At 44.7% G+C, this 72,089-nt stretch overlaps 2 protein-coding genes and 1 long non-coding RNA gene across 7 annotated transcripts; 2 read left to right on the top strand and 1 right to left on the bottom strand.

Moving 5' to 3' along the window:
* Positions 1-38,322: 38,322 nt before the first annotated feature.
* LOC125532284 lies at positions 38,323-41,057 on the top strand. Of its 5 annotated transcripts, none has more exons than XR_007293975.1 (7): positions 38,323-38,769; positions 38,933-38,989; positions 39,096-39,173; positions 39,446-39,504; positions 39,965-40,224; positions 40,402-40,733; positions 40,892-40,966. It is a non-coding gene; the product is annotated as an uncharacterized LOC125532284 (long non-coding RNA). The 5 variants fall into 5 exon arrangements; XR_007293980.1 differs by having other exon boundaries at positions 40,398-40,733; XR_007293974.1 differs by having other exon boundaries at positions 38,334-38,759; positions 40,440-40,733.
* Positions 41,058-54,815: 13,758 nt separating this feature from the next.
* LOC125532283 (putative RING-H2 finger protein ATL12) lies at positions 54,816-56,687 on the top strand. Its single transcript, XM_048696410.1, has one exon. The coding sequence runs from the start codon at positions 55,030-55,032 to the stop codon at positions 56,263-56,265; it is 1,236 nt and encodes a 411-aa protein (XP_048552367.1). The 5' UTR covers positions 54,816-55,029; the 3' UTR covers positions 56,266-56,687.
* A 1,183-nt stretch (positions 56,688-57,870) lies between these two features.
* On the bottom strand, positions 57,871-69,437 carry LOC125532274 (structural maintenance of chromosomes protein 5). Its single transcript, XM_048696397.1, has 28 exons — positions 68,943-69,437; positions 68,702-68,775; positions 68,462-68,611; positions 68,232-68,336; positions 67,987-68,132; positions 67,278-67,389; positions 67,033-67,188; positions 66,740-66,861; positions 66,528-66,672; positions 66,375-66,440; positions 65,147-65,275; positions 64,658-64,756; positions 64,401-64,566; positions 64,173-64,318; positions 64,020-64,083; positions 63,831-63,955; positions 63,659-63,736; positions 63,154-63,226; positions 61,926-62,029; positions 60,942-61,058; positions 60,341-60,418; positions 60,142-60,241; positions 60,006-60,060; positions 59,093-59,141; positions 58,903-58,990; positions 58,549-58,621; positions 58,351-58,454; positions 57,871-58,267 (listed from the first exon to the last, which is right to left on the bottom strand). The coding sequence occupies exons 1-28, from the start codon at positions 69,355-69,357 to the stop codon at positions 58,209-58,211; spliced, it is 3,198 nt and encodes a 1,065-aa protein (XP_048552354.1). The 5' UTR covers positions 69,358-69,437; the 3' UTR covers positions 57,871-58,208.
* Between the last annotated feature and the right edge of the window lie 2,652 nt (positions 69,438-72,089).

The raw sequence follows: 72,089 nt of genomic DNA, 5'->3' as shown, positions 1-72,089 counted from the left end.
GCTGCCCCACGCGCGCCCCTATCGCCCAACCCCCGACGCGGCCTCATCCCGCAGCTCCCAACTCCGGCTGTCGCCGCCTCAGCCTGGCCACGCCCTCCCCGGACGGTGCCGTGGCCTCGCCGGCGCCCCTGATGCCCCGTGCCCTCGCACGGGCGCTCGCCCGTTAACCCGCTCGCCCGTCGCCCGCTTAACCCCCCTGGGCCACTGACATTGGGGCCCCATGTGATGGGTTTCGTAGTAATTTCAAAAAATTTCCTACGCTCACACAAGATCATGTGATGCATAGCAACGAGGGGGCGAGTGTTGTCTACGTACCCAACGCAGACCGACTGCGGAAGCGATGACACGGTGTAGAGGAAATAGTCGTACGTCTTCACGATCCAACCGATCAAGCACCGAAACTACGGCACCTCCGAGTTCGAGCACACGTTCAGCTCGATGACGATCCCCGGACTCCGATCCAGCAAAGTGTCGGGGTAGAGTTCCGTCAGCACGACGGCGTGGTGACGATCTTGATGTACTACAGCAGCAGGGCTTCGCCTAAACTCCGCTACAGTATTATCGAGGAATATGGTGGCAGGGGGCACCGCACACGGCTAAGGAATAGATCACGTGGATCAACTTGTGTCCCTAGAGGTGCCCCCTGCCTCCGTATATAAAGGAGTAGAGGGGGGAGGCTGGCCGGCCAAGCTTGGTGCGCCAGGAGAGTCCTACTCCCTCTGGGAGTAGGACTCCCCCCCCCCAATCCTAGTTGAAATAGGATTCGTGGAGGGGGAAAAGAGGAGGAGGGGGCCGGCCACCTCTCCTAGTCCTAATAGGACTAGGGGAAGGGGGGAGGCGCGCAGCCCATCTAGGGCAGCCCCTTCTCTTTTCCACTAAGGCCCACTATGGCCCATTTAGCTCCCGGGGGGTTCCGGTAACCCTCCCGGTACTCCGGTAAAATCCTGATTTCACCCGGAACACTTCCGATATCCAAATATAGGCTTCCAATATATCAATCTTTACGTCTCGACCATTTCGAGACTCCTCGTCATGTCCGTGATCACATCCGGGACTCCGAACAACCTTCGGTACATCAAAATGCATAAACTCATAATATAACTATCATCGTAACCTTAAGCGTGCGGACCCTACGGGTTCGAGAACAATGTAGACATGACCGAGACATGTCTCCGGTCAATAACCAATAGCGGGACCTGGATGTCCATATTGGCTCTGACATATTCTACGAAGATCTTTATCGGTCAGACCGCATAACAACATACGTTGTTCCCTTTGTCATCGGTATGTTACTTGCCCGAGATTTGATCGTCGGTATCCAATACCTAGTTCAATCTCGTTACCGGCAAGTCTCTTTACTCGTTCTGTAATACATCATCTCACAACTAACATATTAGTTCTAATGCTTGCAAGGCTTATGTGATGTGTATTACCGAGAGGGCCCAGAGATACCTCTCCGACAATCGGAGTGACAAATCCTAATCTCAAAATACGCCAACCCAACATCTACCTTTGGAGACACCTGTAATGCTCCTTTATAATCACCCAGTTACGTTGTGACGTTTGGTAGCACCCAAAGTGTTCCTCCGGTAAACGGGAGTTGCATAATCTCATAGTCATAGGAACATGTATAAGTCATGAAGAAAGCAATAGCAACATACTAAACGATCGGGTGCTAAGCTAATGGAATGGGTCATGTCAATCAGATCATTCAACTAATGATGTGACCTCGTTAATCAAATAACAACTCATTGTTCATGGTCAGGAAACATAACCATCTTTGATTAACGAGCTAGTCAAGTAGAGGCATACTAGTGACACTTTGTTTGTCTATGTATTCACACATGTATTATGTTTCTGGTTAATACAATTCTAGCATGAATAATAAACATTTATCATGATTATAAGGAAATAAATAATAACTTTATTATTGCCTCTAGGGCATATTTCCTTCACCATGCCCCTGTAAAAAAAGGTTTAAAAATTTATTAGTAAAAATAATTAATTAATTAATTAATATTTAATTAATTATTTAACTTAATTAACTCTCTTCAATTACCCTAATCACATGGTTAGTTATTTAAGGTCTGTTTAATAAAACTGTGTCTATGACAGTGGGTCCCCCATGTCAATTTTGACCAGTCAACATCCTGTTGACCGCTGACGTCATGCTGATTCAGTATTTTCTTTTTATTTAATAATATTTTTTAGAATATTGTTTAAGCTTTGAAAAATAATAGCAAATAAACCGTAGCTCAGATGAAAAAGTTTTCTACATGAAAGTTGCTCAGAACGGCGAGATGAATCTGAACACGCAGTCTGTTCGCCCGCCACACGTCACTAGCATAGCAAACGTTGAACTTTCCCCTCCGGTTCATCTGTCTGACAGACGTCCGGAGCCGGGAAAACTTTCCCGGATGTTTCCCCCTTCGCCAGTACGGCCTAGCGCTGCGTTAGAACACTTCTAGCCCCACTTATTGTCTTGTTATGCATATGTTTGCGTGTATTTACTGTTTCTTCCCCCTCTTCTATCCGGTAGACCCCGAGACCGATGTTGATGTCCCCGTGATCGACTACGTCACCGACGACCGCTAGTTCCCTTTCAGCAGAGCTTCCAGGCAAGCCCCCTCTTTGATCATCCCGATATCGCCCATTCCATTCTCTCATGCTTGCATTAGATTTTGCTACTGTTATTGTTTGCTCCTATTCTGATGCATAGCCTGCTTTTGTAACCTACTCTTTGTACTTTACCTGCTTATCCTAAACTGCTTAGTATAGGTTGGTTAGTGATCCATTAGTGACCCCCACCTTGTCCTTGTTGCCCCAGCTTCATCTTCGACGACTCGATCAACATGATCGAGGACCAGAGCCTGACACCTCACATCACATCACGCCCCTTTAGTTGCTCGACTCTACAGAGCTACTATCGAGTGTCGAGGGTGATCCCTCATAACACACTCTCGATGATAATTTTGTAGTGTAGCTATTCGGTCGTGGTCATCGAGGGTGATTTCCTATTTCACCATTCCCGGTACGGCTCTGTCGTGCAACACCTCAAGTGTGAACCTCGAGGGTGGTCCCTCTTACGTTCACCTTGATGATTACATTGAGTGGAATCTACCGGGGGTGATTCCTCGGGTTTTCTTCCTTGATGTTTTGGACACACGATTACCTTGACTTTACTTGAGACCATTGTTGAAGTCGGGTCGGCCCTGAGGGGTACTCGCGAGTTGATGTGAAAGTCGGGCGGGCCCGTGGAGCACCTACGAGTTTTCTACGTGGCACGGCCGGGCAGTCTGGGCCCTTGCCGTAAGTCCATGAGACGAGGCGACGGGGTCACATTATTGTGAGTTGCTGCTCGTCTCCGCGAGCCCCCAATCCACTAACAGGTTTGGGTATTTGTTCTGAGTTGGCCTTTGGCCTTTACGCACTAACCACCACGCGAGAATAGTTATGGGCCTCGACGTCGTGGTATCAGCCGAAGCTTTGTCAGATGTCCAGTTTAGCATTGTGGCACGGTCGGATCGTGCCATCCACTACACGGGTGGTGCTGGTATCCACCCTGCACACAACGACCCGGAGTGCAACGAACGATGGGCCCAGACCCCGGAGTGCTTAGGATGTAGACCAACGAGGACCTCTCTTCTGAGCCTAGGTAGGGCTGCGACGTGTTGATCTTCCAAGGCCGGGTATTGACCCCAGAAAGGTGTGTCCGGCCGGAGTGATCGAGCGCGTTGGGTAACATGGTGCACCCTTGCAGGGAAGATATATATTCGAATACCGTGTCCACGGTAATGGACATTCATACTTGTATCCTGATCTTATATAACTAGAAATGGATACTTGAGATATGTGATGGATATGTGGCTCCAGGATTGCTTTCTCGCAGGTAGTCGAGGAGGGATCTTTGGGCATTAATGTTACAACATGTTTGCTAATTATAAACTGCTATTCTTTACTCTTCTACATGCTGCAAGATGCTTGGAGCTGCTTGAAGATGCTAGTCTTTGATAGGTTAGGCCTTCCTCTCTATTCTGGCATTCTGCAGTTCAGTCCACAGATACAGCCCTTCCATTTGATACCAATGCACACTTAGTGTAGATCTGATGCTTGAGAGTACTTTGGATGAGTACTCACGGTTGCTTTGCTACCCCTTTTCCCCCTTACTTCTTCTTTCCGGTTGATGCAACCAGATGGTGGATCCCTGGAGCTAGATGCCACCGCTGACAGATGCTACTATGTGGAGACCGCCAACGACCAGGAGTAGTTAGGAGGTCCCAGGCAGGAGGCCTTGCCTCTTCGATCGTTGATGTTTGTGCTAGCCTTCTTAAGGCATACTTGTTTAACTTATGTCTGTACTCAGATATTGTTGCTTCCGCTGACGCTTGTGTATCAAGCTTGTATTCGAGCCCTCGAGGCCCCTGGCTTGTAATATGAAGCTTGTATTATTTTTATTTGTGTCTAGAGTTCTGTTGTGATATCTTCCCGTCAGTCCCTGAATTTGATCGTACACATTTGCGTGTATGATTAGTGTACGGTCGAATCAGGGGCGTCACAAGTTGGTATCAGCGCCGACTGCCTGTAGGATCCCCCTTTCCAACTCCTTGGCCAAAGTTGAGTCTAGACTTTGAAAAAATGGTTTTACTAACATGGCTGTGTGGCTTACGGGCCCACGTCGCCATTGGGTGGTATTAGGATCTTTTATTCCTCGTCTATACTCTGGGACTCTTATCTCTCTTCTATTCGGGTAAATGATTTTGCTGACTCTAACTCTAGGTTCTCGTAAATACTTTCTCCCGGAGAACCCCTCACTCCAGATTATTACTTGGTGCATCAGAAGATTCTGAAGATACTCTCCGAAGTTTTCTCGAGACCCTTGTGCCCTTCGCCTTTGCGATCCCTACCATCGATAAGTCCTTATGAGTAGCTACCTAATGTTCCGAGGATCCTTTATACTTACTACCTTGTAGTCCTTTGCCACATGAATACCCCTACGGTAATTACTCGCACTTGCCGAGTATCCGTTCATCCACAGTTGTCCATGTGTTTCACAAAATTCTTTGGAATACTATTCGATCTTTCAAAAATCCTCAGTAGCCTATTGCTCTTGTTCCTCCTTATCTGCTTGCATTATGGTTACTTCCATATGGCTAGCAATACTCATTAACATCCTTTGTCATCGTGAATTCGGGCATTTGATTCGATTTGTTTGTGAATGCTCGCGATCACCAGTCCTATTTAAAATACTTCCCTTGGTTGAGACGTCACTCCGGACATGAGCTGGTGTTCGGTGAAACAAGCCTTGCTTGATTGTCGATCTATGTCTATTCAACTTACTTGTCTTTGATCAGAGCCTCTACTTCTGATCCCCCGATTTGGAAACCATAATTCCTTTGCATTTGAGTTTTGAATTAGTCAGTTGTTTCTATAACCTGACCTCCTTGAATTCTTTCTTCTTCTGGTTGAGTACCAATACTCACATCAGATCCATTGTGGACCTCCAGGTCCTTTGTTGGGTTTTATTCAACAGCATCCTTCATATTCAGTAACCTTGTGAGCCTTTCCTCGGATACACAATGCCTTTGGTAAATTGTATCCCCCGCTCTTGTCAACCAGACTCTGCTTCTGGGCTTGAGTTATTTACTCGTGAAGTTTGTGGTATAGGTTCCTAAGATGCCCCTATGGATTGAACCTACGCCTTCCCTAATCCGTTTGAACCCGAGAGTCTTCGTGAGTCCTACTCTTCTGGTGTTTTGCCAGATAAAATATCAACACTACAACTTCATCGAAAGCGAGAAGTGAATGAAAGGTTATGCATTGGAGAAGTGGGAGTCGACCTTGAACTTTGTGTTCATGCCCATGGACACGATGTGGAACTTATCATGGAAGCTTATTGGAATAATAATAATTTCCTTGTGATAAGTTCATCTTGTATCTATGTTTGGTCCTTTGCAACCATGGTTCCGACCATGACTGTTATCCTTCGATTGCTTTTCTCGGACGAGTTAAAGTACTTGTCTTCTGCAGATCATTTCACCAGTCCAACCTCTACTTTGATCTACCTTCGAGTATTACCCACTGGTATCTCGAGAATATCACGGAACTACGTAACTTCTGATGAGTTCTTCCACAACTATTATTTCTCGCCGATTCAGATTTTCCACGGGTTTTGAGTTGTTAGACACTCGAGGACATCGTTAACTGATTCGAGTCTACACTTCCCTTTCCCTTGTTTTGTTTAACCTTTCTTGGAACCTAACATACCTGAGCAGTGATAATTCCCTGCTTATGTAACACCTCTGTGTACAAGCTCTGTCTGTAAGACCTTGTTACTATTTTTGATGACATTCCGGTAGCCACCGATGGACGAGAACTTTGCCTATTGGTCCGCCTCGTCTTAACGAGCAGGAAAATGGTTCTCTTCGTCCCTCGCCCTTGGTACCAACGTTGTTGCGAACATAACTGATAGGTTGTCCTCTGACATGCCTTGCTACCTTAACCGTACAAAATGTTAACACCCTTCCTGCTTTTAACCCACATGGTGGGCCCATAACCCACAGTTCCAAAGGATCGAAACCTGACTCTCCTATACATCCTTGTTTTCTAAGTTATCCCTCGGGCTTGGCTTCGTATGTAATTTGCGAGCCATCTTCCTTGTGATCTGTTCTGGTATCAAATGCAATACTTATTCTCGATGCTCTGAGCCTCTTTCACACTCTGTTGCAGACATCAAACAATTGCCTACCCGGTTGAAACTTCTTATTGCACCTCCTTACCTTGCTCTCGATGACTTTCTTAAATTTCAAACTCGAGAGATGCCTCTATGCCACGTTCACTAAGATAGCCCCCTGGTACCTACCTTGTGTTGAGCTCCGTCCTTCCTGAGTCTTTCCCTCCATACTGCCCCTTAAATCTCGGGACGAGATTTTTGTAGTGGAGGAGAATTGTGACACCTGGATAATTAAGCTACAGTAATTCCCTCCTAATGATGGCACATCATCATGATTACTGTTGTTAAACTCACGTTGGTTCGAAACCGGTTCAAATTTCAAATTCAAATCAAAGTCGAAAATTCAAATTGCCAAACATGAAAACTAAAATGTTCAATGTGTGGCAAATAATCCCTGGATATTTGTCATGTTGGAACCAACCTCATTTGAGTTCCAAAAATGCCCCTAGGATTTTATCTTCTGGTCCAACAATAATTAAATTGGTCTTTCCAATTTCTAAAAATGGTTAGCCAACTCCTTCTGACCCCAAACTTTTTATGCAACTTCACTTTGTTCCTATCTATTTTTGTGCAAAGTGCCACATTTAACAAAAATAATTCAGTAGCTCTTTTAAATAGGAAATAGAGGCAAATCAAAAAAATAAAAAATAAAAGAAAAGAAAAGGCCACCCCCTAGTGGGCCTCGTGGCCCAGCTGGCCATCCAGCTAGTAGGCCAGGCCGGCCCACTCGAACCACCCACGCTGCCGAGGGGATAAGTCTCCCCCTCGGCCTCGTCCTCGTCAACCCCAGATATTCCCCCCCCCCTCGCTCGGCTCCCTCCCTCTCGGTTCTCTCTTCCGGAGCACCGTCGGCGCTGTTGCCGCGGCCTCGACCCCTCCCTCACCACGCCGACGCGTCCAACGGCTCCACTGGCCTCCTCCATGTTGGCTACAAGCCCCGGATGGAGCTCGGAGTCGGCGCATCAAGCGGATCGAAGCCTCCCCAACTCGTCTCCCTTCTCGAACGCCGCTGCCCTCGTCGTCGTCTCCGGCCACCTCGACCCTCCCCGAGCCCGCTGCCGACCCCTACAACACCGATGTGAGGCCCCGCTCGTTTTCCCCATCCCCTCACCACTGAATCCATCGCCGTAGATGCCGTAGCCGCCGCGGCCGACTTCGCGCTCGTCACCCACCGGCCGCGCGCGAACCTCCGCCGCCAACGATCGCACGGTCCCGCCTCGCCTCGCCGTACGCCGCGCTGATGCGCCGGCCAATCCCCGCAACTGCCTTGCATCGTCCTCTCGCACCCATCGGAGACCGCCCGTGCTAACGCGCCTCCTTCCCCTGCGCTAACTCCCTGCGCCCGTGGCCGCGCTCTCGGACGCCTCATGCTGCTTCGCTCCCGCCACTCGCCTTGCTGCCCCACGCGCGCCCCTATCGCCCTACCCCCGCCGCGGCCTCATCCCGTAGCTCCCCACTTCGGCCGTCGCTGCCTCGGCCCGGGCACGCCCCTCCCCGGACGGCGCCGTGGCCTCGCTGGTGCCCCTGATGCCCCGTGCCCTCGCACGGCGCTCGCCCGTTAACCCGCTCGCCCGTCGCCCGCTTAACCCCCCTGGGCCACTGACATTGGGGCCCCATGCCCCTGTAAAAAAAGGTTTAAAAATTTATTAGTAAAAATAATTAATTAATTAACTAATTAATTAATCATTAATTAATTATTTAACTTAATTAACTCTGTTTAATTACCCTAATCACATGGTTAGTTATTTAAGGTCTCTTTAATAAAAATTGTGTCTATGACAGTGGGTCCCTCATGTCAATTTTGACCAGTCAACATCCTGTTTCCGCTGACGTAATGCTAATGCAGTATTTTCTTTTTATTTAATAATATTTTTCAGAATATTGTTTAAACTTTGAAAAATAATAGCAAATAAACCATAGCTCAGATGGAAAAGTTTTCTACATGAAAGTTGCTCAGAACGACGAGACGAATCTGAACACGCGGTCCGTTCGCCCACCACACGTCACTAGCATAGCAAACGTTGAACTTTCCCCTCTGGTTCATCTGTCTGACAGACGTCCAAAACCGGGAAAACTTTCCCAGATGTTTCCCCCTTCGCAAGTATCGCCTAGCGCTGCGTTAGAACACTTCTAGCCCCACTTATTGTCTTGTCATGCATATGTTTGTGTGTATTTACTGTTTCTTCCCCCTCTTCTCTCCAGTAGACCCCGAGACCGATGTTGATGTCCCTGTGATCGACTACGTCACTGACGACCCCTTGTTCCCTTTCAGCAGAGCTTCCAGGCAAGCCCTGTCGGGGAACGTAGCAGAAATTCAAAATTTTCCTACGTGTCACCAAGATCTATCTATGGAGAAACCAGCAACGAGGGGAAGGAGAGTGCATCTACATACCCTTGTAGATCGCTACGCGGAAGCGTTCAAGTGAACGGGGTTGATGGAGTCGTACTCGTCGTGATTCAAATCACCGATGATCCTAGTGCCGAACGGACGGCACCTCCGTGTTCAACACACGTACAGCCCAGTGACGTCTCCTACGCCTTGATCCAGCAAGGGGAGAAGGGGAGGTTGTGGAAGACTCCATCCAGCAGCAGCACGACGGCGTGGTGGTGGTGGAGGAGCGTGGTACTCCAGCAGGGCTTCACCAAGCACCGCGAGATATGAGGAGAAAGAGAGGTAGGGCTGCGCCAGGGAGAGGTCAAGAACTCATGTGTATTGGGCAGCCCAAACCTCAAGTATATATAGGGGAAGGGGAGGGGCTGCGCCCCCACCTAGGGTTCCCTCCCTAGGGGTGGAGGAAGCCCCCAGATCCCATCTGGGTGGCGGCCACAAGGGGGAGAGGGGGAGGCGCACCTGGGGTGGGCCTTAGGGCCCATCTGCCCTAGGGTTTGCCCCCCTTTCCCTCTTGGAGGCGCCTTGGGCCCTTGTGGGGGGCGCACCAGCCCACCTGGGGCTGGTCCCCTACCACACTTGGCCCATGTAGCCCTCCGGGGCTTGTGGCCCCACTTGGTGGACCCCCGGGACCCTCCCGGTGGACCCTCGGGACCCTCCCGGTGGTCCCGGTACGTTACCGATAAACCCCGAAACTTTTCCGGCGACCAAAACAGGACTTCCCATATATAAATCTTTACCTCCGGACCATCCCGGAACTCCTCGTGACGTCCGGGATCTCATCCGGGACTCCGAACAATATTCGGTAACCACATATATCTATTCCCTATAACCCTAGCGTCATCGAACCTTAAGTGTGTAGACCCTACGGGTTCGGGAAACATGCAGACATGACCGAGATAACTCTCTGGTCAATAACCAACAGCGGGATCTGGATACCCATGTTGGCTCCCACATGTTACACGATGATCTCATCGGATGAACCACGATGTCAAGGACTTAATCAATCCCGTATACAATTCCCTTTGTCTATCGGTACGATACTTGCCCGAGATTCGATCGTCGGTATCCCGATACCTTGTTCAATCTCGTTACCGGCAAGTCTCTTTACTCGTTCCGTAACACATCATCCCGTGATCAACTCCTTGATCACATTGTGCACATTATGATGATGTCCTACCGAGTGGGCCCAGAGATACCTCTCCGTTTACACGGAGTGACAAATCCCAGTCTCGATTCGTGCCAACCCAACAGACACTTTCGGAGATACCTGTAGTGTACCTTTATAGCCACCCAGTTACGTTGTGACGTTTGGCACACCCAAAGCACTCCTACGGTATCCGGGAGTTGCACAATCTCATGGTCTAAGACAATGATACTTGACATTAGAAAAGCTTTAGCATACGAACTACATGATCTTGTGCTAGGCTTAGGATTGGGTCTTGTCCATAACATCATTCTCCTAATGATGTGATCCCGTTATCAATGACATCCAATGTCCATGGTCAGGAAACCGTAACCATCTATTGATCAACGATCTAGTCAACTAGAGGCTTACTAGGGACATGGTGTTGTCTATGTATCCACACATGTATCTGAGTTTCCTATCAATACAATTCTAGCATGGATAATAAACGATTATCATGAATAAGGAAATATAATAATAACCAATTTATTATTGCCTCTAGGGCATATTTCCAACAGTCTCCCACTTGCACTAGAGTCAATAATCCAGTTCACATCGATATGTGATTAACACTCAAGGTCACATCCCCATGTGACTAACACCCAAAGAGTTCTGGGTTTGATCATGTTATGCTTGTGAGAGAGGTTTTAGTCAACGGGTCTGCAGCATTCAGATCCGTATGTACTTCGCAAATTTCTATGTCATCTTCTAGATGCAGCTACCACGTGCTATTTGGAGCTATTCCAAATAACTGTTCTACTATACGAATCCAGTTTACTACTCAGAATAATCTGGATTAGTGTCAAAGTTTGCATCGGCGTAACCCTTTACGACGAACTCTTTTACCACCTCCATAATCGAGTAAATTCCTTAGTCCACTAGTTACTAAGGATAACTTTGCACTGTCCTGTGATCCATTCTTGGATCACTCTTGTACCCCTTGACTGACTCATGGCAAGGCACACTTCAGGTGCGGCACACAGCATAGCATACTATAGAGAGCCTATGACAAAAGCATAGGGGACGACCTTCGTCCTTCCTCTTTCTTCTGCCGTGGTCGAGCTTTAAGTCTTAACTTCATACCTTACAGCTCAGGCAAGAACTCCTTCTTTGACTGATCCATCTTGAACACCTTCAAGATCATGTCAAGGTATGTGCTCATTTGAAAGTACCATTAAGCATTTTGATCTATCCTTATAGATCTTGATGCTCAATGTTCAAGTAGCTTAATCCAGGCTTTCCATTAAAAACCACTTTTCAAATAACTCTACATGCTTTCTAGAAATTCTACATCATTTCCGATCAACAATATGTTAACAACGTATACTCATCAGAAATTCTATAGTGCTCCCACTCACTTCTTTGGAAATACAAGTTTCTCATAAACTTTGTATACACCCAAAACTTTGATCATCTCATCAAAGCACACATTCCAACTCTGAGATGCTTACTCCAGTCCTTAGAAGGATTGCTGGAGCTTTGCATACTTGTTAGCATCTTTCAGGATTGACAAAACCTTCCGGTTGTATCACATACAACCTTTCCTCAAAAATCGTCGAGGAAACAATGTTTTGACATCCTATCTGCAAGATTTCATAAATAATGCAGTAATTGCTAATATAATTCCAACAGACTCTTAGCATCGCTACGAGTGAGAAAGTCTCATCGTAGTCAACTCCTTGAACTTGTCGGAAAACATCTTAACGACAAGTCGAGATTTCTTAATGGTGATACTTGCCATCATTGTCCGTCTTACTTTTAAAAATCCATCTGTACTCAACAGCCTTACGACCATCGAGCCGTTCCACCAAAGTCTACACTTTGTTTTCATATATGGATCCTCTCTCGGATTATATGGCCTCGAGCCATTTTGGAATCCAGGCCCACCATCGCTTCTCCATAGCTCGTAGGTTCATTGTTATCCAGCAACATGACTTCCAAGACAGGATTACGTACCACTCTGAAGTAGTACACATCCTTGTCATCCTACGAGGTTTGGTAGTGACCTGATCTGAAGTTTCATGATCACTATCCTAAGCTTCCACTTCAATTGGTGTAGGTGCCACAGGAACAACTTCCTGTGCCCTGCCACACACTAGTTGAAGAGACGGTTCAATAACCTCATCAAGTCTCCACCATCCTCCCACTCAATTCTTTCGAGAGAAACTTTTCCTCGAGAAAGGACCCGATTCTAGAAACAATCCCTTATTGCTTTCGAATCTGAGACAGGAGGTGTACCCAACTGTTTTGGGTGTCCTATGAAGATGCATTTATCCGCTTTGGGTTCGAGCTTATCAGCCTGAAACTTTTTCACATAAGCGTCGCAGCCCCAAACTTTTAAGAAATGACAGCTTAGGTTTCTCTAAACCATAGTTCATACGGTGTCATCTCATCGGAATTACGTGGTGCCCTTTTTAAAGTGAATGTGGTTCTCTCTAATGCCTAACCCATAAACTATCGTGGTAATTCGATAAGAGACATCATGGTATGCATCATATCCAATAGGGTGCAGTTATGATGTACAGACACACCATCACACCATGGTGTTCCTGGCTGTATTGGTTGTGAAACAATTTCCACAATGTCTTAATTCTGTGCCAAACTCGTAATTCAGATATTCATCTCTACGATCATATCATAGACATTTTATCCTCTTGTCACACGATGTTCAACTTCACTCTGAAATTACTTGAACCTTTCAATAATTCAGACTTATGTTTCATCAAGTAAATATACTCAGTATCTACTCAAATCATCTGTGAAGTAAGAACATAACGATATCCACTACATGCCTCAGCACTCATTGGACTGCGCACATCAAGATGTATTACTTCCAACAAGTTGCTTTCTTGTTCCATTTTACTGAAAACGAGGCTTTCAGTCATCTTGCCCATGTGGTATGATTTGCATGTCTCAAGTGATTCAAAATCAAGTGAGTCCAAACGATCCATCTATATAGAGTTTCTTCATGCATATCTACCAACAAACATGGTTCGCATGTCTCAATCCTTTCAAAAATGAGTGAGTCCAAAGATCCATCAACATGGAGCTTCTTCATGCGTTTTATACCGATATGAATTAAGTGGCAGTGCCACAAGTAGGTGGTACTATCATTACTATCTTATATCTTTTGGCATGAACATGTGTATCACTACGATCGAGATTCAATAAACCATTCATTTTAGGTGTAAGACCATTGAAGGTATTATTCAAATAAACAGAGTAACCATTATTCTCCTTAAATGAATAACCGTATTGCGATAGACGTAATCCAATCATGTCTATGCTCAACGCAAACACCAAATAACAATTATTTAGGTTTTAATACCAATCTCGATGGTAGAGGGAGCGTACGATATTTGATCAACCTTGGAAATACTTCCAACACATATCGTCATCTCACCTTTTAGCTAGTCTCCATTTATTCCGTAGCCTTTTGTTTTGAGTTACTAACACTTAGCAACCGAACCGGTATCTAATACCCTGGTGCTACCAGGAGTACTAGTAAAAGTACACATTGTAATGCATATCCAATATACTTCTGTCGACCTTGCCAGCCTTCTCATCTACCAAGTATCTAGGGTGGTTCTGCTTCAGTGACTGTTCCCCTTATTACAGAAGCATTTAGTCTCGGGCTTGGGTTCAACTTTGGGTTTCTTCACTAGAACAGCAGCTGATTTGCCGTTTCATGAAGTATCCCTTCTTGCCCTTGCCCTTCTTGAAACTAGTGGTTTCACCAACCATCAACAATTGATGCTCCTTCTTGATTTCTAATTTTGTGGTGTCAAACATCGTGAATATCTCAAGGATCATCATATATGGCCCTGATATATTATAGTTCATCACGAAGCTCTAGCAGCTTGGTGGTAATGACTTCGGAGAACTATCACTATTTTATCTTGAAGATCAACTCCCACTTGATTCAAGCGATTGTTGTACTCAGACAATCTGAGCACAAGCTCAATAATTTGAGCTTTTCTCCCTTAGTTTGCAGGCTAAGAAAATCATCGGAGGTCTTATACCTATTGATGTGGGCACTAGCCTGAAATCCCAATTTCAGCCCTCGAAACATCTCATATGTTTCGCGACATTTTAAAACGTCTTCGGTGCCTCAACTCTAAACCGTTTAACTGAACTATCACGTAGTTATCAAAATGTGTATGTCAGATGTTCGCAACATCCACAGACGACGTTCGAGGTTCAGCAAACTGAGCGGTGCATCAAGGACATAAGCCTTTTACTGTCTGCATAATTGCTACTATCAACTTTCAACTAATTTTTCTCTAGGAACATATCTAAACAGTAGAACTAAAGCGCGAGCTACGACATAATTTGCAAAATCCTTTTGACTATGTTCAGGATAAACAAGTTCATCTTATGAACTCCCACTCAGACAGACATCCCTCTAGTCATCTAAGTGATTACATGATCCGAGTCAACTAGGCCGTGTCCGATCATCACGTGAGATGGACTAGTCAACATCGGTGAACATCTTCATGTTGATCGTATCTTCTATACGACTCATGCTCGACCTTTCGGTCTCTTGTGTTCCAAGGCCATGTCTGTACATGCTAGGCTCGTCAAGTCAACCTAAGTGTTTCGCGTGTGTAAATCTGGCTTACACCCGTTGTATGTGAACGTAAGAATCTATCACACCCGATCATCACGTGGTGCTTCGAAACGACGAACTTTCGCAACGGTGCACAGTTAGGGGGAACACTTTCTTGAAATTTTAATGAGGGATCATCTTATTTACTACCGTCGTTCTAAGCAAATAAGATGCAAAAACATGATAAACATCACATGCAATCAAAAGGTGACATGATATGGCCATCATCACTTTGCTCCTTTTGATCTCCATCGTCGGGGCTCCATGATCATCATCGTCACCGGCATGACACCATGATCTCCATCATCGTGTCTTCATGAAGTTGTCTCGCCAACTATTACTTCTACTACTACAGCTAACGGTTAGCAATAAAGTAAAGTAATTACATGGCGTTGTTCAATGACATGCAGGTCATATAATAAATAAAGACAACTCCTATGGCTCCTGCCGGTTGTCATACTCATCGACATGCAAGTCGTGATTCCTATTACAAGAACATGATCAATCTCATACATCACATATCATTCATCACATTCTTCTTGGCCATATCACATCACATAGCATACCCTACAAAAACAAGTTAGACGTCCTCTAATTGTTGTTTGCATGTTTTACGTGGCTGCTATGGGTTTCTAGCAAGAACGTTTCTTACCTATGCAAAAACCACAACATGATATGCCAATTGCTATTTACCCTTCATAAGGACCCTTTTCATCGAATCCGATCCGACTAAAGTGGGAGAGACAGACACCCGCTAACCACCTTATGCAACTAGTGCATGTCAGTCGGTGGAACCAGTCTCACGTAAGAGTACGTGTAAGGTCGGTCCAGGCCGCTTCATCCCAGAATGCCGCCGAATCAAGATTGGACTAGTAACGGTAAGCATATTGAACAAAATCAAAGCCCACAACTACTTTGTGTTCTACTCGTGCATAGAAACTACGCATAGACCTAGCTCATGATGCCACTGTCGGGGAACGTAGCAGAAATTCAAAATTTTCCTACGTGTCACCAAGATCTATCTATGGAGAAACCAGCAACGAGGGGAAGGAGAGTGCATCTACATACCCTTGTAGATCGCTACGCGGAAGCGTTCAAGTGAACGGGGTTGATGGAGTCGTACTCGTCGTGATTCAAATCACCGATGATCCTAGTGCCGAACAGAGGCACCTCCGTGTTCAACACACGTACAGCCCGGTGACGTCTCCTACGCCTTGATCCAGCAAGGGGAGAAGGAGAGGTTGTGGAAGACTCCATCCAGCAGCAGCACGACGGTGTGGTGGTGGTGGAGGAGCGTGGTACTCCAGCAGGGCTTCGCCAAGCACCGCGAGATATGAGGAGAAAGAGAGGTAGGGCTGCACCAGGGAGAGGTCAAGAACTCATGTGTGTTGGGCAGCCCAAACCTCAAGTATATATAGGGGAAGGGGAGGGGTTGTGCCCCCACCTAGGGTTCCCTCCCTAGGGGTGGCAGCAGCCCCCAGATCCCATCTGGGTGGTGGCCACAAGGGGGAGAGGGGGAGGCGCACCTGGGGTGGGCCTTAGGGCCCATCTGCCCTAGGGTTTGCCCCCCTTTCCCTCTTGGAGGCGCCTTGGGCCCTTGTGGGGGGGCGCACCATGCCACCTGGGGCTGGTCCCCTCCCACACTTGGCCCATGTAGCCCTCCGGGACTTGTGGCCCCACTTGGTGGACCCCCGGGACCCTCCCGGTGGTCCGGTACGTTACCGATAAACCCCGAAACTTTTCCGGCGACCAAAACAGGACTTCCCTTATATAAATCTTTACCTCCGGACAATTCTGGAACTCCTCGTGACGTTCGGGATCTCATCTGGGACTCCGAACAATATTCGGTAACCACGTATATCTATTCCCTATAACCCTAGCGTCATCGAACCTTAAGTGTGTAGACCCTACGGGTTCGGGAAACATGCAGACATGACCGAGATAACTCTCTGGTCAATAACCAACAGCGGGATCTGGATACCCATGTTGGCTCCCACATGTTCCACGATGATCTCATCGGATGAACCACGATGTCAAGGACTTAATCAATCCCGTATACAATTCCCTTTGTCTATCGGTACGATACTTGCCCGAGATTCGATCGTCGGTATCCCGATACCTTGTTCAATCTCGTTACCGGCAAGTCTCTTTACTCGTTCCGTAACACATCATCCCGTGATCAACTCCTTGATCACATTGTGCACATTATGATGATGTCCTACCGAGTGGGCCCAGAGATACCTCTCCGTTTACACGGAGTGACAAAATCCCAGTCTCGATTCGTGCCAACCCAACAGACACTTTCGGAGATACCTGTAGTGTACCTTTATAGCCACCCAGTTACGTTGTGATGTTTGGCACACCCAAAGCACTCCTACGGTATCCGGGAGTTGCACAATCTCATGGTCTAAGGAAATGATACTTGACATTAGAAAAGCTTTAGCATACGAACTACATGATCTTGTGCTAGGCTTAGGATTGGGTCTTGTCCATCACATCATTCTCCTAATGATGTGATCCCGTTATCAATGACATCCAATTTCCATGGTCAGGAAACCGTAACCATCTATTGATCAATGAGCTAGTCAACTAGAGGCTTACTAGGGACATGGTGTTGTCTATGTATCCACACATGTATCTGAGTTTCCTATCAATACAATTCTAGCATGGATAATAAACAATTATCATGAACAAGGAAATATAATAATAACCAATTTATTATTGCCTCTAGGGCATATTTCCAACAAGCCCCCCCTTTGATCATCCCGATATCGCCCATTCCATTCTCTCATGCTTGCATTAGATTTTGCTACTATTATTGTTTGCTCCTATTCTGATGCATACCCTGCTTTTGTAACCTGCTCTTTATACCTTACCTGCCTATCCTAAACTGCTTAGTATAGGTTGGTTAGTGATCCATCAGTGACCCCCACCTTGTCCTTATTGCCCCTGCTTCATCTTCGACGACTCGATCAACATGATCGAGGACCAGAGCCTGACACCTCACATCACATCACGCCCTTTAGTTGCTCGACTCTACAGAGCTACTATCGAGTGCCGAGGGTGATCCCTCATAACGCACTCCTGATGATTATTTTGTAGTGTAGCTATTCGGTTGTGGTCATCGATGGTGATTTCCTCTTTCACCATTCCCGATACGGCTCTGTCGTGCAACACCTCAAGTGTGAACCTCGAGGGTGGTCCCTCTTACGTTCACCTTGATAATTACATTGAGTGGAATCCACCGGGGGTGATTCCTCGGGTTTTCTTCCTTGATGTTTTGGACACACGATTACCTTGACTTTACTTGAGACCATTGTTGAAGTCGGGTCGGCCCTGAGGGGTACCCGCGAGTTGATGTGAAAGTCGGGCGGGCCTGTGGAGCACCCGTGAGTTTTCTACGTGGCACGACCGGGCAGTCTGGGCCCTTGCCATAAGTCCATGAGACGGGCGACGGGGTCACATTATCGTGAGTCTCTGCTCGTCTCCGCGAGCCCCCCAATGCACTAACAGGTTTGGGTATTTGTTCTGAGTTGGCCTTTGGCCTTTACGCACTAACCACCACGCGAGAATAGTTATGGGCCTCGACGTCGTGCTATCAGCCGAAGCTTTGTCAGATGTCCAGTTCAGCATTGTGGCACGGTCGGATCGTGCCATCCACTACACGGGTGGTGCTGGTATCCACCCTGCACACAACGACCTGGAGTGCAACGGGCGATGGGCCCAGACCCCGGAGTGCTTAGGATGTAGACCAACGGGGAACTCTCTGTTGAGCCTAGGTAGGGCTGCGACGTGTTGATCTTCCGAGGCCGGGCATTGACCCCAGAAAGGTGTGTCCGGCCAGAGTGATCGAGCGTGTTGGGTAACGTGGTGCACCCCTGTAGGGAAGATATATATTCGAATACGGTGTCCACGGTAATGGACATTCAGACTTGTATCCCGATCTTATATAACTAGAAATGGATACTTGAGATATGTGATGGATATGTGGCTCCGGGATTGCTTTCTCGCAGGTAGTCGAGGAGGGATCTTTGGGCATTAATGTTACGACATGTTTGTTAATGATAAAATGCTATTCTTTACTCTTCTACATGCTGCAAGATGCTTGGAGCTGCTTGAAGATGCTAGTCTTCGATAGGTTAGGCCTTCCTCTCTATTCTGGCATTCTGCAGTTCAGTCGACAGATACAACCATTCCATTTGATACCAATGCATACTTAGTGTAGACCTGATGCTTGCGAGTATTTTGGATGAGTACTCACGGTTGCTTTGCTACCCCTTTTCCCCTTCCTTCTTCTTTCCGGTCGATGCAACCAGACGATGGATCCCTAGAGCTAGATGCCACCGCTGACGGATGCTACTATGTGGAGACCGCCGACGACCAGGAGTAGTTAGGAGGTCCAGGCAGAAGGCCTTGCCTCTTCGGTCGTTGATGTTTGTGCTAGCCTTCTTAAGGCATCCTTGTTTAACTTATATCTGTACTTAGATATTGTTGCTTCAGCAGACGCTTGTGTATCAAGCTTGTATTCGAGCCCTCGAGGCCCCTGGCTTGTAATATGAAGCTTGTATTATTTTTATTTGTGTCTAGAGTTGTGTTGTTATATCTTCCCGTGAGTCCCTGAATTTGATCGTACACATTTGCGTGTATGATTAGTGTACGGTCGAATCGGGGGCGTCACAGTACGACATTAGTAGGGGCATAATGGTGGCGTTGGAAAACAGGGTAGCGTCAGAAGTATATGGGATCAACAATTTGTACCAGGCGTAATATAGTGCTATCGTGGAATATCAAGGAACGCCAGCACTATTATATTTAGTTGTGGCGTGTTATTGGTTCCGACGCGAGTATTGCTATTTTGTCAATACCACCATTCTTATATTTTTTATAGTATATTATAGTGTACTTTTATTAAATTACATTTTAGTTTTAGACTTGAAATATATAGTTTTAAGTTTTCAAATATGTGGTTTGACACTTCCAATTTTTTTTAAGTTTTTTATGTGGTGTATTTTTTGTAGTATATTATAGTTTAATTTTATTAAATTTCTATTATTTTTAAATAGAAATAATGTCATTTTTTAAAATATGTACTTTGAGACTTTAATTTTTTTTCTTTTTAGTTAAAGACTTGAAATATATAGTTTTGAGCATTCAAATATGTGGTTTGACACTTCCAGTTTTTTTCTTTTTAGTTTTTTATATGGTGATCTTTTTTATAGTATATTATAGTTTACTTTTATTAAATTTCTTTTATTTTTAAATGGAAATAATAACATTTTTTAAAATATGTACTTTGAGACTTTAATTTCTTTTAGTTTAAGACTTGAAATACTCCCTACATTTATTTATACAAGGCCAGTATGGAATATATGTTTTGCATTTATACAAGGCCACAAACAGTAATCGAGGAAAGAATTAATGATATCTCCTTGTACTAGCAACTTGTTTACTATTTGCATGCTTGCAGTCATAATGACACTAGCTATTTCTTCCACTCAGTTTCCTTGCATGCATGGTGTGTATTAATGATCTCATTAAATGAAAAGAAAAGCAAGCTTGCATTAAATTCTACCTTGGTACCTGTAATCTGAGTTTATGGCCTTGTATATAAAAATGGAGGGAGTATATAGTTTTGAGCCTTCAAATATGTGGTTTGACACTTCCATTTTTTTTAGTTTTTTATGTGGTGATCTTTTTTATAGCATTGGGCCAAGCCCAAGTATTAGGAGGCAGTGCGAGTCAAAACCAGGGCAACGACACCCTCACCCCACTCCATCTCTCCCGTTCCCCTTCCTCTCCATCTCTCTCCGCTCGTCGTCGCTGGCCGCTCTCCCTCTCTTGCCGCTCTCATCCTCTCTTGCCAGTGGTTAGGTAATCTTCTGCTCTCTCCCCCTCTCTCTCTCTCTCGCCGCTCATTGCCCTCCAATTTGATTGGAGTTCATTTCGTTTTGAGCTAGGGTTTCTTTGACGGCGGCGGCAGAAGCGACGGCGGCGGTGGAAGCGACGGACTGCTAGGGTTTATCGCCTCCATCTTCGTCCTTCGGTGAGTTCATCGCCTCCATCTTCGCAGTGGCAATGGCATTTTGTAGTGGCATTTTGCATCAATGATAGTGGCAGTGGCATTTTGTATCTGCACTTTGCATCAATGACAGTGGCCTAATGCTAACACTGCAAAAAAAGACACATCCGTGACATTTTGGGTCGAACGAATTTTTTTTTCTGTCATGCTTATGACACTTCTATGACCATAATTGTGACAAAATCTGGTATCATCATAGATGTGGTGGGCTCCTACTTCTATGACAAAAAATCATGACAGAAAATGGGCTTTTCATCCTGGGCGGGCTAGAGACACAAGCACATGACATTATTTGGGCCGTCCATGATGGAAAAAACCGTGGTAGAAGCGAGGGCAAGGAAAATATCGGGGAATTCCCGGTTACGGTGGGTGGTCGAGGCCGAGCGATGCGCGTTTCTCTCGTACACGTTTTCGGTGTCAAAATCGGCGGATCTCGGGTAGGGGGTCCCGAACTGTGCGTCCAAGGCGGATGGTAATAGGAGGCGGGGGACACGATGTTTACCCAGGTTCGGGCCCTCTCGATGGAGGTAATACCCTACTTCCTGCTTGATTGATCTTGATGATATGAGTAGTACAAGAGTTGATCTACCACGAGATCATAGAGGCTAAACCCTAGAAGCTAGCCTATGGTATGATTGTTGTTGTCCTACGGACTAAAACCCTCCGGTTTATATAGACAACAGAGGGGGCTAGGGTTACACAGAGTCGGTTACAAGGGAGGAGATCTACATATTCGTATTGCCGAGCTTGCCTTCCACGCCAAGGAGAGTCCCATCCGGACACGGGATGAAGTCTTCAATCTTGTATCTTCATAGTCCAATAGTCCGGCTAAAGTATATAGTCCGGCTGTCCGAGGACCCCCTAATCCAGGACTCCCTTAGTAGCCTCTGAACCAGGCTTCAATGACGATGAGTCCGGCGCGCAGATTGTCTTCGGCATTGCAAGGCGGGTTCTTCTCCAAATTCTAAGTACCTGTTGAGTAGTGTCCGGCTTCCCATAAATATTGCACTCCTTGGCTTCCGTGCCTAATAATGGCTATCTTCCATGTGTCGAGCGAATGCGAGAAGTCAGGGCATTTTTACATTTGCCACCCTAGCCATGTGAGTAAATCGTCTATTAAAGAGACGGGGATTCTCATATCCAGATCACACCATTCCCCCATAGCGAGTATCTATCGGAGCGCACCCAGAAAAGTCCATTCCATCATGGCCGGCCATCGCAGCTCCTCCTCTCGCTCCCGTTTCCCTAAGCCAGGCGATTGGAAGAAGTGTTCCGTCCCTCACAGCCAATTAGTAGAGTTAGAGACCCAGGGATTTCTCCCTCCAGCGTATATGGTCCCCGTTCGAGCCGGGCTCGCCACCTACAATGGTGGGGAGCAAGCGGAGAGCTTTCCCAACCCATCCATGGGGGAGCGGGTATGCCTTGTCCCTTGCTTATTAAGGGGGCTTGGATTCCAATTCATTCGTTCCTCCGTGGGCTCCTGGAGCTCACTACAAGAAATATGTCAAGTAGTGACCTTCTGTCAGTGACCCTAGAAGAATTGGTCATAGATCTATTACCATTTTAGACTAATTAATCAAAAGCTGTTCGGGGGGCTCCAAACCCTAAACTATAACGACCATTTTGGTCAGAAAGGTCGTAATTTCCTTACATGAAATGGTCATAAAGCAGATAGCACTGGTCCGCTGCCTTATTTCTAGCTGATCACGACCAATATAGATGGTCATAACCTTGTAAATTGTGGTGGGTTGCTATGACTAGGCACCACCTCATCAGTTTTGCCTATGTGTCATGTCCATGTGGCAAGTTTTGCCCCAGGTTGTGAAGCAACCTATATTTCTGTCATTCCCAAAATTCCCAAAAAAAATCTCATAAATTCTTTGGGTCATATCTTCGTCAAATATGTAAAAAAACCTTCCTTGCCTAGTTCAAAAATAATTCAACAATATTCATTTTCCTATTCTGTTCAGAACAACACATTGTGAAGGAAGTACCACTTTGGCATGTCCAAATAGTATCCATTTTCTACGGTGCTTTCCTATGCCCAAATAACCATCCTCCACCAAATGCCAGCTCAATCCATTCATTATTTTGAGCCCAGCTTCAACATTCGTATTTATGTCTAGTGTGGTAGTTTGCAAAGCAAGTACCACCTAGGCTCCTCCCTTTGAGCTGAAAATTTGTGAAGACGGTCTTCTTAGTAACTGATCATCCTCAACCAAAACTTACGCCCATTAGCCATGTACATTTCCTGTACCGCTAATCAAACACTTGGCTGCTAATTCATGTTTGAGCATCGATCGGTCTCCTCGTGAGAATCTTATGTTGTAATTTTCTTCCTAGCACTTACCTCGGGAGTGCCCAACCCACTAGACATGCCTAGGCCGCCCAGAACACATGGCAACTCCACGGTCACGCGGTGACCATGCGGCGGGCATGCAAGTTTACGCGCTCTAGAGTTGGGGCCCTCGGCCACCGCCCAAACCTCAACGTATCGCCACCAAACCGTGTATTTATGATTAAATAGGTACTTATGTAACTAGAAATGATTTTTGGAAAAAATAAATAGCAAACTATAAGGCAGCTGCAGTTCAAATTTGACCCGCTTCTAGCTGAATCGGCGGAAATTTGTCTTTTTCACGAGAGGTGGATCAAAACTTTTTACACCCAACCATTTTGTCAATTGTGAATTAAATATGTCCTAGTATTTTAGAAAATTGATTTGGTCCAATTTTGCAACAACTATTTGGGAGGTCCTTCACAAAAAACCTCCTTTTGGGCACTCGAAAAATGGAATATGGTTTTTTCATCCAAAGAAAATGAAAACTTCCTTAGGAAACATTGTTTGCCATTCCAATATGCAGCCTTGTGCACAATATGAGATCATTTGAACAAACTATGGCAAGAATGTGGCCATTAGATTGATCATTTGGCTTGAAAACCTTGTAAAATAAGAGAGAATAGCCATAAGTATTGTGACATAACGTGAAATAACAGCCCATAATGCGATAAATATCGATATAAAAGCATGATGCAAAATGGACGTATCAGGTCCTAATGGAAACTAAGGGATATTAAGGCCTCCTTTTAATAGAGAACCGGAACAAAGCAATAGCACATAGTGAATACATGAACTCCTCAAACTATGGTCATCACCGGGAGTGGTCCCGATTATTGTCACTTCGGGGTTGCCGGATCATAACACATAGTAGGTGACTATAGACTTGCAAGATAGGATCAAGAACTCACATATATTCATGAAAACATAATAGGTTCAGATCTGAAATCATGGCACTCAGGCCCTAGTGAAAAGCATTAAGCATAGCAAAGTCATAGCAACATCAATCTCAGAACATAGTGGATACTAGGGATCAAACCCTAACTAAACTAACTCGATTACATGATAGATCTCATCCAACCCATCACTGTCCAGCAAGCCTACGATGGAATTACTCACGCACGGCGGTGAGCATCATGAAATTGGTGATGGAGGATGGTTGATGATGACGACGGCGGCGAATCCCCCTCTTTGGAGCCCCGAAAGGAATCCAGATCAGCCCTCCCGAGAGGTTTGCTCAGTATCGTAAAATGCGATGATTTCTTCTCCCTTATTTTTTTCTCCCCGAAAGCAAATATATAGAGTTGGAGTTGGCGTCGGAAGGTCTCCAGGGGGCCCACGAGGTAGGGGGCGCGCCCCCCACCCTCGTGGACAGGGTGTGGGCCCCCTGGTCTTCATCTTTGGCGAGGATTTTTTATTATTTTTTATAAGATATTTCGTGGAGTTTCAGGTCATTCCGAGAACTTTTGTTTTCTGCACATAAAACAACATCATGGCAATTCTGCTGAAAACAGCGTCAGTCCGGGTTAGTTCCATTCAAATCATGCAAGTTAGAGTCCAAAACAAGGGCAAAAGTGTTTGGAAAAGTAGATACTACGAAGACGTATCAGTGTCATACCTAGTGCATCGGGTCCAATGAAAATCTTTTGTGACAATACTGGTGCAATTGCCTTGGCAAAGGAATCCAGATTTCACAAGAGAACCAAGCACATCAAGAGACGCTTCAATTCCATTCGGGATCAAGTCCAGGTGGGAGACATAGAAATTTGCAAGATACATATGGATCTGAATGTTGCAGACCCGTTGACTAAGCCTCTTCCACGAGCAAAACATGATCAGCACCAAGGCTCCATGGGTGTTAGAATCATTACTGTGTAATCTAGATTATTGACTCTAGTGCAAGTGGGAGACTGAAGGAAATATGCCCTAGAGGCAATAATAAAGTTATTATTTATTTCCTTATAATCATGATAAATGTTTATTATTCATGCTAGAATTGTATTAACCGAAAACATAATACATGTGTGAATACATAGACAAACAAAGTGTCACTAGTATGCCTCTACTTGACTAGCTCGTTAACCAAAGATGGTTATGTTTCCTGACCATGAACAATGAGTTGTTATTTGATTAACGAGGTCACATCATTAGTTGAATGATCTAATTGACATGACCCATTCCATTAGCTTAGCACCCGATCATTTAGTATGTTGCTATTGCTTTCTTCATGACTTATACATGTTCCTATGAGATTATGCAACTCCCGTTTACCGGAGGAACACTTTGCGTGCTACCAAACGTCACAACGTAACTGGGTGATTATAAAGGTGCTCTACAGGTGTCTCCGAAGGTACTTGTTGGGTTGCGTATTTCGAGATTAGGATTTGTCACTCTGATTGTCGGAGAGGTATCTCTGGGCCCACTCAGTAATGCACATCACTATAAGCCTTGCAAGCATTGCAACTAATGAGTTAGTTGCGGGATGATGTATTACGGAACGAGTAAAGAGACTTGCCGGTAATGAGATTGAACTAGGTATTGAGATACCGATGATCGAATCTCGGGCAAGTAAACATATCGATGATAAAGGGAACAACGTATGTTGTTATGCGGTTTGACCGATAAAGATCTATGTAGAATATGTGGGAGCCAATATGAGCATCCAGGTTCCTCTATTGGTTATTGACCGGAGACATGTCTCGGTCATGTCTACATAGTTCTCGAACCCGTAGGGTCTGCACGCTTAAAGTTTGATGACGGTTATATTATGAGTTTATGTGTTGTGATGTACCGAAGGTAGTTCGGAGTCTCGGATGTGATCACGGACATAACGAGGAGTCTCGAAATGGTCGAGACATAAAGATTGATATATTGGAAGCCTATATTTGGATATCGGAAGTGTTCCGGGTGAAATCGGGATTTTACCGGAGTACCGGGGGTTACCGGAACCCCCCCCCCCCCCGGGGGGGGGGGGGGGGGGGGGTTTAATGGGCCAAGATGGGCCTTAGTGGAGAAGAGGAGGGGCGGCCAGGGCAGGCCGCGCGCCCCCTCCCCCTCTAGTCTGAATTGGACAAGGAGGGGGGTGGCGCCCCCCTTTCCTTCCTCTCTCCCTCCTCCTTCCCCCTTCTCCTACTCCAACTAGGAAAGGAGGGAGTCCTACTCCCGGTGGGAGTAGGACTCCTCCCTGGCGCGCCTCCTCCTGGCCGGCCGCCTCTCCCCCCTTGCTCCTTTATATACGGGGGCATGGAGCACCTCTAGACACAACAATTGATCTCTTGATCTCTTAGCAGTGTGCGGTGCCCTCCTCCACCATAATCCACCTCGATAATATCATAGCGGTGCTTAGGCGAAGCCCTGCGTCGGTAGAACATCATCATCGTCACCACACCGTCGTGCTGATGGAACTCTCCCTCATAGCTCGGCTGGATCGTAGTTCGAGGGACGTCATCGAACTGAATGTGTGCTGAATTCGGAGGTGCCGTACGTTCGGTACTTGATCGGTCGGATCGTGAAGACGTACGACTACATCAACCGCATTGTGTTAACGCTTCCGCTTTCGGTCTACGAGGGTACGTGGACACACTCTCCCCTCTCGTTTCTATGCATCACCATGATCTTGTGTGTGCGTAGGATTTTTTTTTGAAATTACTACGTTCCCCAACAGGACCTTCATACTACTTCGGGTGCATGCCGTCTTTTTCGTTCATATGTTGCTGGTCCTCCCGTGCCTCCAGTGTATCTTTTGTCTTCCCATACACGCCCAAGAAGCCTAGCAGGTTCACGCAAAGATTCTTCTTCATGTGCATCACGTCGATTAGAGAGCGGACCTCTAGGACTTTCCGACAGGGTAGATCCCAAATTATAGATTTCTACTTCCACATGGGTGTGTGTCCGTCATCGTCATTCAGAACAGATTGTCCGCCAGAACCCTTTCCAAAGATTACTTTTAAATCCTTAACCATATGAAGTATATGATGACTAGTACGGTGGTCAGGCTTCTTCCGGTGATCTGCCTCACCTTTGAAATGCTTTCCTTTCTTTCTTACGGTATGCCTGATCGGAAGAAATCAACAATGTTCCAGGTACACATTCTTCTTACATTTATCCAAATATATGCTTTCAGTCTCATCTAAACAGTGCGTGCATGCATTGTATCCCTTGTTTGTCTGTCCTGAAAGGTTACTAAGAGCAGGCCAAACATTGATGGTTACAAACAACAACGCTTGTAGGTTAAATTACTATTGTTTGTGCTCATCCCACACATATACACCTTTTATATCCCACAATTGTAAAAGTTCTTCAACTAATGGCCTTAGGTACACATCAATGTCATTGTCGGGTTGCTTAGGGTCTTGGATGAGCACTGGCATCATAATGTACTTCCGCTTCATGCACAATCAAGGAGGAAGTTTATAGATACATAGAGTCACAGGCCAGGTGCTATGATTGCTGCTCTACTCCCCGAAAGGATTAATGCCATCTGCACTTATACCAAATCATAAGTTCCTTGCGTCATTTGCAAACTCCGACCACTTTCTCTTGATTTTTCTCCACTGCGACCCATCAGCAGGTACTCTCAACATCCGGTCTTTCTTACCTCTTCTTTGTTCCATCGCAACAACTCGGCATGCTCTTCATTTTGGAACAAACGTTTCAACCATGGTATTATAGGAGCATACCACATCACCTTGGCAGGAACCCTCTTCCTAGGGTGCTCACCCTCAACATCACCAGGGTCATCGCGGCTGATCTTATAGCGCAATGCACCGCATACCCGGCTTGCATTCAAATTCTCGTACTCCTCACCGCGGTAGAGGATGCAGTCATTAGGGCATGCATGTATCTTCTACACCTATAATCCTAGAGGGCAGACAACCTTCTTTGCTTCGTACGTACTATCGGGCAATTCATTGTGCTTTGGAAGCTTCTTCTTTAACATATTCAGCAACTTTTCAAATCCCTTGTCAGATACACCATTCTATGTCTTCCATTGCAGCAATTCTAGTGTGGCACCCATCTTTTTCTTGTCATCTTCTCAATTTGGGTACAACAATTTTTTGTGATCCTCTAACATGTGCTGCAACTTCACCCTCTCAGTTTCACTAGCGCGGTTTCCCTTTGCATCAGCAATGGCCCGAAAAAGATCATCAGCATGCTCATTTGATGCCTCTTGATCTTCATCTTACCCCGTTGCAGTATCACTATATTCAGGGAACATAGGATAGTTGTCATCATCCTCTTCTCCTTCATTGTCTTCCATCATAACCCCTTGTTCTATGTGCTTTGTCCAACAGTTATAGCCGGACATGAAACCGTACTTAAGCAGGTGGGTGTGAATGATTTTCGAGGCTGAGTAATTCATATCATTCTTACAGACACCACATGGACAGCACATAAACCATTACGTTTGTTTGCCTCAGCCACACGCAGAAAACTATGCACACCGTTAATGAACTAGGGAGAGCGTCGGTCATCGTACATCCATTGCCGGCTCATCTTCATTCCACAACATCAAGAAGACCAAATTAATGCAAGTTCATACATACTTCTCATAAAACAACACACAACTATCTAGATAAAGCATTTAAATGCAACAACAAATGCGATCAAAATCCCAACTAAGGTAATAATTGATCCAACAACATAATGATACCAAGCCTCTTTATTAACGGCATATTTTCTAATTTTGCTAATCTTCAAGCGCATTGCATCCATCATGATCTTTTGATCATCGGCGACATCGGCAACAAACAACTCCAATTTCATCTTCTCTTCTTTAATTATTTTTGATTTTTCTTTCAAATAATCCTTTTCTTTTTCAACTAAATTTAACTTCTCAACAAGATGGCCAGTCGCAATTTTCGGTTCACATACCTCTTAGATAAAAATATCTATGTTAACTTGATGGGCATAATTATCATAAACACGAAATGAAACAAATAGTTATGAAAGATAATATACCACATCCGAATCATAAACCAGACGAGGGCCGACGGGGATGGATATAAAAACCATGGCACTATATATAACAAACAATCATACAAGTAAGAAAATTATACAAGCAACTATCTAAATCATACAAACAAGATTTTTTTATTTTACAAAAATGATAAGAACAAGAGCCTCAGCAAGGTGGTCACGGCGACGGGACGGCGTGGGCGGTGAGGACGGGGACGGGAAGGCACCAAGTAAACCTCACCTACACATATGCAAACTAAGAAGTTACTTTGAGCTCAAAATGCATATAAATCAAATAAACTCCCACATAATTACTCTCAAACTAAAACCCACAAATGACTATACTTATAGAGTATGAAACGAGCTAAACTAGCAATGAGAGATGAAAAGACGAAGTTGCTAATCTTTTAGAACCCTTGGATAGGTGGAGTGTCTCAAATCTTGGCAAAAATGGAGGATGAGCTCGAGGTAGGGGAAGGAAAACAAAGAGGAGAAAGGAGTAAGTCTTGCTCGGGCTCGGGCTAGAAGAAGCAGGGGTTTATATAGGGATGTCTCTAGTACCGGTTGGTGATACAAACCGGGACTAAAGGTCCACCTCTAGTCCCGGTTGGTGATACCCACCGGGACTAAAGGGGCTCGTAGGGGCCCAGTTTGATGCCAGCCTGCCGCCACCCCTTTAGTCCCAGTTGGTATAACCAATCGGGACTAGAGGTCCTTATTGAACCGGGACTAATGGTGTTCGTGCCCCTGACCGCTACAAGCCCTTGAAACCGGGACTAATGATCACATTAAACCCGGCCGGGACTAATTCTCTGGGCCAAATAAGGCATGTTTTCTACCAATGTATACGACTACAAAAGGAATTTTTTTTGGTATTGCATCACATAACTTGGACTGGTGTAGTGGTTATGACTTGCAAGCCCTTGAGTGAGGGCATGGGTCAGTTCGCTAGGTAGACTCACTGCGTATTTATTTTATAGTTTGCTGGTTCAGTTTTATTTTATAGTACTATATGTACACAGGCGCATACCGTCACAGATGAGTGGGCGAATAGGTTTTTTAAATATGACCATCATGTCCTTTATTATGAAGATGCATGTATATATGGTTTAATCTCAGCTATCAATATGTTTAAGGGGGTTATATACCAAAGCATGGGTGTTGGGATAATCGAGCAACCTAATTTGTCTTTTTGAAGTAGACTGAACGAGTACGTGCACTCGCCAACTTCACAACTCACAACACGGCTTGTGGAACGGTGCGCCCATCAGCATCACCTTGAACATGGCTTTGAACATGAATGATGTATACCAGCTGGCCTCAACGGCCATGACATTGGGGTATTTTTTTGTGAGGTCTAAGCATCGGAAAGAACCTTACAACGCAACAGCCCAAACCTGTGAGGCAAACTCATTTAAGAGACTATTCAAAGATTGTCACACAAACGAATACTGCAACCTAATACTTCTTCGTTCCTTGGCAAACCCCTTAATTAAAACTCATTTGCCTTACACACCAACAGTGGCGGAGCAATAATCCTAGACCTACGGGCCTATTACAGACAAGTTACGGAAGCCCTTGGCTAATTCTCTTCGGCCCCCCTGATTTTCACCGGGGTGGCCCCGCTTCCTCCCCTTCTTGCCAATCAAACCATGCCATGTCAGCCTGTAATTAGTCTCAGCCTGTAAATATCCGTACGTGTAGCATTACTGCGGTGGCGGAGCCGGGGGGGACGAGCAGGGGACGAACATGAAACAAGTACACGTAACTAGCGATATAATTGCACGCGCACACCTACTTGGCCCCCCCTATCTCAACGTGTATTTTGGAAAAGAAAAAAAAATAAAGCCCATGTAAAAGCCCACTACCGTCCGGATCGTTGGCTAGTTAGCCTTCCGCTCTAGTCTCCTGTAAGCCACGTTCTCTTGTGATTAGCGTGTATCTGGGATTAGGTATCCCTAAAAAAACCTGGGATTAGCTAGGCGCCGCCGCCGTCCGTCTGCCTCTACTTTCCCTGCTCTGCTGCTCATCATCTGATTCATGCGCACAGTCGGCGATGCAGCCTACTTCACTGCTCCAGCCTCGAATGAGCCAAACTAATCTCTCTCAGTTCTCATCTAGATATTATATCAGATTTTAGTTGTTTTTTTGGGTGTGATTTGAGATGCTATCAAGTATTCAGATCTTGTGCGTGTCTTAAAAATTATCGTGATGCAAAACAGTTTTAAGATTATGTTATTTCACTAAGCTGTTTGCTTCAAATTTTCAACGAAGCCAATGTGGAAGTTCTCAACCTTGTTCTTGATGATTATTTTTTGCACTAGATTATTTTTATCTACTTACTCAAATCCTGGCTCCGCCCCTGCACACCAACATACGGCCTTAAGAGCGGTATCAAATTATTTATTTTTTATGTTCTAATATTTTTATCCCAACATAGAAAATGATATACCCATGATATCTAGATAGATATATATCAGCAACTTTCATGATTTAATCCTAATGTTATTCTACCTCCAAAATGATGGAAAATACTCTAAACAGCAATGTTTTCTTACTAAAAAAACTGCAGCGCCAGAATCAGATATTTGGTCGTAGCCTGGAAATCTTTTTTTTTTTGAAGTAGCCTGGAAACCTTAAATAGGAAGTGAACAACAGTGGTTTTGTTGGAAATCTTAGTATACAAGCCCCGACTTTTACCATTGGCTTACTTTTGAAATTACGCACTGTTTAATCATTTACATGCACATACAACCAAATCTCCAGAAAAGTGCTTATCATGAATCTCTCCAATCCACCCATCTACTTTCTAATTAATGAATAATTAGGGTTTACCATGCAGCGTGGAATCACTCTTGCATGGCAAGCTCACGAAATGTGGACAGAGCCCATGAATTCTCCTTCCATCCCGGTTAGATGTTGCTTGCCATCTTCCAATTGATGTATTCCCTTCACTCTTCCGATTAAATTCCCCCAAAGCAATTTGTGTTGTCTTGCTGCCCATGAGCTGCTCCGGGCCATATCCTTATCTCCACTTTAGATTTCTCTCTTTTTCTTATTTGTGGCAAGATCAGACACAACCCACGCTGATACAGCAGCAGCGGCAACACCATCCTGCAAGCAGAGGAGTTCCTGGTGAAGAACTTTTGTGGCAGCCGTGAGGAACGGCAGAAGACCTAGACGAACCATGGGTTTGACTTCATGAACTTTTTCAGATCAGAATTATAATCTGGTCCTGCTGATCAATGGCTCTTTATTATAAGACTCGTAGCTGACATGGGCTTTGTCTTTAATCTGAGCCGTTATAATTCGGTCTCGCTGGATTAGTGTCTCCTAGTTTATCATTAACATGGTAATTTCTAGGACTGATCTACACCGTAATATATAACTCAGCCCCACCAGATTACCGGCTTCTAATTTCTGGTTAGCATGGGAATTTATAGGGAGTCTCTAATTAATGTAGGTATATATAGACAGATTGGTAAATGAAAGCCAAAGTTGTATTAGCCTTGATTTGTTGCCACACATTGGTGACTGCTTTTGCTAAGTTTCAGTCGCAATGTTGCTTACTTTTGCTTCTGGGGTATGTTCTGTTTTTCTCTCATTTCTCTGAGGTTTAGTGAAGGTTTGTATGGTGTGGCTAACATCTGAATTTTAACTCATCTGTCAGAGAAGTTAGGGAAAAACTCACCGTTTCACTTTATGTAAGGTAAGATGAATCTGGTTCTTGTGACCAAGTCAGGTGTAGGCCAAATCTGTAGCCAGCAAATTGTATTAATTGCTGGTCGATGGATCGTCAGTCAGTCAGTCAGTCATGCTGGTCCAACCAGTGAGTCCTTGCCTTGGTGGTTTGTCTATGGCCTACTTAGGTTAGCTAGGATCGGAGTAGCTAACGAGCTTGCTGCTTGCTTGCTTCTAGTACTACGTACCTCATTCATCCTTGCTTGCTTGCTTGTACTCGTACGCAGGGAGTAGTAATAAGTAAGAAAGTAAAGATGGATGGATGCTATCATGCATGTATGCATATGCAGTGCTATCGTGGATCTCTATCAATTTCTTTTTTGTTTTGTCTGTCACGACTCACGAGCGAGCTACTGATCCACCAACACCAACACCAACACCTCTCTCTCTCTCTCTCTCTCTCTCTCTCTCTCTCTCACACACACACACACACACACGCGCACGCACGCACGCACGCACGCACTGCATTGCATTGCACCACCAATGCAATTATTTTTAGAGTGCATGAATAACTAACAATGCAATTATATAAGTAGTAGTAGTAGCAGCAGCAACAGTAGCAGTAGTAATAGTGATGGTGATGGTGGTGTTAGTGTATTTTGCAGCTACAATTATTTTTTCCTTTCATTCTTCGTTTGTAAGCAAGTTAGTAGCTAGAATCTTCTTTAAGTATCATGGCATGCTACCCGCACAGAGCTCTAAAAATGCCATGCGCACAGTCCATTGATTTCTAGAGTGCATGCATCATAGATTTATAAATTATGAGGTGTCAGTATATATATCCACTAGTAGTAGTAGGAGTGCAATGGATTATTTATTATGGATGTACGTATGAACCTAGCTACAGTACATACTACTACCTCTGTCCTAATTTATTAGTCCTCTTAGTATTTTGTATCAAACTTTGGCCATAGATTTAACTAAGAAATAATAATGCATGTCACCAAAATACTATATGGTTGGATTTATATCCGAACATAGTTTTCAATGATATTACTTTTTGTTACATGCATTAGCATTTTATTAGTTAAATCTAAGGCCAAAATTTAGCACAAAATACAAAGGGCACCAGTAAACTAGGACGGAGGTAGTACATAAAAAGTTATGGAGTCATAGCCCAGCAAATGAAATGTACGTAATCCTGGTACTTTAATTAATTAATTAATTCTGGACAAACTTTTTCAGCCCACTTCTTTTTAGTTGGCCATGGGACAATTAAGGACCATCCAGGAGTGGATACGTATGGGTCAAAACCCTCGTGCCTCCAGTCGTGTCTCTTCCCCGCCTCTCTTTCCCCCTCGGCCCCTCCTCCCCGAAGTGATGCCTGCGGGCGTCGCTTTTCTCTTGTGGCGCCGCTGTGGCCCTCTTCCTACCCTCCGGCATTCAAGACAAAAAACCTCTGTCCGGTTGGGCACACGATGGCGGCGGGGGATTTGCATCGTGACCCTCTTGGTATGTCTTTAATGAGTCTGGGTGTATCTCTGTTGCGATGGCATGCCTCATGTGCTTCTTCGGGGGTTAGCTGAAGACTTTCAGTAATGCACCCTTGTGTGTGTGTGTGTGTGTGTGTGTGTGTGTGTGTGTGTGTGTGTGTGTTTAGCACTCTCAGCATGTTTTCTTGTGTTTTCTTATTTTGATCAGCTTTTGAGGTTCTCCTCAACACCTTGTATCGTGTAGCCGTGTAGCTTTATTAATATGATGCAGGGCATAGTGCCTGTTTTGAGAGAACCACGGTTCATGCTTGCTTGGTTATTAGTACATACATACTGGAAAACTTAATTTTAGAACGTAACAAGAACCTTCTTACTCGCTCCACCATTCTAATTGATCGGGTTATTATTTATGTAATATCAATAACAATCTTTTAGGGTATACTATATAAAGGTTGAACCAAATCAAGCTAGGGGCAAACATGTTAGAGTATTGATAATGATAGGTTAGGATTTGGTAGTAATCACTTCGATACGATTCCTACCTTATTCCTAGGACACGTCTCCTTTCCCTCCAAGCTTTGCACTCTATATAATACGCCTGGGAGGCTCAGTACAACACACGGAATTACAACAGTTCTCCCCTCTCTAATCCTCTTACACGGTATCAACCGCAATTTCCTAGACCTAGCTCCACCACAACTTTCGTGCGGCCCCACCCTAGGGGGGTAAATCTACATGATCCGAGGGCTGCACAACCTGTAGCGAGGGTTTATCCGCCGACCAGGTTGATCTTGTGCCATGTAGAGTCACCTAAATCTTCGCTCTCTCTGCAAAGGAGCATGTTGTATTCAGGGGGAATTTGAAGAAGCTTGCATGTCGCAGCCTTAGGGCATTTCCAATCCCGACCCTCAAACCTTCCGCAACCATCCAGGCCGCGTTGTCCAGACCGCGGAAGCCATCCAACGCAGGCATGTATTGGCCCGCGGTGCATTTTCTACCGCAAACTGGAGACAAGCGTCGAGGAGATTTGCGGGAGTCCGGACACGCGAAACATCGCTCTCCGCCCCCCTAGCGCAACCAAAATGAAGGCGGAGCCCACGTTTTTGTATCATCCCGCACTGTTTTCGTGCCAAAATCGCTCACTCTCTTCTTCCATTCCTCGCCGCTCTCCGCCTAATTCCCGCTCGTTTCTCCCACCCTCTCCTTTCTTCTGCCGCCGAGGCATGAAACTGTCGAAGATGGAGCTGGTGGAGGTTTCAGAGGATCCGAGCATCACGCTCACCCCAAAGATCAGCTCGGACATGCAGCCAAATCGTCTCGTCAAAGTGAAGGCCGCAAAGAAGGAGAAACTCAAGAAGCAGTTGGCCACCGATGGGCCTAGTTGTGGCGATGGGTGTGGAGGTTATGGCGGACATAGCGGTTGGCACGGCCGTGGTGGACGCCGACAGATGGGTGCGCCGACAGTACAGACAGCACCGTGGTCGGAGCTTACAAGCCTTCGTACTACTACACCGCCAAGCAGCTCGGAACCCCCGACGTACGGTGCCTTACATGGTCGACATTAATGTGGTGCCACTCTTCTCCGAGTATTCTTTGCTGCCACTCGTCCGGGCACGGGCTGGGAGCAGGTGCGTGCCAACACACTGTTTGCTGCAAGGCCCAGAGCGGTGGAGCCAGCATATGACGCGGACACGGAGATGGTTGACATCATACACGATGGAGGCGAGGGGGGAGAAGGGGGCTATGAGGACAGGCAGGTGGAAGACTCGGATCCCACCTAGTCCGGCAACTACCAACAGCAGCAGTCCTACACCCAGACGGCCACGCAACAGTCCTACACCAAGGGCGGCGATGGCACACAACAACAACAGCATTGGGCCGCCGGAGAGCAGCATCCGAAGGGGGAGGAGGAGGATGGCGATGACGTCGTCGATGATCCGGATGATACAGCCAGCGGTCTGAAGAAGAAAGTTAGAGGAGAACGCTTCAACATGCGGGAGGACAACCTGTTGTGCGATGCATGGTTGGCCACTAGCCTTGATCCTCTCCTCAGCACGGAGCAAAAGGGCACAACCTTTTGGATGAACATTTACATATGGTTCCATGAGCACAAACATTTCGTGCCCTACTCCGACGCGTTGATCCATAACCATGAGTGTAAGTAACTCAACCATCGATGGTACACCATCCAAGAGGTCGTCTCCAAGTATTGCGGGCACTTGAAGCATCTCATTGCAAGGTGGCCTAGCGGTGCACAAATCACCGAGCAAATAAGTTGATTACTAGCGAGATATACTTTAGTTTTGTTGATCACGAGCTGGATATGCTTTAGTTTTGTTGATCACAAGCCGTATATGCTTTAGTTTTGTTGATCACCAGCCGGATATGATTTAGTTTTGCTGATCACTAGCCGCACATGGATTGTTTTGTTGCTCACTATACGGATATGCATTGTTTCAGTTTGTAGCCTACTCGTGCTTGTGTGATATACAAGAAGTTGAAGAAGAAGTCCTTCATGGTCGTCATGCATTGTTGGTTGAAGTTGAATGGGCAACCGAAGTGGAACATTTTCATTGCTAAGACCGACGCCCAAGCCAACGAGGAAGAAACTGGCGACGCTACCGAACTAACCCAAGAACCGCTGAAAAAGGTTAGAAGAATTTTACAGGGCAAGAAGTGGGAGGAGGAGAGGATGAAGCGAGAAGGTGCGGTAGCCAAGCTGACGGAGAGGTTCGAGGAGACTTGGCGAAGGAGGAGGCATGTGTGAGGCGCTCGGACATCAAGGAGGAGAGGAAGGCAGAGAGGTTCAAACAGTTCATGAAGGCGACAGACAAAAAGATCCAGCTCAAAGAGAGGAGGGCCATGATCGAATAGAGGAAGGCGGCGCTCGAGGAGAAGAGGTGAAGATTGCCGCCAATGCGGGGACGGCAAGATGTTGACCTTGAATGCGGTGGAAGATGAGGACGCGGTGGAGGCGGAGGCGGACACGGATGCAGAGGCTGCCTACGCGGCGGCGACGACACCTCCTTGATCGGGGAGCAGCTTTCTGTGATTGCTGGTCTAGAAGGGCAGAAATGCATGGACTGTCGGACTGATATTATTTTGGATACAAGCATGTAAAAATTAAGCATATTTACCTTTTTTTTGGTTGTGATCGGGGATGCGATCTAGCGTGGGTGTGATCCGGCGTGTTGTGTGGACTAGCGTACATTTGAATTTGAATTTGCTGATGGATATATACATGCTACGGTTGGATGGCGTCCTCTCCCATCTATGTCCGCGGACTGGTCTTCTTGTCCACGGACAGATGCGGGTGTATTTTGCTGGTTGCCGTTGGAGCTGTCCTTGCATAGAGAAACCAAGTGCAAGAAAGACACATACTTTACAAAGTTGAAATTAGGATAAGCCTAATATATATAATATGCACGCGAGGTAGAAAATTAGAAATGGAGGGGCGAATCATACTTATATGATGGCCGGGGTGATATATATAGGCGAATTGCAGGAAGATGCTATATATGTAGTAGTATATTTGTATGATAGTCTGGAATAAATGATGGAATCCAAAACAATAAGGTGTGCATCAAGCTCGTTTTCTTGCGATAGCCACGTCGCCATGGTACTGTCCAGGTAAATCGAGAGCGAGAGATATTTGCGGGGTAAATCGAGAGCGAGGCGGCTGCCCAATCACGTCGTGTGCTGCGCGGCCAGCTGGAGGCTGGTGGTTGGTTCTGCGCGTGCTGGGTGGGCGATTTCATTGGGTGCGGGTGGGACCTTCCTCTGTATCGTCCTGGCGTTGTGGGCGTCGGTTACGGGGCTTGCGTACGTGCGCGGGGCTGCGGTTCGTTGACCTGTGGGTCGTCTCCCTTTTACTGTGTTGAGGTAAAACCGTCCCGCGATAACACCTCTCCCGAGTAAATACGAAGCAAATCTGCTCTACCACGCAACAGAAGCAAATTCGCAGCACCCCTCCTCCTCATCAGTCACCGCCTGGTCTTCTCGATGGAGGTGGAGGAGTAGGGGATCCCGCCGGATCAGAGGCGTGTGGGCACAGCGGTGGGCATCTCCGGCAGCGGCGGCGACCTGCAGGCCAAGTGCTACGGCGGGGGCGCTCGATTTAATGCAGCGCCATGGACCGGTCCCTGCAGAAGTGAGAGAAGATGAGGGAGAGAGAGAAGGAAGGAAAGGAGCATCGATGGTGGTCCGAGCGCTGCCGCCTCCATCCTTGCACCATCTTCGTCACATGCAGCCGCCTCCTTCCGCACCCCTCTTCTTCACGCACGGCAACAGAGGCAGGTACTGTCAGGTGAGATCACACCATCCTCCACAACCTTCTCTACAGCCACGCAAAAACAGAGAGGAGTCTGATGCGTGCGTGTTATTGTTATTTTGGCTGTCTAAATTGTCCCTTGAACTAATCTAGCAACCTGACATTTCTTGGACACTAAATAATATCATTCTTATGACAGGGAATAATATTATTCAGTTAGCATCTTTTTTCGTGGAAGAGGAGTGAGAATTTAAAGGTTAGAAAATTGTAACTGAATGAGTGTTCTCTTTTTTCTGTCTCTGACTTGAACGAATATATTTCTTAATATATCAATGCTTATCATTGCCATGTCTGGCTCTCAGGTGCATGCTACATAGAAGCTTAGATCTGTAATCAAGCTGTGGAAGAGAGTACCGTAAGAGATACTTCTATAAGCAGAGGTATGTGCCTGCATTTACACCTTAATTATCCCTTAGTTAGTTCTCTATGGTTCATCGGATTCATGTTGAAATGATTTTCTTTAGTCGGTGTTGTACTATGTTGATGGTATACTGATTTGGCGTAAGAATTACTGACATTGCTCTGTGTGTACAAATCTTATAGGTTTATGATATTAAGAATTAGCAGTGTGTTTTTTGTTTACTGCTGGATTTGCTAACAAACTATCTCTTATGTTGTTGATTGATATGCTGATTTGTTGTTTTTCATTCAGTTGAAGAGCTCTCCATGCTTAAGATCTTTTCTAGGATAATTGCGTCGTTAAATCTGAAGGTATATGATTGGTTTCTCTACTAATGTATCGATAAGCATATTTTTCATCCTCAATATATTGTTGCTTGCCTAACTTTTTCCTACATTTGTGAGGTGGCCGTGGAAGTTCAGTTCTTGTAGGCGGCGTAAAACTTGTACTGCCTACAGATGATTTTGCCAGTTTGACAAAAACATATAATAACCAAGGGAACTTTCTCAGTTTTTTTGTTTTTGCACTTCTCGGATTTTAGGCTAGGGGTATTAACATATATGGCACATAGGAAATTTAGATCTGCAAGATTGGATAGGGATAAATCCTTCTGCCATGTTGAAAAATTAGATTTACAAAGAAGAAAAGAAATTATTAAAGAAGAGATATAGTCGATTAGGTTGTTGTGGTGTTTCTTTGATCTTCCCTAGACCTCTCGTTTTCTGATTGGCATGGTGATGATCTATTTCTTATGGTGTTTGTCTGGTTCAGGATTCACTCATGTGCCAAAGCCAGCTCGGGGAAGCCTTCCTGGACTCCTGGTTGACCACAACAATCACGATACGGTGAGTGGATTTTGAATCTTTCTTGAGCTGTCGGATCAGATTAGATGTGTATATGGTAGTTATGGACTGCTGACTGCTTAATGTTGGGTTTCCTCTGTGTACTATGGTGTGAGCTTAAGCGAGCGGAACGCCGAAGGAGGATCTTGGGGATGACGGAGGCATCGACGACAACCTCAAAGGCGAGAGGTACTGAGACTGCAAATTGCTTTCATGTCTCTGCGTTTCTTTCTTTATGCAACTCCGTCGGTATTAAGGCCGTATAGTCGGTGGGGAGCAACAAAAAACTGAATTTGTTGATGTTTACAATTTGGACGATCTGTTTGATACATCTGCATTGGTGATGGGGAACATTGTTCAAGACAGTGTGGGTTCAGAAGTGAGGAAAACAATTTGGCTTGCAGGGTTCAGGCTACTCTCTTGTGATGTTGGCTTAGGAGAAGTTATTCGGCTCCATTTATGATTGGTTCATTTCGCCGTGCTCTAGCCCCGCATCGTCCCCTCCTCCTTGGCTGCCGCTCTCGTCCTCTGACAAAGAACCATGGGGCTTGCAGCTATGCCTGAGTCTCCACAAGGACGTTGGGTGGAGGATATCCGGTGCCAACGGGCCGCTCATGTCGGTGTCTGAGATCTCGGAGCCGTCGGAGTCACCGTCACCGTCCGGAGACGGGTCGATGGGGGATGCTATGATGAATTGGGTACATCCAAACTTCTCCTGTGATATCTTTATTTTCTTTTTCGGTTTAAGGTAGTGAAGCCTCAGTTAATCTGCAAGTGTGCTATGTTCTTGTTTGTTGCTGGCCTCTACCTGTTTGTTGGTATGCGTTTGCAAACTGAAAATATTCATGTTTTTCAGGTCTCTGTTAGAGGAATGTATTTTCTTGCAAACTAAATTGGTTTTCTGGAACATGTCTTCATATTTTAGATTTTAGTATATGGCTTCAGAACTATTCATTGGATATACTTTGTTGATTCCAGCCCGTGGATAAGAATATTTTAGTCACTGGAGAGATTGTTGAACATGTGACATTGATGCAAATCTCTGGCCACCTATGGGTGAAACTGCTTGAAGACCAAGTTTGAATATGGACAAGGGCAGTGAATTTCGGCATGCGAGTTTACACTGGTAGAAAAAGGGCCTGTTGTCCCGGTTCGTAAGGGCCTTTAGTCCCGGTTCCTGAACCGGGACTAAAGTGTCGGTACTAATGCCCTGTACCTTTAGTCCCGGTTCAATCCAGAACCGGGACTGATGAGCCTCCACGTGGCCTGTGTGTGGAGCCCAGGCAAGAGACCCTTTGGTCCCGGTTGGTGGCACCAACCGGGACCAATAGGCATCCACGCGTCAGCATTTCTGTGGCTGGGGTTTTTGTTTTTTTTTGAAAGGGGGAGTTTGGGGGTTTTGGGGGGTTAATTTAGGTGTTTCATATATTGTGTTAGCTAGCTATAATTAATAGAGAGAAGTGTCCTCTCTTATGTCCGTGCTTGGTCGACGCTACATACTATACATACGTATAGAGAGGACTAGACAGGCTAGTTAGCTAGTAAGCAAACGAAGGAAACAGAAGATCATCATGAACATATATGCATACAGAGAGAAGTTATATCGACCACCTCTCCTTCTCCGAGATATTGCTCGAACAACAAGTTCTCGTATATCTATCTGATACTACCGGCTACATATATACAATAATTATCTCTTACAAATATAATCATACGGACTCATGGTCCACATAGTATTCTCCGTCTTCAGCGATCACTTGGTCAAGAAAGAATGCCGCCAATTCCTCTTGAATTGCTCGCATGCGAGCTGGTGCTAGGAGTTCATCCCGCTTCCGAAACATCTAATTTGAAGAAGGGGGTCAATACATATATATATGAATGAATGAAACTCAATACAAATGATGGTAATAAAATAAAATTGTGAATGTTGTTATTTCCGTACTTTATATTGTTCGTCAGAGTACCCGCCCCGCTCACAGGTCGTGTGGCGGATGGACTCGCAGACGTAGTATCCACAGAAATCATTCCCTTTTTCCTGCCACAACCACTTTACAAGAAATAGAGGTCAATCAAACTGATAAGCAAGAATGCTAAATGGTATTGATGAAACTAGCGCTTGAATCACTAGGAGATGCGTGGAACATGCTACTATAGTACTTACTTTCGGGTGTCTAAATTCCAGCTCCTTCGGCAGTCCCGGAACTTTTCTGGTGAATTTTCTCCAAACCGTGTCGGACAAAGAAAACAATTACTTGATATCAGGAAATGAACAAAGTTGCTGATATGGTGGATAATGATCGATTTAACTTACTTCTTGAGGATTTCAGTCATGTCCGCATACTCCTGGGGATCTTCTCGTTTAGAGTCCAAGACGGTTACTACTCCCTGCTCAAGCCTAATCTCTAGGAGAATATAGTGGAAACTGCACACGCATGCATAACTCATCAATTACATTACTATAACCTGGACTAATATATAAGGGAAACCGAATATGCACAAGACAGTAACACTCACTTGAAGTTGTAAGGAAAGAGTATTATATCTTTGTTTTCATTTTTTTTAAATGATCGTAACAAGTTGGCCTCGGTATCTCCGGGACGATGTTGAACCTCAGTTGCATCTATGAGATATGTGTTAACGAACCCAATATCACCGATTTGTCTTTTCTTCAATTCGGCGATCTTCATTCTGCATAATATAGTGAGGATAATTATAAATACATGCAATGAAAGAGATGAGCTATATAGAGAGACTTAATGACAGAAGTAGTAGTACTTACAGACAGTAGCAGGTGATCGTTGTTTTATCGAGGGCCAATTGATTGAAAAACTGATAGAACTCCTCAAATGGAATAGGCAACAGTTCAATTCCAACGAGGTCATGCTCCGGTTTAACTCTCGCATACAAAGTACTCCTCCCCCCAGACTCTCTGCAGATTTTTCAAGTACCAATCATGTAATCTTCGCATCATCGTTGTTAAAGATTTTTCATCTTTGAAGAGAGGCTTCCCGTACTCGTATCTGTGTATCTGCACCTCCATGGGATCATAATGTACATCGTCGGGCAGGTAATCGTCAACATTGCCATAACCGGGCACCATCCTCGGATCGACGATGTCGCTAGGCACCTTGAGGGGGGGGCACGATTGCTTCGCTTGTTCGCCGAGCTGGGCAATTTGTTTCCCAGCTGCTCGTCATTCTTTCGGCCTTTGATCACTGACTGTACTTCCCGACCGCTCCGCTTCGGCCCATGTCTTTGCAATAATGCGCTCATAGTTGCCTTTCAGCGGAGACTTGGGTGGTTTTGCCAGGGCAGCCAGAGTGCGCTTCACTTTCACCGGATCTACCTTCTCCTCCGGAGGTGGATGTCTCTTTGCTCTCAACCCTTGAAACCAGTCATCCACTTCGGTTCGCGCGATCTCGGCATTCTCATCGGGGTCCTCTCATATGGTAACTTCTCTGGAGTCTTCAGAGAAGGACCGAATCTGTATGTCCTCCCGCCTCTGGTTGTACTGCTAGACGCCGACCGAACAGACGGAGCGGTTGTCTTCTTTACTTGCTTACGAGGCGGGGGAGAAGGACTACGACGCGCCGGAGCAGCTAGAGCGGCGGCAGGTCTCTTCCGCCCTTGCTGATGAGGCGGAGAAGGAGGAGGCTGGCTGCTCGGGCGCGTCGGCGCAGGCGGAGAAGGAGGCGGAGTGCCGCCACGCGCCGGAGAAGGAGCCGGCCGAGGGCCCTGATCGTTACTCGCCGGAGCAGGAGGCGGTGGAGGAGGCAGAGTGCCCTGACTCGCCGGAGGAGGAGGAGGAGGCGGAGGCGTCCATTTCGGAAGGTTGATGAGCTCCTTCCGCCATAGGCATGGAGTCTTCAGAGCAGACCCCAGCCGAGTCTCCCCTTCACCGGTAGGGTGGTCAAGCTGGAGGTCCTCAAATCCCTCCGTTATTTCATCCACCATCACCCTAGCATATCCTTCTAGGATCGGCCGGCAGTGAAAAGTTGCGCCGGGTTCAGTAGGATAAACAGAGCCAACAGCCGCCTTGACCTTCAAATTCATCCATTGCGTCATAAGGTGGCAATTTTGAGACTCCGTGATAGCATCCACGGGATAGCTGGCAGGAGCCATCAAGGCATGCTTCGGCTGAAGCAGCTCGGTGGAAGCCACGCTGCTTCTGCGCTGAGATGGCGGGGTAGCTTCGGGGGAGGCTTCGGCAGTACGTTTGCTGCGATTTGCTTCTCGTTCCTCTATCGCGTCTACCCTTGCTTGCAGCGCCTGCATTTGGGTCTGCTGCACTTTTTTCCTCCTCGTGGGATTTGTAACCGCCTGCGTCCGGAAACCCAACCTTCCATGGAATGAAGCCTGGCGTGCCTCGTGTCCGTCCAGGGTGCTCAGGATTCCCGAGGGCCATTGTGAGCTCATCATTCTCTCTGTCTGGAAAGAACTTCCCTTGCTGCGCTGCTTTTATATACTGCTTAAGCTTCCTGACTGGTATGTCCATTTGATCGTTCGTCCAAATGCACTTCCCTGTTACAGGGTCCAAGGTTCCGCCAGCCCCGAAGAACCAAGTCCGGCAACGGTCTGGCCAGCTAATTGTCTCTGGTTCGATCCCTTTATCAACCAGATCATTTTCAGTCTTGGCCCACTTAGGCCGGGCTACGAGGTAGCCACCTGACCCCGTGCGATGGTGAAGCATCTTCTTCGCAGCATTTTGCTTGTTTGTCGCCGACATCTTCTTACTCTTTTCCGATGTCTTGTGGGCCACAAATGCGGGCCAGTGATCTCTGATCTTCTCATATCTGCCCTTGAATTCTGGTGTCTCATTATTTTCGACAAACTTATTCAGCTCTTTCTTCCACCTCCTGAATAGTTCTGCCATCCTCTTAAGAGCAAAAGACTTGATTAATTGCTCTTTAACTGGGTTCTCTGGATTATCCTCTGGCGGTAGGGTGAAATTTGACTTCAGCTCAGTCCAAAGATCATTTTTCTGCATATCATTGACATAAGACACCTCAGGGTCTTCTATAGCCGGCTTAAACCATTGTTGGATGCTTATCGGGATCTTGTCCCTAACCAAAACCCCGCACTGAGCAACAAATGCGCTCTTTGTCCAGAGGGGTTCAATCGGTTGGCCGTCGGGCGCGATTGCTATGATCTCAAACTTTTCATCCGAGCTCAAGTTTTTCTTCGGGCCTCGTCTCTGTACCGAAGTTGTGCTCGATCCGGAGGGCTAGAAAAAAGAACAAAGACTTAATTAATATGTGTACATACCAAAACAATGAATGCATCAATCAGCTAGTCAGCACAGGCTTAACTAATATATATACCTGGCCGGACTCGGTTCGGTCACCGGAGCCATCATCACGGTCTCCTTCTTGCACCGGCATTGGGTCACCGGAGCCGTCCTCATGTTCTTCTTCTTGCACCGGCATTAGGTCACCGTAGCCAGCTTGTTCACCCTCTCCTTCCAGACCATCGGTGTCATTGAGAAACAACGAGACGGCATCACTTCCTTCTGCAATTATGTCCCTCAACAACGCTTCTTTTGCTTCGTCTAGGGAGGTGTCCATAGTTTCTACAAATATTTACAACATGGCAATTATTATTCAAACATGACAGATGGATATGTGCCAAACGTAGAACTAGCTACCTAATCATAGTAAGGAATCATATATATTAATTAGTGGCCTCGACCCTCCCCCCACGTGTTGAAGCTATTGGGAGGGGGTATATATCGACAACGATGACACTACATCTATATGTCCCTCGACGACCCTCGTTCCCGATAAAAAAAGAGGAAGAAGAAGAAAAAAAAGAGGAGAAGAAAGAATAGAGAAGAACTCCTCTATTCTTTCTTCTCCTCTTTTTTTTCTTCTTCCTCTTCTTTTTTTATCCTGTTCTTCCTCTCATGTTCGAGAGGATCGTCGAGGGGTTGGAAGGTTGCCTAGTGTCAAAGGATTCAACAAAACCATGTCTTCATCATTAGGCGAAAGTAACATGTGCATGATGGTACGAAGCTCTCCAAAGTTATTTTGGAACGAAATCCCAGATAAGATAATTCGCTTTTTGGTACAAAGTTCAGCAACACCTTCGAAATATCGTTATTTGGAAGGCCTTTGCTGAAATTCATACAAAAAGGCAAATTATCCTATCCGGGACACCATTCCAAAATAACTTTGGAGGACTTCGTCATGCCCTGGTTACTTCCGGCTAATGATGAAGCCATGGATTTCTTCAATACTTTGACACTAGGAAACCTCTCTCGACCCCTCGGCGATCCTCAACCCCTCGAACCCTCGACGACCCTGGAACCCTCGACCCCTAGACGACCCTGGAACCCTCGACCCTCGATCCCTAGACCCTATAGAACCCTCGAACCCTCGACCCTGAAACCCTCAACCCTTGACCCCTTAACGACCCTCGACCCTCTACCCTAGTTCCCGACCCTTGACCCCTCGGCGATCCTCGACACCCTCGTTCCCGATAAAAATTAAGAAGAAGAAGAAAGAGGAGAAGAAGAAAGGAATAGCTAGAGGAGAAGATCGAACAAAAAAAGAAGAAAAAAAGAGGAGAAGAAGAAAGGAATAGTGGAGAGGAAGAGAAAATAGAATATTCTATTTTCTCTTCCTCTCCACTATTCCTTTCTTCTTCTCCTCTTCTTTTTCTTATTTTTTCTTCTTCTTAATTATTTATTTCTCCTCTTCTTTTCCTCTCCTCTTCTTCTTTCTTTCCTCTTCTTATTTTCTTCTTTCCTATCCTTCTTTTTCTAAAATTGTAACTTTTGCATATATAAAACTTTTCTAAAATTGTAACTTTTGCATATATAAAACTTTTCTAAAATTGTAACTTTTGCATATAGAAAGGAATAGAGGAGAAGATCGAAGAAAAAAAAGAAGAAAAAAAAAGAGGAGAAGAAGAAAGGAATAGAGGAGAAGAAGAAAAAATAGATATTTTTTCTATTTTTTCTTCTTCTCCTCTATTCCTTTCTTCTTCTCCTCTTCCTTTTCTTCCTCTCCTCTTCTTCTCCTTTTTCCTCTTCTTATTTTCCTTTTTCCTCTCCTAAATATATAAAACTTTTCTAAAAATGAAAGTAACCTAAAATGTACTAAATCAGAGAACATATATAGATAATCCTTTTCTAAATATTTAAACCTAACTTTTGCATATATGAACATATATACACAGAGAACATAAGAACATATATACATTTTTATAAAAAGAAAAAGAAAAAATACAAACATATATATGAAAAAAATCTGAAAAGAAGCAATATACACAATACATATACTGACATATATACATAATATACACAAAGAGGCAATATACACAAGCATATATAATATATAAAAAAAGGGGAGGGGCGCCGGCCGGACCAACGGCAGGGCGACGGCGACGGGCGGGCCGGGGCGACGGCGACGGGCGGGGCGGGGCGACGGCGACGGGCGGGGCGGGGCGACGACGACGGGCGGGGCAAGGGCGACGGCGACGGGCGGGGCAGGGCGACGGCGATGGGTGCGGGCGGCGGCGACGCGCGTCGGGGCGGGCGGCACGGCGACGGCGCGGGGTGGCGTGCGGCGACGGAGTCGGGGCGGCGCGGGGTGGCGACGGCGTTTGGGCGGCGCGGGACGGCGTCGGAGGCAGGGGCGACGACCGGCGACGGCGAGGCACAGAGGGGCAGCCTAGCGGCGTCGGGCGGGGAAGACGAACTGAATGGAAATTTTCACAAGTGCTAGTTATATAGCAAAGGCATTGGTCACGGTTCATGGCACAAACCGTGGACCAATGCCCCCCTTTAGTCCCGGTTGGTGCCACCAACCGGGACCAAAGGGCGGGAAGCGGCGGCCTTTGGTCCCGGTTGGTGGCACCAACCGGGACTAAAGGGGGCATTGGTCACGGTTGGTGCCACCAACCGTGACCAATGCCCCCCTTTAGTCCCGGTTGGTGCCACCAACCGGGACCAATGGCCTTGTGCTGCCCCGCACCCAAAAGTTTAGTCCCACCTCGCTAGTTGAGAGGGCTCGGGAGTGGTTTATAAGCGCTGCTGTGCCCACCCTCCCGAGCTCCTCTCAACTGCAGGCTTTCGGGCCTAATCTGTCACTGCAATGCCTGTGGGCCTACTGGGCCTGCTGCGGGCCTGAATCCTGGCCCATGGTAGGGTTTCTAGTCGTATTCAGGCCGTGGTGGCCCAGTAGGTGGCATTTTTTTGTTTTTTTGTTGCTTTATTTATTTTCTTTTGTTTTTTGCTTTATTTTTTAATTCTTTATGCTTTTAGTTTTAGAAAAATTATAAACTTTTTGTTAATGCCATTAGTTTTCAAATTTTATTTTGTGATCAACTTTACTATAAAAATAGTTTTTTCCTGTTTTTTTGATTTGTTTTTTGCATTATTTATTTTCTTTTGTTTTTTGCTTTAATTTTTAATTCTGTTTGCTTTTAGGTTAGCAAAATTATAAACTTTCTGTTAGTGCCATTAGTTTTAGAAAAATTATAAACTTTCTGTTAGTGTCATTAGTTTTCAAATTTGAAAACACTTTTTTAGTTTTTTTGTTTTCTTTGTTGCTTTATTTATTTTATTTTGTGATTAACTTTACTATAAAAATAGTTTTTTCCTGTTTTTTTATTTGTTTTTTGCATTATTTATTTTCTTTTGTTTTTTGCTTTAATTTTTAATTCTGTTTGCTTTTAGGTTAGCAAAATTATAAACTTTCTGTTAGTGCCATTAGTTTTAGAAAAATTATAAACTTTCTGTTAGTGTCATTAGTTTTCAAATTTGAAAACACTTATTTAGTTTTTTTGTTTTCTTTGTTGCTTTATTTATTTTATTTTGTGATTAACTTTACTATAAAAATAGTTTTTTCCTGTTTTTTTATTTGTTTTTTGCATTATTTATTTTCTTTTGTTTTTTGCTTTAATTTTTAATTCTGTTTGCTTTTAGGTTAGCAAAATTATAAACTTTCTGTTAGTGCCATTGGTTTTCAAATTTGAATAGTTAAAATTTGAATTCTTTGAAAATTGTTTGAATCACAAGTTTGTGATTAACTTACTAAAAAAATGAGAATAGATGCGCTTATAGAGAAAATTCAACCTAAATTCCTAGTAAATTTCTATGAATTTCAGAGAAATTCACTATGAATTTAGGTTAAACTTTTCTCTATTAGGGCATCTATTTTCACTTTGAGAGGAGCTCAACAAGGCAGAGAGGGAAGGGCTTATAAACCGGTGTGAGCCCCCTTCGGTTGGCGAGGTGGGACTAAACTCGGCCCGCAACGAGGACCAACCCTTTAGTCCCGGTTTGAAAGTTGGCATGAGTCAGGGACTAATGGTCATGGTATTACGAGGGCCGAACCATAAGACATGAAAGCATTTCAAATAAACTCTGAAAAAGTTGAAAGTTGGGATGGTATCATAATTTCACCCACATAGCATGTGCATGTACAAAACGGACAATGGTAGCATGTTCGTGTGTTACAAAGTTGCGGGAGAAAGTCTTCACTTTTTCTTCGCTTGTGTCATTTGCTTATTGCGCCGTAACCATGGATAATCTTCATTGTTTATCAGGATGCTTGGGTCAGCCTTGACATTGAAGGGAGGAATTTCATGAAACTTTTCATAATCTTCAGACATGTCTGTCTTGCCGTCCACTCCCAGGATGTCCCTTTTTCCTGAAAGAACTATGTGGCGCTTTGGCTCATCGTATGATGTATTCGCTTCCTTATCTTTTCTTTTTCTCGGTTTGGTAGACATGTCCTTCACATAGATAACCTGTGCCACATCATTGGCTAGGACGAACGGTTCATTAGTGTACCCAAGATTTTTCAGATCCACTGTTGTCATTCCGTACTGTGGGTCTACCTGTACCCCGCCGCCTAACAGATTGACCCATTTGCACTTAAACAAAGGGACCTTAAAATCAGGTCCATAGTCAAGTTCCCATATGTCCACTATGTAACCATAATATGTGTCCTTTCCGCTCTCGGTTGCTGCATCAAAGCAGACACCGCTGTTTTGGTTGGTGCTCTTTTGATCTTGGGCGATCGTGTAAAATGTATTCCCATTTATCTCGTATCCTTTGTAAGTCAATACAGTCAAAGATGGTCCCCTGGACAACAAGTACAACTCATCACAAACAGTGTTGTCACCTCTGAGACGTGTTTCCAACCAATTGCTGAAAGTCCTGATGTGTTCACATGTAATCCAGTCGTCGCACTGCTCCGGGTGTTTGGAGCGAAGACTGTTCTTGTGTTCATCGACATACGGAGTCACCAAGGTAGAGTTCTGTAGAACTGTGTAGTGTGCTTGAGACCAAGAATATCCGTCCCTGCATATTATTGAGTCTCTTCCAAGAGTGCCTTTTCCAATCAGTCTCCCCTCATACCGCGATTTAGGGATACCTATCTTCTTAAGGCCAGGAATGAAGTCAACACAAAACCCGATAACATCCTCTGTTTGATGGCCCATGGAGATGCTTCCTTCTGGCCTAGCGCGGTTACGGACATATTTCCTTAGGACTCCCATGAACCTCTCAAAGGGGAACATTTGTGTAGAAATACGGGCCCCAGGATGACAATCTCGTCGACTAGATGAACTAGGACGTGCGTCATGATATTGAAGAAGGATGGTGGGAACACCAGCTCGAAACTGACAAGACATTGCGCCACATCACTCCTTAGCCTTGGTACGATTTCTGGATCGATCACCTTCTGAGAGATTGCATTGAGGAATGCACATAGCTTCACAATGGCTAATCGGACATTTTCCGATAGAAGCCCCCTCAATGCAACCGGAAGCAGTTGCGTCATAATCACGTGGCAGTCATGAGACTTTAGGTTCTGAAACTTTTTCTCTGGCATATTTATTATTCCCTTTATATTCGACGAGAAGCCAGTCGTGACCTTCATACTGAGCGGGCATTCAAAGAAGATTTCTTTCTCTTCTTTCGTAAGAGCGTAGCTGGCAGGACCTTTATACTGCTTCGGAGGCATGCCGTCTTTTTCGTGCAAATGTTGCAGGTCCTCCCGTGCCTCAGGTGTATCTTTTGTCTTCCCATACACGCCCAAGAAGCCTAGCAGGTTCACGCAAAGGTTCTTCGTCACGTGTATCACGTCGATTGAGGAGCGGACCTCTAGGTCTTTTCAGTAGGGTAGGTCCCAAAATATAGATTTCTTCTTTCACATGGGTGCGTGTCCCTCAGCGTCATTCGGAACAGCTAGTCCACCGGTACCCTTTCCAAAGATTACGTAGTGTAAATCATTGACCATAGCAAGCACGTGATCACCGGTGCGCATGGCGGGCTTCTTCCGGTGATCTGCCTCGCCTTTGAAATGCTTGCCTTTCTTTCGACATTGATGGTTGGTCGGAAGAAATCGACGATGGCCCAGGTACACATTCTTCCTGCATTTGTCCAGGTATATACTTTCAGTGTCATCTAAACAGTGTGTGCATGCGTGGTATCCTTTGTTTGTCTGTCCTGAAAGGTTACTGAAAGCGGGCCAATCGTTGATGGTCACGAACAGCAACGCCTTAAGGTCAAATTCCTCCTGTCTGTGCTCATCCCACGTACGTACACCGTTTTCATTCCACAGATGTAAAAGTTCTTCAACTAATGGCCTTAGGTACACATCAATTTCGTTCCCGGGTTGCTTAGGGCCTTGGATGAGAACTGGCATCATAATGAACTTCCGCTTCATGCACATCCAAGGAGGAAGGTTATACATACATAGAGTCACGGGCCAGGTGCTGTGATTGCTGCTCTGCTCCCCGAAAGGATTAATGCCATCCGCGCTTAAAGCAAACCATACATTCCTTGGATCCTTTGCAAACTCATCCCAGTACTTTCTCTCGATTTTTCTCCACTGCGACCCGTCAGCGGGTGCTCTCAACTTCCCATCTTTCTTTCGGTTCTCACTGTGCCATCGCATCAACTTGGCATGCTCTTCGTTTTTGAACAGACGTTTCAACCGTGGTATTATAGGAGCATACCACATCACCTTCGCAGGAACCCTCTTCCTGGGAGGGTCGCCGTCAACATCACCAGGGTCATCTCGTCTGATCTTATACCGCAATGCACCACATACCGGGCATGCGTTCAGATCCTTGTATGCACCGCGGTAGAGGATGCAGTCATTAGGGCATGCATGTATCTTCTCCACCTCCAATCCTAGAGGGCATACGACCTTCTTTGCTGCGTATGTACTGTCGGACAATTCGTTATCCTTTGGAAGCTTCTTCTTCAATATTTTCAGTAGCTTCTCAAATCCTTTGTCAGCCACATCATTCTCTGCCTTCCACTGCAGCAATTCCAGTATGGTACTGAGCTTTGTATTGCCATCTTCGCAATTGGGGTATAACCCTTTTTTGTGATCCTCTAACATGCGATCGAACTTCAGCTTCTCCTTTTGACTTTCGCATTGCGTCCTTGCATCGACAATGACCCGGCGGAGATCATCATCATCGGGCACATCGTCTGGTTCCTCTTGATCTTCAGCAGCTTCACCCGTTGCAGCATCATTGGGCACATCGTCTGGTTCCTCTTGATCTTCACCAGCTCCCCCCGTTGCAGCATCGCCGTATTCAGGGGGCACATAGTTGTCATTGTAGTCTTCTTCTTCGCCGTCTTCCATCATAACCCCTATTTTTCCGTGCCTCGTCCAAACATTATAGTGTGGCATGAAACCCTTGTAAAGCAGGTGGGAGTGAAGGATTTTCCGGTTAGAGTAAGACCTCGTGTTCCCACATTCAGTGCATGGACAACACATAAAACCATTCTGCTTGTTTGCCTCAGCCGCATCGAGAAACTCATGCACGCCCTTAATGTACTCGCGGGTGTGTCTGTCACCGTACATCCATTGCCGGTTCATCTGCGTGCATTATATATAATTAAGTGTCCAAAATAATAGAAGTTCATCATCACATTAAAACCAAAGTGCATACATAGTTCTCATCTGACAACATATAGCTCTCCAGAGCATCTAATTAATTAAACCATACATTGAAACTATGTAAAACATTTCAATGCGAAAACAAATGCGATCATAATCGCAACCAAGGTAACAATTGATCCAACGGCATAATGATACCAAGCCTCGGTATGAATGGCATATTTTCTAATCTTTCTAATCTTCAATCGCATTGCATCCATCTTGATCTTGTGATCATCGACGACATCCGCAACATGCAACTCCAATATCATCTTCTCCTCCTCAATTTTTTTATTTTTTCCTTCAACAAATTGTTTTCTTCTTCAACTAAATTTAACCTCTCGACAATAGGGTCGGTTGGCATTTCCGATTCACATACATCCTAGATAAATAAAATATATGTCACGTTGGTCGACATAATTTTCATAAACAATAAATGAACCAATAGTTATAAAGATAATATACATACCACATCCGAATCATAGACAGGACGAGGGCCGACGGGGGCGGATACCAAAACCATCGCACTATATAAGATGCAATAATAAATGTAAGAAAATGATACAAGTATCTATCTAAATATACAAGTAAGAATATTTTTCCTTTCAGAAAGAAGATAAGAACAAGAGGCTCACCACGGTGGTGTCGGTGATGAGATCGGCGCGGGTGACCGACGGCGGTGAAGACGGGGACGGGGCGTGACGGACCGCTAAATCTAGACAAATATCGAGGAAAATGGAGATTGGAGGTCGAGCTTCGAGAGGAGAAAGCTTAAGTAGTGTGGCTCGGGCATTCCATCGAACACCTCATGTGCATAGGAGGTGAGGTAGAGCACCACAAAGCCCTCTCCCCCTCGGCCAGAGAAAAACAGAGCACTGGGGTGCTCTGCTCGCGAGCGAGGGGTATATATAGGCACCTCATTGGTCCCGGTTGGTGACATGAGCCGGGACTAAAGGGGAGCCTTTGGTCCCGGTTCAAGCCACGAACCGGGACCAATGATGGTGGGCCAGGAGCGAGGCCCATTGGTCCCGGTTCATCCCACCAATCGGGACCAAAAGGTCTAGATGAACCGGGACCAATGGCCCACGTGGCCCGGCCGGCCCCCTGGGCTCATGAACCGGGACCAATGCCCACATTGATCCCGGTTCTGGACTGAACCGGGACTAATGGGCTGACCCGGCCTGGACCAAAGCCCTGTTTTCTACTAGTGCACATGCATACTTACATTGGCTCTGTACCACGTACAGTAGTTGATTTCCAATATTACATCCACTGGAGCACAAGGAGTTGTTTTACGGTGGCATGCTCTAGCTACCAAGGTAGAAATACAAGCTAGGAGCTGCATGTCTTGTTGAACTGGCTTGCCTTTGTTTTGTCAAACCGTTGGTCAAAATGTTTGCGTGAGTCAATATGAGTTGTGCGCATCTCATTATGCACGGGCTAGCTGAGTGTGAATTCTTTATGGTTACATACATGGCCTCGATGATACGTCAAAAGTCAATAAAACCTGTGGGTTTTTTTTTTTGAGGGACAATAAAACCTATGTTTATCAGAAGAAGAAATATGATACTCCTACCTTGGTACATCAAAAAAAATTCATCCTACGTGACAAAAATTGAAGAAGAAAAATGACAGGCGGCGTCAAATCATATATGTGGCCGCCCTTTCTTTTTCTTTTTTTGAAGGGAAGAAGAAGGGCACTTTCTTTTTCTTTTTTTGAAGGGAAGAAGAAGGGCACTTTCAACATCCAAATAAAGAGATGGAAGAAAAGACAAGTGGCATGACATGCACTGGGGGATGAGCGGGACCCACCACGTAGAGGAGGAAGTCAGTGATGATATAAGCAACCCAAGCGGACCACGTCGGCACAGAGAGAACAAGACAAGCAACCAAACCGAACCCCTCTCTCTCTCTCGTCTTCTTCTCTCGTCGTCGTCGTCGGCCTCATTCCTTCCTCCTTCATTCGGTTCCACTCCCACCTCTCCTGGGTAGGCTCCCATCCATCCATTCCATTTCCATGGCGCGGTCACCCCCACAGCACTGACCACCTATCATCTCTCCTCGCCGTCGACCGTTCGTGGCCATGCCAAAGATCATGCTGCTCCTGCTGCTGGTCTGCTGGACACAGGCGCAGCCGGCGGCGGAGGAGACTCCGCCTGGGGCGGGCGTGAAGGTGTCGTTCCGGCCGAGCGTGGCCATCGTGGTGGGCATCTTCACCATGATCTTCTCCCTCACCTTCCTCCTCCTCATGTACGCCAAGTTCTGCCACCCCGCCAACACGCCCCTCCTCCCCGCCACCACCACCGCCAGCCCCTCCCGCGCGCCCGCCCCCGACGCCTTGATCGAGTCGGAGGCCAGCGCCGGCGTGGGCAAGGCGGTCATCGAGTCGCTGCCCTTCTTCCGGTTCGCGGCGCTGCGCGGGGCGCGGCAGGGTCTGGAGTGCGCCGTGTGCCTGGCCCGCTTCGACGACGCCGACCTGCTCCGCCTGCTCCCGCGCTGCCGCCACGCCTTCCACCTCGATTGCGTCGACCGCTGGCTGCACTCCAGCGCCAGCTGCCCGCTCTGCCGCGCCCGCGTGCACCCCGACGACGCCGACCTCGGCCTCAAGTACGCCGCAGCCAGCGCGCGCTTTGTCTTCGGCGCAGGCGACGACGCAGCCGCCGTCGCTGCCGGCCCCGCGCCGTCGTCCGGCCGCGACCTCCTCGCCGGCATCTTCGTCGAGCGCGTGCCGTCGGCGCGCTTCGGTGGCGATGATGCTGATGGTGATGCTGCTGATGACTCTAACACTAAGCTGGACCGGCACCGGCACCGCATCGTGGTGTCGGACAGCGTGTTCAAGAGCCGGTGGAGCGACCTCAACTCGGCGGACCTCATCGCGCTGGACACCGAGATGCTGCGCTCCGTCTCCAGCGGGCGCTTCCCCTACCCCTACCCGTATCCCGACGACGACATTATCTTCGTGGGAGAGGAGCAGGAGCACGACCGAGACGATCACGACGGCGCCCGCATGTCCGTTGAGATTCAGAAGAAGCGGCTGCTGGAGGTGGAGAGCGGGAGCGGCAGCAAGGGGTTGGGACTGGGAGGGTGCGGCGGGTCGGAGGCGGTGGAGCCATCGGTGCGCGCGGCGTCGAGGCTGGTGTCGTCGGGCGTGCGGTCCATGTCGGAGATCGTGCGGCTGCCTCGGGTGGCGGTAAGGGCGACGGAGGAGGAGGAGAGGGCGCGGCAGCGGTGGGTGCCCATCGCGCGGCGGACGGCGCGGTGGTTCGCCGCGAGGAGCAGGGAGGAGGACGTCAACGCCGCCGACCGCCTCCGTGTGTAATGTAATGTGAAGAAATTAAAAGATTAAATCAATCAATCAATCAATCAATGAGTGAGTCAAAGATTAAATCAACCCAATCCAGTGCTCAAGCTAGGCAAGCAGATGACAAAAACGGTGATCTCATCTTGCACCTCAACCTCAAGCCATGTATTGACTACTTGTATGTATGTATGTATGTATGTACAATACAATTGTGCATATATAGGCTAGCAAGAAGCACACATGCATGGAATTGCTAGTTACTACTCCAGTTATTATACTGAAATGCCACAAAACTTTAGTATAGAGAGAGAGAGAGAGAGAGAGATTCAAGCTTGATCGCACGGCCAACGGCCAGGAGGAGGAAGGAGGATGGTCGTCTCTTCTTGTGTATGTAAAGAAATGAAAATAAAGATGGTAGAAAGTCTTCTCCGGGTTGGGTTGGGTTGGGTTGGTTGTAAAATCCTATTTCTCCTGGCCAATGACAAGTCTTCCCATGCATCTTGCCGCCAAAAATAAAGAAATTTGAGTTGAACATGATGATTCAATCTCTAATCAGTATTTACTAGTGTGTGCACCAAAATCATGTCATGTGAGAAACCAATTGAAAAAATGATGCAATAATTGGTAGCCAGGTCTAACTGCTGCTGCTACTACATGTTACTACATACATACATGAATGTATGTATGGGAAATATTATTTGGATGCAGCTCTCAGTCTCACCACTGAGCCATGACTATGAGAATTAGTATATTAGACCGGCCAACATGTGAGTCTGGCTACCTGGCAGGCATGTGGTTGGCTGCTGCTGCTAGAGTTAGCATGTATGTATGTATGCACAAACAGCAAGATTACAAATAGTTAATCAACTTATAGTTATTCAAACAAACAAAGAAAATAGGAGTAATCAAGTTGCTCAACCACCGCGGCAGTTGGAGCTTGATCAATGGCTGGGTGGAGCTGGAGCTGGAGCTGGACATGAATAATGCACCAGATATTATCCGTTTGTACTTGAATTGAATTGCATAATGGTGATGAGGTCAACCAAACCAAACCAAACCAAAGCAAACCAATGTGGATGTGGTTGTATGTATCTATGTATGTATGTACTATCTAGATACAAGCAAGCAAGCAATCAAGAAAGCAATCAAGAAAGAAAGAAAGAATTCATGCAGCCATCCATAAAGCACAAGAGAAGAGAAAACAAAACTAAAGAAAGGCTAGCTAGTTGCGCTGAAGCATCAAATAAAATCAAACCAAACATCATCTTTGCTTTGAATTACTGCCGACCCGACCCGACCCAGTGAGGTCAGCGATAACTACTTATATTTGTGCGTAACTAGGTTCAAGGAAACAGAATAATAATAAATCTAAAAAGTCACTAGCTAACAACTGCTCTCTTCTACTCTCTCTTATATTTGTGTGTAAAACAAATAAATAGTCCCAAGCAGCTGTCAGTCTGTCAGTCAGTCGTTGACGTATGCCTATTTGTAATTAATTATTAATTAGTGCAATAAACAAAACAAAACAAACACAAGAGCATACATACCAAGTTTCAGTTTGTCATCTAATGCTACCTTCGTATAATAATGATATAATATTGCACAAGAAAGAAGAAGGACGAGTCAAACTCAAACAACTTGTCAATCAAAAGGATAATACTTGAGTCATCATCCCTTACCTGCTCCGATTACACCCCCCCTACTTTTAACTATTCACACCCACCCAATTACTAACTGCTGATAAATAGTACGTATACTCAACTGAATTACTACTAACTTAATAATACTAATTGTTTGCATCTACTCCGATTGTGGATAATAACAAGGCTATGCAGTCAGCTAAGCCATTACCCGCTCCACGCCTCCTACTAAACCCAGCTAGGCTAGCTATATTTACATCCCAAAAGCAGCACACAGCAGCAGCTTCCAAGTGGTAATTGTGGATCATCAGGAGAGGAGACTCAATTCCCGCTCCCAGCCAAGCCCATGACGCTTCTCCAACTATCTCCCCCGCGCCAAGCTGCAACAGTCGCAGCGCATCATTCATCAGCTTCCACAATGGCAAGGACAAGTCAACTATCCGCTATAAAAACTATACATTACCATGGGCTGGTTTCTCAATCCAGGGACCGTTCATGATGTTCAAGATGCTGCACGCGTCGCTATATTCCAAATCAGGCAGCAACTTGGGTGTCAGCAGGAAGCACCTACACAGCAGCAGCCACATTCGATGAACCATACCGACCCATCAGGTTAATCAGTTAGTTACAAGGTCAAACTGTCTGTTGCGCCAAGACTTACTGTGGTGTGTTGAGTTGGCTCGCCGCCCTCACAAGCTGCTGGAACATCTTCCTCTCGTTTATGGGATCCATTCCTACATGCAAGTTTTTTGGGGGTGGACAAGTTAGCTACTGCACCATTCATTCATTCAATCCTGCATGTCTAATAATGTTTACTACTCCCTCGTTCCCAAATATTTGTCTTTCTAGCGATTTCAACAAATGACTGCATACGAAGCAAAATGAGTGAATCTACACTCTAAAATATGTCTACATACATCCGTATGTTGTAACCATTTGAAATGTCTAGAAAGACGAATATTTGGGAACGGAGGGAGTAGCACTGCATGGTAAAAAAACAGAGGTATCGCCTTGCCTTGATTTATCTCATCAACCACCCGAAATGGGCAGTTTGTAAGATCTTGGAGCGATACGAGATACAGAATGGTAGAAACTGACCGCTCCTACAAGTGACATGAAAATAAATAGCAACTATAACAACACACAGCAGAGATAAAAAGGTGCAAACAAGATACACATCTGAGACAGACAGCGTTTATCCATACCCCTCCAGATTGGTGATGAGCACTTAGCACCTGCAGCTCACCGGTTTGCCTGTAGCAAAACAATACTCACATTTCATTTTACAAGAAAGAAAATAACACCACAGAATAATGTCCAACAGAAACATTGTAGGAGCCCTTCTTATGCTACATAGCAAACACAGATAGGCAAAAACGGAATGAGTATTTAACAGAAAATCCTATAAGACCAGGCAAATAAATAATATTCTTCTCTGAAACAACACTCGACAGATTGTTTATATCCTACTAGATGAACCGAATGTTGAAAATAACGGATTAACACGCAAGGACCAAGCGTTAACTTGGCTAAAGCTCCTGAGAAATAAGAAATGCTGTAAAAAAAAAGTAGGAGTATATGATACAATCATCTATTTCAACATTTTACTTCTTAATAAATAAAACTCAAGAGTGCTTATCACAGGATTATGCTTAAACACATCCTAGAATACAATCAACTCTTGGCAATAAAAAAAGCCTGATAATCATCTGGTATGACTAATCGTGGGTCATGGCTACCCCATCCTACTCCAGGTTTAAGTAAACTAGACATATGCACTACTACCTCCTTTCCGGTGTATAAGGCTTGTGCGTATCCCTAAATCTATAATTTGACCAACATAAGATGAGTTGTATAGACTAGAAATTATACCATTAGAAAGTATACGATCTGAAGTTTCTAATGATAAATTTTTAGTGATACATAATTTGTATTACGTTGGTCTATTTGTCAACCTAGAGATACGCGCAAGCCTTATAACCCAAAAAGGAGGTAGTAACTGGTGTGGTTGCCATCAGGCATCAAGAAACAGTACAATTTTGAGCAAAGTCCAGTGGTGGCAGTTATTCTTTGCCCAATTGCAAGAAATAATAAAACAGCATGGGAAAAGAAACTTACCTAAACTTCACCTTTATAAGAATACCGTATTGACTAAAATCGAGACCATGCTCATCTGCCAGGAAATTTAGGTACAGCACTTAGCATTACACACAAGTGCACAAATAATGACATAAAACAGATCGGGCATACATACCAAGTGAAACTTCTCCAGCAACAGCCATTTCTTGGAAGTTGCGACTAAAGGTGTCATTTATTTTTAAAACAAGACTTCGGAGAGTTGGAAGCCATTTACCCTACAAAATCAGCAAAGTCAAGTCAGGACTCAGGAGTGACAAGATCGCAAAAGGTTGAGAAGTGATGGCAATATAGGTCATCAGATGAAATGTTTCAACCTTTGTAGTTTCTATTTCAGAGCAGCACCTCTCATATTCTGCTTTATCATCTTCCAGTTTTGTTGATATTGATACAATCTACACAATTGAGATAAGCAATGTCTCAGTAGCAATAATCGATGTAGAACGGGGTCCAAAAAAAATCAATGTAGAAGTAGGCAAGAAGCAGACTGATGAGTAGCTCAAAGGAGCATATTATGATCGGGCACATGAAGAGATTTTCTTTGGCGTGAATCTATCAGCTCAAACTCTGAACGGTTCAAGGTTCCAATCTACCTTTATCTATGCTACTCCCTCCGTCCGGAAATACTTGTCATCAAAATGAACAAAAGGGGACGTATCTAGACGTATTTTAGTTCTAGATACATCCCCTTTTATCCATTTTGATGACAAGTATTTTCGGACCCCACCAATGATTCCCTCAGTTACGCTTTAGAGCAAGTTTCAAGAAGCCCAAGTTGATACGTCTATCGCAAGGCTACTGCTACGTTTGTGACAAGGGAACTCTGCTAAAGTTAACCAAAAACAATGAAAAAGAAATACTCCTGCCGGACAAAAGTACGAAGCAAGAATGCACTCATCAGTGGGTAGATTGTTGTACCTCACGTTGCCGGTTTTGATACTCCTGCAAAACGTTTTGATTGAGGAATAGCATAGAATTTGCTTCCGATTCAGTGTCTTGTATTGCAAGCTCCAGGTCTTCTATAGTAGTAGCCATCTGCAATTAGAAAGGCAATGGAACCGTAAAAAAAAACGCGCGCGGGGGGGGGGGGGGGGGGGGGGGGGGACAAGGGCATATGTATGCAGCTAAGACAACAGGTTTTTATCTGGTCCAAGAAAACACCAGCACATAGGGTATTGCAGAGTCAAAGAATGGACAGAAACTTGCAGGTTGTATGGCTGGGCTAGACGCAAAAGCAGCATAACCAATCCAAACACATGAACAGTAATGCATCAGACACTATTATATGGCCATGATAAGATAATTCTTGACAAGCACACATAATGAGGATTTGTAGAGGGGGGGCATTCTAAGGAACTAAGATCGAATAAACTTCTTTCATTATAAGAAGAGTAACACTCTTGGTGATTGGGTTGGAAGCTGAGAGACTATTGGCCCATTACCCTATTGTGAAAATTTGGGGTATCAAAGTAAGATTCAAAGAGAGTTCTGACCATTCTCTCTCTATCAGGAAGCACAAAAACCAAAAGAAAAGGTACATCAAATAATTGACAAAATACACACTCCAATGGTTGAAGTCTTGAAGGGTGATCGCACTTGGTGTTTCCATTGCACTTTCTAACCTTGTTGTGACACTTCTGATGCTTTTAGTATAGGTAGAGAGATTTCTACCTCTTGCATCAAAAAGTTTATACCTTCTAACTCACTAGGCACCACCATAGTTGTGATAGAAAATGAAACTACAATAAGCATAGATACTACAACCTTGTTCTGTTCTGTTCCCAAATGTCTCATTTTCATCATTTATACATTTGAGTTCTTATATGTTGAACTTCTACTGCAAAAAATTGAAATACTACAATAATTTTAGGCGGAGTTTATTAAAACTAGTTCAGGGCATACCTTCTCAAACTCTTTTGCAAGGTCGTCTGTGATCATAGATACTGACTCTGCATGCTGTTTTGCCTTAAGCATCACCTGCTTATGCTCTTGAGTGGTTTTTTTACCTGATGGTAAAATTTGAGAAACAGCCATTATGAAACACAGAAACTATCCGTCAATCAACGTCAGGAATATCAACTATTCAGTTTAGATCTATTTCAAAAAAAAAATTGGCCAGGCAAATTTGCTTCAGCTGATCAATTGCAATAAGTGCCAAAATAAAATATTGACTGTTTGAAGGCCAAGAGGTATTCAACAAATGCATATGCACGTATAACTTCTCAGTGAAGCTCCAAATGGGGATTTCCCAGCATTATTTTGGTGATAATATACTGCTGGATTTCAAGGACTAGGTTGCAATTGCAACAGTTTGGTTTGGTGAACAAGTTATCTTTCGGGTAGAAACTGACTTTCCAAGATTATAGGTATGGTGAACTTCGATCCTGGGCCAAATACTACAAAGAGGAAGGTTGAACAGCAAGAGAGATAGACAAAGGAAGTGTTTATGCTTTGAAAGATATGTCAAAAGGCCCGGCTACAAGGAAGGAATACCAACAAACTTGTAAATTAAAGCACAAATCTTCTTTAAGATATTCATATCTTTGACTAATTGACTGGATAGATAATGAAGTCTTCAGTGACAAGCTCCTGCGCAGGCTTGCTGCCAGCGGAGTTATCTGAGGCCTGGCCTTTTACGAACTTCATGGGTCCAACCGGCTAGCAGCAAACAATGTTGAAGGTCATTTTGTAAAACAACATTCCTATTGTAAATAATGACTTGCTGATCTCCCTTTTTGTGCATGTTTGCAGTAATATGATCATGCAGACATATAGTGATAACAGTAGTCGATCAGCAAGCAGTGCAACAACATATTGCATAGTAACACACAAAATCATGCTGAAAATTAAGTAAAAACTACTAAGTTATTCACTGATATTTTGTAACAAGGCAAAACAATGAGTATGCAGCATGGTGTTTATTACATAAAACGTGTGCCCGGTAACTGTAGACCCAAAGAAATCACAGCATAGCAAAATCTTAAAGGAAAAAGGGAAGAAAGAACAGCTTAATCGCTCTACCCACTAATATCTTCAAAGGTATTTTCTGGCAGCTTAGTTGACTACACTAGCAATATTTTCAATATACTTGTTAAAAACAGATATGCAATTGATTTTAGCAACAACTCACGGTTTTCATATTCTTTGGCAGCGCCAGCAACATCCTTTTCGTGTTTCTTCACATCCTTTTCCATCTCCCATATCTATGAGATGCAAACAACAGTCAAAGAGAAAAACACACACAAACGTTGGGTATCCAAAACTTTTAATATTTCCATTTGATGATACCAGGCCAAATAATTTCATGTCACGAGAATGTTTAGAGACATGGATCAACCTAAATATGAGCATCTACTGTTGTTGAATGAGCTCACCATTTTCCTATGCCATTATTTCTGGTTTGTGCACTGTTGATGGAAGTTGCACCAAACTACTAGAACGAACCATTATCTTACAGAAACATTCTACAATTGTGATGATTAATTGGGTGTAAACTGCAAACTTTCCAACAGTGCAATTTATTTATGTATGTGTACTGGCCTACTAGGTACAATGTAATATGATGTAAAAATACAAGTTTTAAGGCCATCCAATTTAAGTCAGTTTTACATATGTAATTGCTTTAATGAGCATACCTTTGTATCAAGCTCAATAGAAGCCATGTTCTTTTCTGTATAACTCCATTTGAGAGCAACAGCTTCAACAAGTAAATTCTAAGAGGATGAAAATCAAGTTGAAGTAAGAACATAGTCTTTGATGATGATCAAGATAAACGAAATATTGGTAGCTAGTTTACGAGGTACTAACCTTGAGTTTTAGCAATGCTCGAAATCGATCATCATTTAACTTAGCTAGCCGATCAGTAAGCTTTCTTGTGCTGGATTCCACATCCTCCTCTTTTGATATGTCCTCCAGAGTTCTTCTTCTCAAATCTAGATAGAAGAACAACATATTATACAAGCAACATGTAGAAGAACAGGGAAAAAAGTACCATACCAACACGCCTTTGTAGGTCTTCTCGCTTCTTCTTTTCAATCCTCACCCTGTCAGTAATCGCTTCCTGATAATAGGACAATCAAAAGATAGCCATTATCAGAGACAACTGGGATATACTTGAATATAATTTAGTGACATTAAAATATTTGAAACCTTTTTCTTGCGGAATTCTGCCTCTTCATCTTCTAATTTTCTCTGATCTTTCTGGAGCTCTTTTAAGGCTTCCTCCATGCCTTCAACATTTTTTGTGCGTTCATCCTTTTCAGATCGAAGTATTTCAATGTCACTAACATTCACGTCTGCAAGAAAAGCTGACAAGCATTAGGCATAGGTGAACCATATAAGCGAATAACTTATCAAGGCTGAGATCATAATACATACCGCACATGAAGAGGCGCGACGGGTAGATTGAATCTACATTTGCTGACAAATGGCCACCATATCTTGATCTGGTCCATCGATAATGGTTACGTGGAGTCCAAAGGTCATTAATACCTAACTTTACCACATCATCTGCGCTCTGATCTGCTTGATTTGTACCGATATACTGCATGGACATAAAAAAGAAGCAAATTCTTTAAAGTCATAACCAGTGCAACTTGGTGCAGATTCATGAACCGGATATAAGCAGTGTATACCGATTGATCCACTGAAGCCTGAGTAATCAAAACATTTTTTACAGCAGGAGGAGCATCAAACTCTTGATCGAGTCTTGATGTGATCCCAAGTTGCTTCATCTGCCAAAATGAAAATTAACAGACTGAAATTTTAACCCCTCGGTTTTATTTTTGCTGAGCACATTTTAACTGGGAACAACGATAAAGAAAGATCCAATATTGATGAAGTCAAAGACGATTACTTTACTATGATGTCCTCACATTAAGTGTGTACCTAAGATGAGAGATGACGATTTGTGTGGTGAAGTGAATTGTTCATGCATAAACAATTAGAGAAGACGATGAAACTAATGAGAGAGAGAAACTAGCTTTAACTCTTAATGCACACGTTGTAACACGCACAAAGATTTCAAAACAAAATAGCGCTCATAAAACAAACAGGAGAGAAACAATAAGTAACAAACATCGATGCCCTAAAATGCTAATTTTGATTGGCATATAGGTGCTGACCTCTGGGGTAATGTTCAATGGCTCACACATGATGCTATTGCCCCCTGTGTAGTTCAGAATAGGAGTACCATATTGCTTCAGTTGTCTAACCAAGAGGTCACGGTCGGAAGCATTCTGTGTAATGAATGACTGGCACACACAACGAAATGGCAATTATTTGTTGCAGATATAATGTTTTCACATTGAAATCAATAAGATAATTGACAAGATTTGCAAAAGAAATACAGACAGTAAGCAAAGGAATAATATCTAAAAAAAGTTTGCAGGCATGCCGTCTTATTGGACACTAATCATCTTCAGTGACTGGACAATCAGTCTACTCTGCACATTAATCATTCATAGGACAAGTGCACAATGGCAAAAAACCTACATCCACTAGTAGACCTGCCACGGTTCGATCAAAGACCCCTTGCTTTATACCCTAGTTCATAATATATGCCTCGAATACTACCTCCAGTTCATAATATATGCCGAGCATGACTACCTAGGATGCACAAAATGCAAGTAGCATTCGATAGGATAGGAGTATAGGACTATCTCTATAAGTTTGACAGACCGTACTTGCTTAGGATTGACTGTCTGATGTTAACACAGCATAATTGATTATCTGCAAAGTCTGATATGTTGGAATTGCTCTTCTGTAAATGAGCAGGTTTCTCGGACATGTATGACAGCGAGAAAGAGGTGCCAGAGCGAGGCATGGGTGTTGCATAAACATGTATAGGTATTCCCGCCCGACCCCAGCTCTAGCACTGGTACCAGCAGTACGTCATGCCCAGTTATGTCTCAACTTTAGCACTAGCAAACGGCCTTCTGGCCAGCCGGACGACAAGTTTAATGTTGTTCTCCAAGGCAGATTCTTTGGTTGCTTGGATTTTTCGATATATAGTTCCAAGGTCATACGCATAGCAATTTCATCTCCTAATAATGCCACAAGTTTCCTGACATTGCCAAATAATTTGATTCTACTGAAATTGCCTAAGAGCAGGATCAGTGATGAGAGTGGTTCATTTTCCTAAATAATTTTTTAGCATTGCAATGCACTGCATGATGCGCTCTGAGTCCTGTAAAGTATTACTTCAATGTGTGCCTCCTAGGTATGCTAGCCGACCATATCATGAATTGAGGGAGAATATTCAGTGGAAATGCTAAAGTAAAGGAAAACAATAAGTAGTATGCACACCAGGATTTAGCAACTAAACATGAAAAATTATCATAGTAACAGTACCCTCCATATATAGTTTGGAACATGGCTTTCCAAGTAACCAGCGTGAGTTTTACTCTGAACATTGACCTGAAATCAGTCAAAGAGAGTATCATGATAAGAATCTTGGATGCAGAGAAAGCAGCAGTTGGTAGGCATACAACCAACTAAACAAACCTCAAGGAGAACAGGCCCATAAACTTCTCCCCTGAACATATTTTTGTTGTTCTGCACCCAAGAGTATGCTTCATTGATTCTTTCAGCACCAGCTCTTTGCAATGCTTGGAGTAGCTTATTGTTCTTACTTTCCATTTGCATCAACCTGTAGTAAAGGTGCATTAGGTATCCATGTCACGGATAGTGTAGATGGTAGTTGATAAGCTGGATACCTATCAGAACACTTCCTCAGATTTTCTCTCTCTTGTGTTAACTGCTGCTCCTTCTCTTTCCGTATGAATTTCAGCTTGTTTATGCCAGAAATTTTATGTCCAATATCATTTGTTAGTTGTGTCTGCAAAAAATAAATAACTTAGCCACAGGTGTAGATACCATTGCTCATGAACACTGTTATTGTGAGCACATAGACTGGATAGGATACCAGTTGGTTATAGGTGCCAACTGAGCTGTACAGATGGAATCATGGAAAGCAAAAGATCGTGGAAACTAAAGTAACAAAACTAACCATTTCATCTCTAGGTGGTCCGTATGGTTGTAGATCTTGAAGTTCCCTTTCAGCAGCAGCAAGACCTTCCTTAGCCTTTGAGATCTTTTGTTGCAGATTCTTTTCATGCCTTCTCAGATCTTCTATGTCATCAAGCGTGGTTTTCAATCGTGCACTCTGATACAACGAAATGTGTCAAGGATTGACAACAGACCAAACTGCACTCAGGAGCTGATTTGAGCGGGGGGAAAAAGGGGGGTACCCACCAGCTGAATCTCGTCATCTGTAACTTCCCGACGCTTGTTTGTGTTTTGATTTATTTGGTTGGCTATCTTCTTCATACTTGAAGTAATTGTCGTTTTCTCTTTCTTGAGCCCTCTATATAAACAGGGTAAAGAAAGAAGATGTGTACTCCATTAGAAATCAGAACCTCAATCTTAGGTATCTCAAGAAGACACACAAGGTTGCTTCGTGAAATAGAAACATTATTGAACCAGAAATGCAATCTCAAAATTAAGCATTATGCTATATATCACCCATGTAACCAGAAATTGAGTTCCAGTTAAGTTTTTTTTCTGTACGAAGGAATACTAGTTCAGAAGTGTTAAAAGGATACTAGTTCAAAAGTGACAGATCAGCAAAACAGTGTGCATTCGAATTAAAAAGGTGTTGAAAAGGGATATCAGATACAGCACACAAGGGAAAACACCGAACCAAATACTACTAGGGACTTCCAGAAACATGTATAAAGTGATTTGGCAAGTGAAGAAATTTAGTACTCCCTCCGTTCCTAAATATTTGTTTTTTTTAGAGATTTCAAATGGACTTCCACATACGGATGTACATAGACATATTTTAGGGTGTAGATTCACTTATTTTGCTCCGTATGTAGTCACTTGTTGAAATCTCTAGAAAGACAAATATTTAGGAATGGAGGGAGTACATGAGTTGTATCCTATTGGCTGTGGTACATACTCGATGGGGGCTTTTGCATCTTGCCAGATTTTGGTTACATCATCCATTTTCTTCTTGAAACTTTTCTCCTCCTCCTGCGCCTCAAGGAATTGCGCCTTCTTGGCGTCGTATTTGAGCCACGGCAATTTCTTCTTCATTAGCTCAGCCTACGGCAGAATCAACCAGCAAAGAGTATTATGAGAATGTCATGGGAATTTAAATGACTATATCAATGGCATTCATCAGAGAGAAACAATACAACGGACCTTCTTGAGGAGCTTATCTCTTTGGCGGACACGTTGGACATCTTTTTCTTGTTCGGCGTTGAGGGCCTTGAGGTTGTTCAAGGTCTGCTCCTTTTGCTTTACGGCCTGAAATTATTCGACACAAGCTCGGCGGTCAATCAATTGGCTGGTACGTAAGAGACCGTGTGTATGAATGAAGCCAGAGAAGCTAGCTTCAGATGTTGCGGAAAACATGGAAGATTGATGTTTACCACTTGAAGAATCCTGAGCTCCTTGCTCCATTCTATAAGCTGGCGATGCTGAACAGGTAAATTGGGATCGCCCACGGCCTTCTCGGTCTCTTCTAGCAGCTGGATGGGGGTGAGCTTTGCGAACTCGCACACCCGATCTTGGGGCAAAAACTAAATCGAGAGAGACAGCACAAACCGTCATCAGGTATAGCTATGCAGTCGCCTAGTCCATCCATGAAGAGAAGAGGATGACACACAGACCTGAGTGAGGTTGTTAATTTGGATGTTGAACTTTTTGATGACGTCGATAATGTCCTTCTTGGGGACGGTGGCGCCTGCAGGAAGGAAGGAATGAATTCTCTGTATATTGTGTTGAGCAAACAGCAAGAATAGTACTCGTACATATATATATATATATATATATATATATATATATATATATATGGTTATTATGGTGTTGAGCAAGCAGCAAGAAAAGGGGATCTCTACTGGAAGGGGGTACCGTCGAGGAGCCACTCGGACTTGTTGTTGGTGTCGATCTTGCGGGTGATGCCGATGTCGCGGCCCTGGTCCTGGGAGCGGAGGGAGAGGCGGACGTGGCCGGACTCCTCGCCGCGCTTGACGAAGGCCCTGACGCTGGCGGCCCGGCCGAGGATGGCGGGGTCGGCGGCGAGGGCGAGGGCGATGGCGCAGACGAGGGAGCTCTTGCCGGAGCCGTTGGGGCCGACGACGAGGTTGAGGCGCGGGCCGGGGCGGCAGACGAGGCGGTCGTAGGTCATGAAGTTGCAGAGCTCGATCTCCACGATGTTGCCCGGCACGTAGTCGTCGTCGCCGCGCTGGTGAGGCGCGCCGGCGGAGGAGGTGGAGGCGGCGGGGGGATCCAGCTTGGGGCGCTTGGCGGCCCGGGCGGGCGCCATCGCCGTCGCCGGCGGGAGGGGAATGGCTGGCTAGGGCTTTTTTTTTTTTTTGAGGGTCTGGGGTTTGGGGTTGCTGACCGGGGTGGGTTGGGGAATTTGGGTTACAACAAGCAAGCAAGGGCTTTGGGCTTTGGGCTTGGGCTGCTTACTCCCTTCCCTTCGTTCCTCGCCCACCTTTTCTTTTTTGGCCCACGAATATAAAAAGCAACTCCAACAATAGAGTAATTATCTAAAATTACTTCAAATAAGCTTTGATTCGAGTTAAAATCAAATACTACTTGCTTCCCCACAACTACTCCAATGAATAAGAGAGGTGGCTTATGGGATAAGCTAGGAAGAAAATAGCTTATTTTTCAAGCCGCCAAAAGAACTAGTCGTAAATCTTACTATGCTTAGGCTTATAAAAAAGATGTCTCTTTGGGACTTCTATCCAAAGGGCTAGGGTTGAAGCTCCATTAGCCCTAGGCCTATATCCACCCCTGCTTAGGACCATCCGCTTAATGATCTATCTAAGATTAAGAAATAAGACAAGGACTAGGATGTGAGACCTCCTAGTCGGCGCTTCAATGCCGAGCAGCCAATCCATCGCTCATGCTCACTCCCCCCCCCCCCCCCCCCCCCTTGCATGGGCTGGCCCAACAATGTGAGTAGCTTGGACGCTCTGCCACTTCTTTTGCTTGATTGACCGGTCGACTAGTTGAGTATCCAACGTTGGCCGTTGGCCGTTTGAAAATATAGGAATATGAAAAAAAATCATAAACTTGAAAAAAGATCTTAAATGTGAAAAGGTTCATGGATTTGAAGAAAGTTCATGAATTTTAAAAAAAGTCCATGAAGTTTGAGAAATCCTGAATTCGAAAAGGTTCGTAAATATGAAAAAGTTCATTAATTTGAAAAAAGACAAAAAGGGAAATAGTTTGCAATTTTGAAAAAAATATGCGAAATTGAAGAGGTTTGAGAATTTTAAAATTTTCCAAATTTAAAATGAAAATTTTGTTAAATTAAGTTTTTTGCATCTTTGAATTAAAAAGAAAATGAAAAATGGAAAACAAAATAAACAAATGAAATAAAACTGGTCGGAAGCTTCTAGAAGCTTATCAAAACTGGTCGATTTAGGGATGTGACACCGCGTACAGTGATGCCTGTAACAGGGGCTTAAGGCGCCAAATAGGAATTGGCCTGAGATGCCTTGGGTGCGGTGTGCAGGAGAGACAAAAAAAAATTCCATGTGACGAGTTTATTAGTGGAAGTTAGTTTACATACTTGTGTTTCAGTTTCCTAAAATATTCTATATTAGATGTATATAATATAGAACTCCGATAAGAGCATTATTACTGCTTAAACATTTTCTTTCGTGATTACAATGAGGGGAAAATGAGGTGCTCACATGTGCATCCAGCTTTTTAGCGGTTTATAGATTTATTTATAAAAACCCCAGATTGTCCACAATAGTTAAAACTAACTAATTTTTGATGGAACACATAATTGTCGCAGAAAGGGACGGAATGCAGTACATACAAAATTTGGTCAAAAAATCCCCGCCAAAATTGGTCCAAATCATGCATGCATATATACCATAAAAAACAGCAAACAATAGTGTGCGTTCAAATTTAATGAGAATTATATGTGCAAGCAAAATCATGTGTGCATGCTGAGAAGGAACATTTAGGTTATGGGTTTCGCCGCATGTCGAATAATCAATCTGCTACTTTTTGGTTCATGATCGAGGGGACTTAAGGGTTTTGTTAGGTCATCGCACGCTAGAGAAGGCTCACGAATTAGTCAGTCTATTTTTTTCATTCGTTCGAGGGGATTTTAAGGTATGAAGTTTCATAATATGGAAGTGAGGTGGGCCTTCTTTTTTCCATGTACAAGCCATCAATATAGTACAAACGGAATTAATTCTACTCCGCTGTTTTTCCATTCGTTGATCGACGGGATTTAAGATGTGAAGTTCCACAATACGGGAGTCTTCTCTTTGCCATGCATCTAGCTCATAGTCCTTTTGTAACTAGTTCACGTAGCAATCTATCCATCTAGCTCATGTACTAGACTTATTTTCTTTTAAAAAATAAGGTCCTTTTCCAGCTAGCTCATATTCCATCTATCCTTCGTCTAGCTTAATTCGTCCATCCTTAATCTAGCCTACTACATGTAGTTTCGCACACATATATAAATTGCTATTACTGTATGTAAAGGAGCAATGTGAGACTCTTTAAAATATTTTTGCCTTATTTCCCAGATAGTTAGTCCGGCTAAGTTGCGTGGACTGTGAAAGGCCCAGGCACCGAAACGACATGTGTTTGTAAGGCACGAGTAAAAATCCAAAAAAAAGACAAGTTAAAGGATCGAACTCACAACCTCAAAGACCTGACAAAGTGCTGCCAGCCAGCAAACAAACACATCCTGCTAACCAATGACCAACACAAATATTTAAGAATATACTATAGCCTCAGATTTTATTTTTTTTGTTTTTTATATTCAAATAATAATTATTATTATGAATTGCCAAATATTCATGGGAAGATGAATTTTTTTTGAAATCTCGAACTGTTTTAAAAAATGGGAACATTTTTTTTGAAAATTCCGTACATTTTAGGAAAAACACATTTTTTAACAGGAATATTTTTTAAATTCACAAACATTTTTTGAAAACATGAACCTTTTATAAAAACACAAATTTTTTTTGAATTTTTGAACATTTTTAGAAAACGGGAACATGTTTTGAATAT

Source organism: Triticum urartu, chromosome 1 (assembly GCF_003073215.2).
Source record: "Triticum urartu cultivar G1812 chromosome 1, Tu2.1, whole genome shotgun sequence".
NCBI classification, from domain to species: domain Eukaryota; kingdom Viridiplantae; phylum Streptophyta; class Magnoliopsida; order Poales; family Poaceae; genus Triticum; species Triticum urartu.
The sequence above is the reverse complement of the archived record's forward strand: the minus strand, read 5'-3'. Positions and strand labels throughout refer to the sequence as shown.

Coding starts and splice junctions, on each gene's coding strand:
- LOC125532283 (XM_048696410.1), top strand. CDS start 55,030: ATGCCAAAGATCATGCTGCTCCTGCTGCTGGTCTGCTGGACACAGGCG.
- LOC125532274 (XM_048696397.1), bottom strand. CDS start 69,357: ATGGCGCCCGCCCGGGCCGCCAAGCGCCCCAAGCTGGATCCCCCCGCC. Junction 64,319..64,400: donor GTCGCGCCTCTTCATGTGCG/GTATGTATTATG, acceptor CTTTTCTTGCAG/ACGTGAATGTTAGTGACATT. Junction 64,084..64,172: donor CAGAATTCCGCAAGAAAAAG/GTTTCAAATATT, acceptor TCCTATTATCAG/GAAGCGATTACTGACAGGGT.